Source organism: Gavia stellata, chromosome 1 (genome assembly GCF_030936135.1).
Source record: "Gavia stellata isolate bGavSte3 chromosome 1, bGavSte3.hap2, whole genome shotgun sequence".
Classification (NCBI taxonomy): Eukaryota; Metazoa; Chordata; class Aves; order Gaviiformes; family Gaviidae; genus Gavia; species Gavia stellata.
In genome coordinates this window covers 71,734,477-71,806,565 of record NC_082594.1, presented here as the reverse complement: position 1 = coordinate 71,806,565, position 72,089 = coordinate 71,734,477, and the positions used below count along the sequence as shown (strand labels likewise).

At 45.0% G+C, this 72,089-nt stretch overlaps 1 protein-coding gene across 1 annotated transcript; it reads right to left on the bottom strand.

Moving 5' to 3' along the window:
- Positions 1 to 38,805: 38,805 nt before the first annotated feature.
- LONRF2 (LON peptidase N-terminal domain and ring finger 2) lies at positions 38,806 to 71,229 on the bottom strand. Its single transcript, XM_059835726.1, has 12 exons — positions 70,476 to 71,229; positions 55,369 to 55,487; positions 51,347 to 51,469; positions 50,174 to 50,335; positions 49,472 to 49,697; positions 47,373 to 47,469; positions 46,889 to 47,003; positions 46,080 to 46,201; positions 45,090 to 45,248; positions 41,962 to 42,124; positions 39,821 to 39,970; positions 38,806 to 39,441 (listed from the first exon to the last, which is right to left on the bottom strand). The coding sequence occupies exons 1-12, from the start codon at positions 71,227 to 71,229 to the stop codon at positions 39,283 to 39,285; spliced, it is 2,349 nt and encodes a 782-aa protein (XP_059691709.1). The 3' UTR covers positions 38,806 to 39,282.
- Between the last annotated feature and the right edge of the window lie 860 nt (positions 71,230 to 72,089).

Genomic DNA, 72,089 nt, shown 5'->3' with positions numbered 1-72,089 from the left:
CTATCTCACACCTGCCTCTGACTCTTTTAACGCAAAACCCATAGCTTGAAAAATAACTAGTTAAAGCCGCGGATTTTAATCAAGTAGATCAGGGTTGCAATGCCTTGCTCGCAGGCCATGAGAAGTTACTCCCACGGTTACTGATGGTTACTCAGTGACTGCATACATAACCCAGCGCCAACATTTCCTGGCTTTGCACTGCTTGATTTCACCACCCCGCTGTTTATTTAGTACCACAACCTCCCTTTCAAACCATCTGAGAAGCAAACGATGCCAGAGTGGGGAGGGAAGCAGGTCTTTGTAAGAGACAACCTATAGAGATGATCTCCAGATCCTCAGCCCAGAGGATAGGTTTGGAGGATTGCAAGAGAGTCTTGCGGCTGTACAGGGACTAACCACACTTTTCCAGGTCCTTTTTCAAAGGCTGCTGGGTGATGCTACTGTGAGAAGATAGATTGCAGTCTATCAATAACTGCATCTAAACTTCCCATCCAAAATGGCTCCAATGGGTGCAGTCTTATAGAGGTGATCTCCAATGGGTGCAAAAGCAAGATTTTTTCCGATGCCCAGGGCACCTTAATAGTAACTTTATATTCACCAATCTAGTATCATATGTATATATATAGCTTAATAGGTCAACATAGCTCCACTGGCTTGTCAGAGCAGTCTTGATTTACTCCAAATAAGTGTCTGACTCGGAAGTCGAAAGAGCAGATGTACAATCAAGCAATCTTGTTCCCTGGTAGGTGATTTCTGCTACCACTTAATAAAAGTGCTAAAAAAGCACTAGGAAAGCTTATTTGTTTTATCTTTCTGTGATTATTTTGCTTGGTAATTGCAAACATCCTGTGTTAAGTCTGACAAGAATTAACTTCTGCTTTGGCAAATACTGGTGCTTTCCTTCATGTTCCCCCCTGATAAAGGTAGTCTGACTTTGATATTGCTTAAAGCAGTCATAGTCTTTGTTCTTCAGAAATGATAAAGCATTTCTAATTCTGAGTTTTATAATACTACAATATGGAGAGACAGATTTTATCTTAATAACATCTATATTATGATAAAGAACCAGCTACATGACAGGAAAGCGAACATTTCAGTTCATCTACAATTCTCCATCACATCAAAACACACTACATGTGAGAATGATATGCTAAAATGTCCCATTATGCAGTTTGGAGACACATATATTTATTCCAAAGGAATCAGTATTGTTAAGAGTAACCTCAATGGCTGATCTAGATAATGTTTCACAGCCCAAACTGATGCTTTAATTACAGTGTAATAAGATACTGATCTTATTTCTGTACATTTCTGAGATATTTCTGTGAGCAAGAGGCTGAATGTAAAGAGCTGTTCCTGATACAATAATTGCAAATAATAACACAAACGCTATCCCTCCCAGCTATGTTGTGACACCTAAACTGTTGTTAGTATTTAATGCAACGAGTGATGAAATAGGAGAAACTGAACAAGAATTCCATTTCCAGAAAAAGGTAATAATTTCTGTGAAGGAACAGAGAATCGGGCTGGACCATTCCTCACCCCAAAGAGAGAATTAGTCATTTATTCTATATAGAACAACATAATAACCAAAGTTCACCACACCTTCCAGTAATAGAAGATGTGAAAATACACAGAGTAAACCATAGACACGTGAGCTTTCACTTAATATGCACATTGATAACTACAGACTCATATTTTAAAAAGCCCTCTCTCTCATATATGCGTGTTCATTCATATAGGTGAAATATATACTCATACGTATTTATGAAGGGCCCAATTCTGCCTACCTTGCTCATGTTGAGAGGCATCTTACCCTGCAGTAGTCCTACTGAAATCAAGCAGAGATAATACTCTTCAGTCTGAGTATGGGTGGCAGATTCCACCTATATATAGCACATCTATATTTATCTCCATTTTAAGTGGTTAATTTAGCTCTGTATCACTGAATTAAATATAAATTATCTGCTAGCACAAAAGCAGCTTGGGAGCAATTACGGACCCCTGTCTCCCCCCACCCCAAATGCACTAAATATCAATGTGTAATATGCAAATCCTAGGGGTTTTTTTACACTAACCAAGTCGAAGTCTTAATACCAGACAAGAAGAAAATCATAGTTTAACATACACCAGTAGATGTAATAAATAATGAACAGCACTAACAGCTTAACATCATAAGGAAACAGATGGAAAACTTCCCTCCAGAGATCATTGCATCTAGTATTAGAGAATGAGTTTCTGGACGTGCACAGGGTGAACAGTTCAAGTCTGAATTACAATGAGGTTTGTAACACTTTTTTATTATAAATGTAGGAATTTCATGTCTTCCTTTTAGAAAGTACTGCTATTATAGCATTCATCTGTTTCGCTGAAGACATGAAAAGCAAAAGGCAAAATCTTAAGCTGCTAAAGCGTGCATAGCACAATCAAATCAAGATCTCGCTCTGGGAGTATCTTGGCTGGGTTTGCAGAATACAGCAGGGCTACAATGCCATCATCTGTCCAGGAAACGAAACAGAACCCAAAGTGGAAGCCAACTCTTTACTAGCAGTGTTTATCTACACTACTGAAAAACGCTATTAAGGCAATAGCTATTGTATTTGTAGGTCAATGACTATTATATGTTTAGAGAATTATAACAAAGCAATGTCCAATCTGTTTCTCTGATAACATTTCCTTTTCCACATCAAGTGGCTTGTTTGTATGTTCAAAGTGCCTTTCAAACTGCGAAGAGGAGAAATGGAGATTTCTCTGGAAAGTGAAGCACATCTGTTTGGTTTGAATAAACCACGCTGGAGAAGTGAACCAATTATCACATTTTGCACGCATTTGTTTGCCTTTTTTTTGTGTGTGTGGTGTCCAAATAACATTCATGCACTATATCACTGGAAGCAGCTCAGCTAAAGCAACATGTCATGCTTGAATCCTTCAGCTACACTCCTCTCGATGGGCATTTGAGCCCATGGCATGGCTTCTCTGACTTTCTAATATGAATTTGTGCACATGTCTGTACTGCATGGATTACAATAGATCCTGCCTCTCTCATCTGCCATCAGGAAGGTCTCAAAGTATGGTGCAAACTCCACCTCTAGACAGACTCTCTGTCAAGTGTCTATTACAGCAGCATCTATTTGCCATGTATGCAACTACATATAGAGTTTTGTGCAAATAATAATAAATGAAGCTTCTCAAAAAGAAGGACTTTTTCTTCCTGCTTCCTTCCTCCATCCTCTTCACATCCACCTCACCCATTTTACGGATGACAAAAGAAGCACAAAACCTAAATGCTTTGTTCAGGCTTTCAAAATCCATTTCAGCAGAGCATGCCCAAGCCAGCCAAGCTCCTTTCTGCTCTGTGAGCTGTTAGAGAACATCGCCTCCAACATCAGATGGATGCAGAGACCACTGCTTTCTATTATGGCTGAAGATATATAAACATAATTGAAACTTGTATTGATTTTGAAGCCAAAACTTCTAGATGACTAAAACTCTGGGGCAACTGTAGGGTCAGCCAGAACACCTCTGGTAATAGGGTGAGGAGCGGAAGCTGATATTCTCCTGACAAACTCGCTAAGCTTATAAACGTCTAGCACTCATTACGTTATACACAATGCTAGCCAATAATTTCAGGTTGCTGTTCCAAGACACAAATTACTTCCAAATGCAGGACTATACAGAAATAAATGGAAGAGGTCCAACATCAGAATGTAAAAGACACCAAAGAGTTATTTCAATAATAAGACTACTCAGTAATTTTATATTGCACAGTTTGATACTGAATCAAATGACTCTCCTCTATAGCACCTTAATGTAAAGGCACACAGTTTACAATCCATTGCAAACCGAGAGCTAGTGATGTACTCACAGAGACTGACTATAAAAAAAAGAAATAAGAAGTGGAGTGACAACTTTCCAAAAGAAATAAGAAAGAATAAAACCCAACATTTTCTGGGATGCTGAGACATCTAAAAATCTCTCCCCTGCATGCACACCTGAAGAACATCTGGAGAGATGGAGGGTTGCAGGGCTGTGGAACAAGTAAGCCACTTGCAGACAGAGTTCAGCGTTTGCCTCCTGCCCCGTCATGGGAGGCAGTGTTGGCAGCAATGAGCTGCAGGCATGGGCACAGGGCAGGAGGTTGCCAAGGACAGCAAACCTGCTGTGATCCCCCACAGCCCACCGCCTCTCCTGCTCCGAGCGCTGGACAAGTGGACATGTCATGGCTAGGAGGGAGAAGGGGCTGAAACTGGAATTTCGCAACCAGAGTTGAAAGCGGGTGCCCAACAGCAGAAGTTGCCCAACTTCTTGAGCCCCTCTCACTGGCAAAAGCAGGACTAGCGAGCCCTCCTCATTCAGGCTTTCGTCCTTGCTCTCCGTCTTGGGTTCCCCCGTCTCCTCCTGCTAAAGGAGTGGCTTGGCTAAGTGTAGCTCTACCTGGGGGTAACACTCAGTCCACCTCGGTGGCTGAGAAGCTTGGAGCCACATCTGCTGTTTCTCTCTAAGGGAATGAGAGGTTTATACCATGTTTCACCTAAAACTAAGCACAGTTAGTGAGCTTTGTGTTAAACCCCGGCATGAACTTCAGGATCACATTCAAGACCTTGCATAATGAGGCCATTGATTAGGATCTTGCCTTTGACCTTCACCAGGTTAAACTAGCATCTTTTCTGTGCTCATCATCTAAGGCCCTAGAGTGACTCCAGGTCACCATCTTCACAGCATGCTAGGGTTTCTGTTGCATCAGCTAACTTGGGATCACACAAAATTTCTTTCTAGTTTTCCCTGGTATAACCAGCTTCGTCTGCCAAGTAAATCCTATGTGGCATTGCTGCTGACAACTGGGATGATAACCAAATTAGCTAACATGAGGAAAAAAGTGCGGAATATGGCGAGAAGTAGCATGCCAGTTTGATGCTGGAAGCACAGATTCCCTTCTTCCTCACTATTCCCCTGGATTTGCCTCCATTTGGCACTGTCTCTGCCCCCTCTCGTTGCTTTTACACAGCACTTCCTCACACCCTTGGTAGCTTTGAATAAGAATAAAAAAAGAGAGACATTTCCTCAGACACTTTTTCTTTCCCCTTCTCCTTACAGTTACTTTACTGTTGTTTCTCCTGTGAATTCAGAGGCCAGCTAGATTTTTTAAGTGCAGATTTGGGGACTTTGCAAGAGATCCACAATAAAGCGATGCTCAGGAACTTGACCAGAAACCTCACTTGGCACAAGAAGAAAAATTTCTCCCTGTGCATTTGAGGCTTTTGAAGGAAAACACGTATTTTGTGTCTGAGGTTTGCTCACATCACCTTTCTCTTTTCCTTAGGCCATGACACATTATGTGACAGTGGCTGGATTTATATTTATTAACTTAAACCCCTTTAAAAGTGAGGTACTTTCTATACAACTTCGAGAAACCCTGGAAGATGAGGAACAGGAAAGACCAGAGAGAATGCTAGGGAAAGCTTTGAAGGCTGAAACAAAAAGCTGCATCTGTTAGGGGAGGAATCCTGATCCTAAGCAGAGCCTTGTATCACCAGACTCACTAAGAAAGTGAGGTTTAAACCACTAACCAGGTGGATTTACACCCTCCAGCATACATTACGGCAGTCAAACATGTGCATGCTGTTAGGCTGTGGCTACAGGGACTGAAAAACCAGGGCAAGGGCAGAAGTCAGAGGTTGTGCTCATGTGAGCAGTTTCTCTGTGCATAAGCGCTGGGACTGGTTCCTTCATTATTTTGCAAAAAGATGCCAATAAACATGAAAGGTTGAAAAAAACAAAGGACAAGCCAGCAGTACTAACACATATTTTTTCTTTAAAGAAGACCAAATTCAAAGAAATTAAATGAGACACTAAGCTGCTAGACTTCAGTGCAAAGGCAGGGAGTGGAAGAGTTCAGGCTGTGCGGCATCACCATCTCATCGCTCTTTCAGAGGCAGTTTTGGGCATACCTGGATATCTGCAGGAGTTTCATGTCAGCAGAAGGAACTCTCATCCTTCCTGCTTTTTCCCATTAAAACTAATAAGGCTGTGTTCCCATTGCTTTTGTATTATTTCACTTATTTGAATACTGACAAATTAAGCACAGTTGAAAACAGTTTTGCACTACTTCAGATCCAAGACACAGTGAGTATTTGGACAAGGGTGACCTACTTCATTTGGAACGATGGGTGTTTATCCAGGAGTGGGGTTCTGACTCGCTTTCCTGCTGGAGCAACACAAGCACAATTTGTTGTGTATGTGCTCAGGTTGGCTTTGTAGAGTCAAATCAATTGAAAGTATTTAGCAGCCATTAAGTCACAAATATTCCATATGCCTATTAATAAAAATAACTGCCTACGGAGTTCTCCACTTTCAAAGCTATTATTATCGTTATTATTATTAAATATTTATATTACCATACGGCCCAGAGGGAATAGTCAGGATCAACTCCCTACAGTGCTAGGCTTCCACAAGTGCACGAGATGTAAATATTAGTTCATATACATATTTACCACTCGCGTTACTTTCCCGCTCGCCTTCCCGACCACCCTTGTGCCTTCCACCCAGCCGATGAACACTGTAAGAAACGCCCAGCCGGAGAGGGTTAAGCACTGCAACCCTCCAGCAATGCCATCGGCGGCTGTTGCACTGCCTATCTCCTCTCATTCTCTCCAGCACCCCCTCGGTGGCACCCCGAATGTCACTGCTTTCCAGTCACACCTCTGCCATTACAGTCTGCCGCGCTCCTGCAACGCCCCACCCTCCGCGTCTTGCTGGGGGCTCTGCCACCATATGCTGCGACTGATTTATTAGTCCAAATTTCCCGAGGGAGCACGACGTACCCATCTGATGCGCCTGCATTTGAGCCTCTGAGTCACAGGTAGTGGAGCAACGTGTGAAAAAAAAATCATTGCGTATTCCATTGGCAAAACACTTCCCATGGTGCATGTGGCGTAAGTTGCTCGCGTGCACCACTTATCCCACTATGTCTACAGAATAAATTACGCTCCAGAAATTTGCTCTCAATGGCCTCTTTCAGATAGTAGCAATGAGTAAGATAAAACCTGCCACTTTATGTCAAGTCACACTTGTCGAGTACAGATTTAGTAATAGTAATACTTATCTTTTATGTAGCACTTTACATTTTCCAGTTGCTGCACAGAGATTAATTAATCAGTTAGACATATATAAGCCAGGCCTGAAGCACATATTGGAGGATTGACAGATGCCTGCACTGCTGCGAAAGCTCAAAGGCGACCGCCTGACCCGCACAGGTGCAGGTATGTTTAGTTGGAGTGACTGGCACGAGCCCTGTGATCTGCTCAGATTTAAGCGGGACCATGGGGGCTCCGAGTCTTTGCTCTTCTCCTCTCCACTCACTGAAAAAAATAAATGTAAGCAAACACCAACCACTCTGCCACACATCCCGCAAACCCTCTCTTGCAATTAGAGCTGTTACTTTCTCTGAGGCTGGGAAATGCGAAACGAAGATGGATGGGTTTGCGTCCCGCTTTTCATCAATACTCGCTGCCTATGGCACCCCATTGAGAGCTCCCTTTGCCATGGCTTAAACGCCCTCCTGCCCGCGCCCTGCCAACCCTTGCTAGGCTTGTTCTGAAATCTCTCCGTGTGGTGGAGAGGAAGGTGATGTTTCTGCTGGCAAAGTGGAAGAAGGCCCCCGCTGCACAGCCAGGCTATCGACTGACAGCGCTCGTCCAACCTGGCTGCCCAGCTGCTGTTACTGCTGCTGGTGGAGCGCTTCAGACGTACTTTCTGAATTAAGCCAAGCTTGGATAATTGGGAGTTGGAACCAACTCAAACGCAAGCCAGCAGACGAGGGATCATGTTGTTCGTTGAATTGCTCGTTGACAGTGAAGGAAAGCATTTGTGGCAGAGTGCTGCTGCTCTCCGGACGGGAGTGCTGGCCAGCGGAGCAGCTCGCAGTTTTGTGAGAGCATCAATTTTCATCTCAAACTGGTTTTGTGCAGCTCTTTTTTCCCCAGACTATGCCCGAGGCTGTGCAAAGGCAGCCTGGTGACTTGCGCTGAGGACATGCCCAGCACTACATCTTAGCTTGTCATAAACTAAAAAAAAAACCAAAACAACCAACCCCTACAAGGAAGGGCTGACATTTTTATACTTAGGGACTTTCTTTCTTGACATCCACCTTCCTGATATCTTCAGAAAATGTAGGAAGGCATTAATATGCGCATGCAGTATTACTCCTACCCTTACGCCTGTCATATACTTGCTATGTGAAGAAGAATCTTACACTGAGCATGTGTAAGATGCTCAGATGAGCTAAAACTGAAGCATTCATGGAACTGCAACACTGGCCTTGAAAGCATCAGTTGAATTAAGAGTCAAAAGAATTTTAAAATTAAAAAATGTGGGGTTCCTTTTATTTGTCTTTTAGTTTCTGAGTCCGTAAGTCATAATTTTGGGATATTTATACTCAGCCAAAAGGACTAGCAGTCCAACTGTTATTTGAAGTGAAAGATGAGATTCTCCCATAATCAAAAGACTCCAGCAACTGAGATTTTTTTTTTTAAAGTCTCAATTAGCCAGTGATTCATAAAAAGAGCTGGCAACACTGCTATGAGACATTAAGTTTTCCATGTTTTGACACTGTGCATGTTTACGTTTGTATTCACATAAATTTTCTTGCGTTTAATTACAGAGACACTTCTGTTGTCCATAAGCGCTTTCCCATCTTCATTTGCTCCGCTGAAAGTGATAGAGGCTACGGAGCTGCCCCAGGTTCTTAGCGGTGCCCAGTGATACTGCTCATGGAAATTGGTGATTTTGCACTGAAACCAACATTTAGGCACTTTAAACTGTGATGTAAGAAGAATTCCCGGTGCTCCAGGTACCTTGTGGTGCCTTGTCATCTCCACCTCCTTGGGCTGCCACTGCAGACACGCATGTCCTCCTCTTTGCTGGGGCTCGGACACACCTGCCATGCAAGTCAGAGATCTGAGTCACGGAGCAGGCAAATGGCTTTTGTCTTGGTGTTTCTGAATTCTCCCTCGTCTTTGGAGCAAGGAGATGAGTGCATGCTGCTGCAATATTAAAAATAACAAGTTAAGTGCCCAAAAGCCTCCAAAAGAAAAATACTAGATTGTAAACATAACGCCTTACTGTGCCTGGAGTCTCCCCTTGTGTTTGCTTAATCCTCGTGAGGCGTGATTTAATGCTGAGGCCCAGAGCCTGTCTGTGACCTGACCTGTGGGCAGCTGCCTGCGCTTCCTGGGGAGGGAAACGCTGGGGACCGCATCCCAGCTCAGCCCCTGCAGCTCTCAGCAGGGCACCTGGGGCGTTGCTTTGCTCTGTGAAGGTGAGCGGCTCTGGAAGCCCCAGGAGGTTATGCAGCAGTGCAGGTCCCTGGTGCTCAACCTGCGTACGCTGCCTGACCCTTAGATCCTGGCGTCTTGGAGGAGGCGCAAAGGGCTGGATCCGGGACACTCTGCATTCGCAGGAGCTGGTCTAAAGCATTGTCAAAACTATCAGACAGCCAGTTTTATTTTTTCACCATGTAACTGATTCCTTGTTGTATCTGGGCATTCAGAGGAGAAGCAATGATTTTTTCTGAGCTTGCTTTAATCACGACTGTTCTTGTGGACGGAGGATTAAAGCATGCATGCAGACCTGTGACGTGACATTTTTCCAGAGTCAGAGCTCCAAATCAAAACCCCTTAGGTTATATTCAGAAAGGACTGTTTTGTGATTATTATTTCATGTACCAAAAAAAAAAAACCAACCCAAAACCAGAGGGTCACTTTTAAAAACATCACTGTTTTTCAACTATGTCTAGCAGAAACAAATGTTTCTTCCCTCTTTTTCCCCCATAACGAATGCCCCCCCCCCCAAGACTGTCAGTTAGATTTTGTAAAGTCCTTATTATCACACCTCACTACATATCAGGATGAATGAAGAGAGCTGTGCAAACACTGCAGATATCTTTTCTTTATTACAGCTGCAGCCACTCCCCAGAGACGTTATTAATGTCCACGGCTCTCACAGAGAGGCGGCGTACGCTGGCATCTGATTGCTATTCAGATCAGCAGCCTCCCTCCGTCTGTCTGTGAACCAACACATTAGTAGGTACATAAAGGGCTCTCACTGTGGGCTGAACAAGTTCCTAGGGCCTCCATCATGAAAAGATAATGGCAGCGTGATTGCCAAAATTTTGTGGAAATTGTGCTAAGCCAAAGCAAAACAAAACCCAAGGTAGGGGATGCATTTTGCCTGGGCAATTTATTATTTATCACTGCTCAGCAAACCCCTTTGTTCTTGCGTATGGTAGTTACTCTCCATTTATAGCTCACTTGGGTGTATAATTCAAAAAGAAGAAATATGATGTTTTTTAAGAATGTAGGGGTAAGTCTCATTCCCTGGACCGGGCCCAAGCTTGACAAGGGGTAGCTACATGAGAAATGAAGATTAAAAAAAACAACCCACAAAGTCTATGGCCACTGGTGCCTTGGGGTTTCTGCAGGGAGAAATCTGATGCGTGGAGTCAACAGCCAGAAGTATTTCATGGATCACAGAAGGCTCTTCTCCTGCCAAAAGCAGAGCTGCCCACCAGCAGTTTTGAATTACACATTGGATTGTGGCAGGAGCAATTAAGCAGCCACAAAAGGCAGCACCCGTGAACAGGACCTGGGTGAGAGCTGTGGGCCCGCCTTGCCTGCGGCCACAGAGCCCTGTGCGCTGGAGGATGAGTACACACCACTCCAGCCTCGTGCCATCTGCTTGAATCCATGAAAAATGAACCTGCGATAAATCAGACCCCATAATATTCTACTCCCAAGCCTATATTTGTTTGGTGTGAAGCAAGCAGCATGCCCATTAAGTGTCCCTTCAGCCTGGAAAACTAATAAATACCTATCCTCTTATGATACAGCTATATCCTTGGCACAGATACGTATGGGAGATGAAAGCAAAAAGATGTTTAGCAATGAAGACCTGAGCAAGAAGATTTGATTAAGGTGGGAAAACTAGTGTTCACACAAGAGGACCAGGAAAAGATAGCTGCCTGAGGAAACACGAGAAGAATGTAAATGCCCTGCTATCCTGTTCCCAACCACATCACAGGTAGCCACAAGTCCCTCAGAAGACCAAGCATCCAAAATAAGCTATTTCATGTAGGTGTCGCAAGACCAAAGCAGTGCATGGCTTTGTACATGGAACCCATGGGCACTCAGGAGGTGCTCCTGGAAACACAAAGAGTGAGTAATATCATCAGCTAGTGACAGAGCCCACAGGGAGCAACCCAGAAAACTGGTTTCTCAGGGAAATCTATCTATATGCATGAGACACGCAGAACTGTGGTGCATGTGAGTTTGCAGCTGTGGTCGTCACAGGATGCAGGAGAAGCCCATATCCATATCTCTGCAAGAATGCATTTCAAAATTAAACCAGGCACTGAAACTGGAGCAGACAGAAGGAAATATTCCATCCTCTCTACTGACTGATGCCGTGCATTCATTGTTGAATATTTCATTATAACAGCCCCTCAGTCTGCACATAGATCAAGAATGAGAAAAACTGTAGTATCTTCTCTTTTCTAGAGCCCCCTTGATAAGTACTAACCATGAATATCAGCCTGGACCTGCTTTGTCTCATTACCGTACATAGGAGGAAGCCAATCTCTGGCATTTGTTGGCATAATAGCATCTTTGCCTAGCTTTGTGCATCCTGACACGAGGGCTTCGCATAGTGTAAAAAGCTCCCTAGCTTAACACAAGCACTGCCTTTCCCCTCGCGCCTGCTTCCGTGGCCTGGAAAGCATTGCCAACTGCAGTGGAGGTTACCTGATACGCTGTCAAGGCACCCACTTTATGAACTTGTCACCGCCTGGGGCTGCCACCTCCCGCCCGTGGCCTCCGAGTACCGTGCAGCCATGGACTTCCCCCCTCACTTGCTTTCCTTCCGAGGGAGGATGGGGAGGCACACTGCTGTGCAGATTTCCTTCTAGCCATTCTAGACGTTACGCAGCAAGAGGCACCATTTCCTCCCGTTAAAATGAAGCTGAAGGTTGCAATGAGCTGTGGCAATGACCTGATTCTCTGTAACGTCGCAGGCTGTCAGGGCAGAGATGTAGACGGCAGCTGCTTCGGAGGAGGGACTCTTGACTCACATAGAAGATTCAAGATAGATATCTGCTTTTCGGGAGAGGTAGATTTTTTTCCATGAATCAACAGTATTAAACTGCCTCTTCTGCCCCTCAGTGTATGGAAATATGGTCCCCATGAGAATCCTATGAAGACTTTCAGGAAATCTGAAAAACCTGTTTTGTCTGCCTCATGACAAAGATACACTGCCTCCGGATGCTACCAAAAAGTGGCTAGAAGTATTGGACAGAAAATATTTTCATTTGCATATCCACATCATGAAATTACATTACATTTGCTTTTATAGGCCTTGTGAATCTTCTTCCCTTCTGGTAAGCAGCACAGATGTACAAAAGTGACCTCATACCTGAGGATGACAGGTTTTGAATAAAGAGCTACCCACATTTCCAAACAGCAATAAGCAACACACAGATTAAGGTGTTACTTGTTCATAATATAAATTGCAAAAAATTGCTGAGCCCTCTTGGAAAATGATTTTGCTCAGAGGACAATGTATTTTCACAGAAAAGTTTTATTTGTTAGGCACTTTGGTACAATTACTTGACCATGTACAGTGTGGCTGAGTTGCACTGAAAATTGATACTTTCCATAATGGTGTCTCATTACTGGTGATTCATTGGAGAGGTGCTGCTGTGATAATTAGTGTTTTATGGGTGAATGGGCCACACATTCTTTAAGTAGTCCACTTCTCTAACAATGATTTATTTAAGTGGTTGGTTTCTGATAGTCATGTAAATAAATACATGCTAATGGAACATAGTGACAGTGCTTCTGTTGACAGGTTTCTGTGTCTTACCATAAAGCAGCTGAAGAACTAAATCTGCATATACAAATCCATAATGGTTAGGGGCTTTTATGTGTTTTTGCAGGAGCAGTTTTGACTGAATGCACAAAAAGATGCAAATTTCTTATCCCCTTCAATTTTTACATCCCAGGCTGGCTTCAAAGCTTACTTTTTAACTTAGATATTCGGAGAGGTTGATGTTGGATGAATGAGCACTACGATGCATCTGTTGACGGCTTACTGCTGTTTCGGAGGCTGGCTTCCCCCTCCCACCTCATTAACGTACTTTGTCTGTGAAGTGTGGTAGATGCTTTGAGCAATGCCCTACCAAGCCAATTCTGTGTGGTCAATAAAAGCAGGGATTTTAACACTGGCTGTAGTGGGTGATGGGGCAAAGGATGTGACACATCCTGTCCTGACTGCTTCTGGTCCAGTGGCTAACGTCATCAGCCCCAAGTACTTGTCACCACTGCTTTGCTGGAAGTTACTGCCCCCCAGATTTACCAGCTGAGCTACACATGTGAAAATGAGCCAGAAATGGTAGGTGTCTGCTAAGACAGCTTTTGAGGCTGACAGGGGTTAGGGAGTGCGCACAGGAGTAGATAGCTGGCAGGTCCAAGGGCAGCAGAAGCTGGGCATCTTCTTTGGGCAGAAAAATTTTAAAAATCAGCTGAACCAGCAGCTTGGCAGGTTTTACTTCCCAGTCCTGGGAGCCCCACCTCAGATCTGTGCAAGCGCTGCCTGAGGGCTCGTGGGACTGGGTGCGGCGAGTGAAGCTAGCACAGCTCTTCCTCTCTCTCATCCTCTGATCACCACGAGACAGCCAAAAAGCAGTCCTCATTCAATCAGCTCCAGAAAAAATGCAAATAAGCTCAACAACAACAACAACAAACCCAGAATTTTTCTGGTGCAATTATGATGCCTATAAACACAACTTCAGCTTCAGTCTCACAGTTTATATTGCTTCTGGAAGCTCCTGAGACATGCATAATCTTATTGAGCAAAATCCTAGCCCCACATAAGTAATTAGCAAAACTCCTACCCATTTCTACGAGCAGAATTTTGCACACCATGAGCAGTTTTTGTTTAAATCCAGAATTCAAGCGCAAATATATAAAATTAAGATAGATTATTATAGCTGTAATAAAAATATACACAAGTACATTCGTATACTTAGAAAAAGGAAATAAAGGAAGGATATTTGCTAATAGAATACATAACAGTTTACATCTGCTAGTATAGTTGCAGAGAGTTAGACCAGATGTTGAAAGTCTGTCATCTTTTATTTTGAAAGATACTCTTTCAGTGTATATAATCTGATGTGTCAATTAAAATACGTTCAAGAGTAAATTTCTTCCTCAGCATTATAAACTTACTGTGACAGGGTGGCTGAGTCATGCTTGTCTGAATCGCTTCAGATTTTTTTATGTTCCTTCAGCCAGACTTAATTCTCTGTGGACATGAAGAGGACCAGGTTTCTTGTTCGTGCCAGCTGGGAGGGCACGATATGGCTTTCAAAGGCTGGCAGGCAGAGTGGGATGTCCTTCCCCTTAGTTTGTCACAAACCTGTGTTCTCCCCAGGGACAGAGAGCTGTTTCTTCTTGAGGTGGAGATGGTAGCAGGCTCTTTTCATCGCTGTCTTTTAAAGCCTAAGATGCATGGTGAATGTGCCCTCTGACTAGATAGGGGAACAGGGAGCAAGGCAAGACACTGCCTATTTTGAGATAGGTTAGATGTTAAGGCCCCCCACCTCAGCTCACCGCAAGATACCTACACATCTTTGAGGCTTTCAGACTGCGGGACTCCACACAGCCCATGACCCATTGTTTTCTCCCTCCCAGAGTTAATTCTTTGAACACTCAATACTTTAACTGGCACTTTCTTGTAAAAAACCACCTTGTTGTAATTGTGCTGTTTGAGTAACATACAGATAAATCTTGCCGAAATTTGGAGAGAGGTGCTGACTCAAACACAGATTATTGTCGCACAGACCTCGAGGTAGAAGCACTAGTGCACAGACATGCAAGGCAGGCAGCACAGCAAGGTCCACACTTGCAGCCGGTCCCTTGGCCCCAGCCACCTCTCACGTGCCAAGTACAGCTTTATGTCTTTTAGTAGCGTTTTCCATTATTTTTCTCACCATTTAGCAGGGGAGAGCATGTAAGAGCTCAGCCTGGAAGAAGGGTGACTGCCCTGACGACCTGTTTCAGAAAAACTGTGGATGTCTTCAAACGCACGCATGGGTGCCGGCAGCTGCTGGGTCGCTTCAGCAGAGCTGGCTGCCCTCCTGGCGGGGTTGCCTACCACCTCCCTGACCTGCTTTGGGGTCTGCTCCATCCGGGCTGCTCCCCAGAGATGCCTGTCTCAGTTCTTCGTCAGCCGCCAGTAACGAGGCCTGACAACCTCTCCCGACAGCCCCTACCACGGCAAGGGAGGGCTTGTGTTGTGTCTAACCCACACCATCTTTGCTGAAACGTTGGTCCAGTCCTAGATGTCTCCTCTGCAAGAAGCATGAAGGGCACATTAGCTGTCTCTCCTAAGGCTAAACCGCACCCATTTCTTTCAGGCTTGGCTAATGGGTTGTGTTTTCTTGGCTCTGCCTTTTCCAGTGGTGTCTTCTGAGTTGTCTCCAGCTCGGTCTCACCTTCCTTCAAGTGCAGTACCCCAAACCTGACATAGCCTTCCAGCTGAGACCATGCCAGTGCTGAATAGAGATAAAACATTACTTTACATGTTCTGATGTATATGTAGGAATATGAGATTTATCTTTTTCACTACAGCATGACACAGTACACTCACATTCAGCCTCTGATCCACTACAGTTCCTAGATTTTTTTTTATTTATAGATTTGTTTGCCCAGCTGGTCCCTCTCTGGCCTACGCCACTTGTACTTTGGACATTTCCCTGTTAAATCACATATTTTTTCTTTTTCTTTCTTTTTTGGGCCATATGTCAAATATATCAAGCCATTTGAAGCCTGCCCCCAGCACTGCAGAGGGTGCTTGCCCCTTGCTGCTGTCTGTAAATGCGACAGGCTCATTCTCGAGTCCATCATCGGCACCGTTGCCTTCACCGCCAAAGACACTGAGCAGCCACAGAGCCACAGCAGCCTCCTGCCGAGCCCTTCTGGATCAAAACTTCCATTTTGATAATGAGCTAATCACCGGTACTCTCTGAATAACGTTTTTCAGCCTGTTTTGTGCCCACCATGCAGTAGATCTGTCTAGACCACACACTTGCTGCACTTGCCTGTGAGTGCTCTGCGGGAGACGCCGTGACCAGACATGCATTTCCTTCTGTCATTGAGATCTGTCACCCTGTCACATAAGGAAATAAGACCGGTTTGACAAATCCATGTTGGCAGCTACTCCTTTCCCTGCTCCATTCCAGGTGTCTCATTATTTGCTTCAGTATTTTTTGCAGGAATTGGTGTTGCGCTGGTTGGTGTACACTTCCCCAGAGGCTCCTGCCCTCTGCCCTCATCAACAGGCACCCTACCTCTCCTTTTCCAGTTCTTCAGAAGGTGGGGCAAGAGCTCAGCATTTGCAAACTCTTGCAGAAGATCCCCAATGGCTCTGAAATTTCAGCCCCCCACCCCACTTCTTTGAGCATCTTAAGATTTAGATCAGGAGGTCTAGACAAATTTGAAAGCACCATATTTATTTAGAAAGTATGTATGTGTTAACCTGGCGCTTTGAACTTGGTTGGAGGGCTTGTTTGTTTTCAGTGTTATATTAGTTACATAAATCTCTTTTTTATGTTCCTGCATGAAAACTTTGCTGTCTACTAAGACTGTATACAAAGACTGAGTCACTTCCTTTGAGGCACACTATGTTAAAACATGGGGTGAGTGTCTGAGATCTCCATTTTGTTGTGAAGAGCTAAAATAAAGAAATCTTCCAAGAGCAGCTGGCAGAAAATATTTGTAATGAGAGCTGCCAACTACTAGAGGAAAGTGGCTTATTTATACAGGGGCACCACTGAGACAGACTGAAGAGACAGACTGCGTTGGATTTAGAAAATGAAAATCACCCGAGTGGACAAGGCTGTAAAAACTATATAATATAAAAAATGAATCTTGTAACCCAGCAGCACCTGCATCTGGCAATCTCATTCATGCCTTCTGCAGGAGATAAACCTTCTTGCTCTATTAAATAAACCCCATAATTACATTGCTTAAGTAGGATATTAAGTGGCATCATATTAAGCCATTACATGACCCTTGTCATCATCAGCCCTGCCAGGCAGTGAGGAGAGCTGTTGCTCCCTGCTGATTTCTCTGGGTATCTATTTAAACATACTGTGGTAATTAGAAACATCTAAATAAAGCCCTGCCCAGGATTACAAGGGCTGAATGGAAGAAACCTTTCTGTCTGGTGGCTACAATGCCCTTACCTGCTGTTGTTGTGTGCTTGCACGCATCCTTGCCAACGTCCCTCGTTTGATATGATCCAAAGCTCTGTGGGGTAAGAAAGCAAAGAGGTTCAAAGGCAGCGTCCTTTTCCTCCTCCGACTGATAGAGCCTCTGCCACTGGTGAAGAGGATCTTTCTACAGGGCTTGAAAGACAAATCTGCCAATTCCCCCTGCTTTACTCCTTTACGCCTTTCTCTGAAGGGAAACCTGCAGGTTTCAGATGCCAGCTTCATTCTAGGCGTCCTTCCTAATTACCTGAACTGCCATCATTAAATGCAGCACATATATTGATCACTACCATGAATGTTGCCTTTCTAATATCCAGCGACTGTGAATCAAACTGTGTCACAGATGTGGATTTCAATGACAAGGTATATCCGAGTGCACCCCACAGATTTCCCTTCCTTATAGTAACTATAGCTGAATCAGAAAAAAAAAATCACTCAAGTTCCTGTCCTTTAGGTATTATCTAAGGTAATATGATTAACTCAGGAGCACTACCAGGCACCTAGTCCTGGAAAAAATTTCAGCTTCAGGTGGGAGAAACCCCTTGCTGACCATGAAAGGTGTTTGGGAACACGCTTCCAGACTGGATTGCCTCCCAGATTTAGGAAACAGATGGCCTAGAAAGGTTTACGTCCATTTTTCAAAGCACCAGTTTTAGCATTTGTCTTTCACTTAATTGTGTTTCAGCAGAACATTTCTTCACTTTCCACAGGAAAACCACCACAAAAGGATTTCAAGCTCTGTGCTATGCTGCCATCCCTGCTCCTCTCTCACTTGCAAGATTTACCCCTCCAATGTCTGGGCTCAGATGCTGCGGTGCTTTCCAGCAACTGTAAAAATTGTTCACGAGCAAGCTCACAAACAAGCAGTACTTCATGTCACTGTCAAGTAATTATAGTGGTGACCATGGTTTGTAATAATGCTTTTTTCACAGGAAAAAGTCTCAGATATCAATGATCTTTGTCAAAAGGGAGGTTTAAAAATTTTAAGATACATAAGGAGAAATAGAAGCTGTCCACTTCAATAACAAAAGCAGCCTTATATTTTATAGCCAAGGGCCAAAGCATAATGGGTTGAGACATGCCAGTAATACAAATTATTTTGCCTGAACTATTTGAGACGGTCACGTGAAACAGGATTGTCCGAGAGATATTTTGGTCTTAATGCATTGCCTGTTAATAACCTATTCCCTTGTTCCTCTCTTTCAAGACTGGGTTGTATTCTAGGTTGGGAGGATCCAGTTCTAGCCATGACATGGTCCAAACCGTATGAAGCACTACAAAATCTGGCCAATATTTTACCCTGTGAGCAAGAAGAGTCACGCACCACTAAAACTTCTCAGTGCCTGGCCATGTAATTTATCCACGTAATTGCCTAAATAGGTGCACAATTGTACGCTCCCAGCCAGCCTGGTAGGGAATGTGAAAGTTAGGTTAACTGGTAATCCTCTGGCCTTTTTAGACCAGAATAGCTATTCCAAAACAAACACGCTGCAATAGCTGCTCTGGAATAGCTCACCAGGTGGCTTTGCTTTCCTGAAAAAGATTATTTCTCCTGAATAATCATGGCCCTCTGGAAATACAGTGGCTTTTCTTCAAATAGCATGCCCTAGTGGGAACTGCCCCCAAGCAGCTATTGGGAGATGATGTATTCTGCAGCAGTTATTATAGCCAATTTGTTCAGGTAGAGAAGGTCAGCAGAGACGTTGACTAGAAATGTTCTTGGACCAACTTACCTGGAGGTTAAGGAGCAATTTGCTTTGGTATGGAGTGGAAGATTTTACCTAAGCACTTTCCGTAGGTGCACAATTGATGCTGAAAAAAAAGAGTAAAGTCTATTTTTGTCTCTTGTCATCTGCACCTCAATCATGGCATAGAATTACTCTGGCCCAGCGATTGCCTGCCCAGAGAAGGGCCCACATTCATTCCACCTCCAGGGTTTCCATTAACACAGCAGTTACACTGTCATTTGGGCAGAAAGCCCAAGTCAAAGCACTGCTTCATTTGATCTGCATCTGTCCTAAAGTAATATCCCTCTGCTCTTTCCATCCTGTTTCCCTCTGAGGCTGTTTTTGTGAGGAATGACTGCCTCCATTTGACAGCGGAATACTTTGAAGTGATCATGCTAAGCAGGCAGCGCCACTGCTACGAATTGCAGTCTGCAGAACATCACGGTGACCTCCCAACCTTCCTTTTCTATTTCATATGAGGACCTAGAAAGGAAAGGCACCCTTGTGCGCCTGGTAATCATTCAAATATGCTGCTTTTTGGTGATTCTTTTGAGGTAACAGAAAGCAATTTTGTTGAAAGAGGAGAAAGCTCGAGTAACATGGATCCCACTCTCCCCTTGTGTTTGGCATGGTGCAATTTACAGGCAGCCCCTATATTTCTTGGTGATTGAAAATTTGGCATTCTGGAGGTCCCAGTTCAAAACCAGCCCTTTTTTACCACCAAATTTTACTGTCAGGATATCAGGTTACTATTTCATGTAACCTCTCCCTAAGGGAATTTATGGAACTGATATTCTAATGGATGCTTTTACTTGTAGTAGCAATTTCACACATTTTTCCCCAGTCCATATGTCTTTTAAGTTAACAAAAGGCCCCAGCTAGGACAAGGAACCTGTAACACAGTGAGGTTACCATCCTCAGCCAACCCAAGAAAGACAAAATTTCGATGCTTATTTATTTATATTTTTTGCTGTAGTACCCTGAGAAACCGTGAACAGAACCATGAGCACGTCCTCACAAATCCTTCTAATTAAAATGTCTTGATTTGTGAAGGTCATTCTTTGACAAGGAAAACGTAGGATAGTCTCAGCATCTTTAAAATCTAGGATTCCTACGACGAATTTAGGAATGAAAAACTATTATCTCAGTAGATTCTTTTTGTAAGACAGATGAGGGAGATATTATGTGGTGAATATTTATTCTGAACGACCTTAGGTTTTCTCTAAGGCAGAAATGATGCGCAGCTCTCAAGTCTTAAAATGAGGTCTATTTATCTATTCCTAATGATAACAGTGACCTCTTGTGGAAATTTCTAAAATCTTTTCTAACTCAAGTTATTTTAACCTGCTTGTAGTTTTGAATCTGCTTTTGGCATTTCTAATACATTTGTTACTGTTCATAAAAGAATAACCAGTTTAAGGTAGCCCCTTCTCCCTAGGGGAGAACTAGGCCCCTAATTTCAGTGTACCAGATCTTTAATTTAGAAAGGAAAGTACTACATATATGTTGTTTTTTTAGAAGAGAGTTGTTGTTTTAAAAAATAAATGGATAGGCCTTAGGTTTACCAATTAAGCATCCTACCGTATCCAGAAGTCACAAACAGATTTTGGTATTTCCAGTTAAAGCTATTACATCTGTTTGAGCAAAAGCAGCTTGTTTGTGCTTCTTTTAATAAAAAATGCCACGAACCATAAAGTTGGTTTCTAATGAGTCAGTAGTAACCACACCTGGGCTAACAAATTTGTCTTTTGACTTCAAAGCCTTTCCAGACCAATCATTACTTCAGACACAAAAGGTATCTTCAGAGTCATGTCACAGGGTGCTTTGTACCATACCTCTCTTTTTGGTTTCCAGCTGGATGTTGTGCCATTTTAGACTTGGGTTTAGCCTTCATGCCATGACTTCTCAAAGTCATAGACAGATGTCTGGTCTGCAGTTAGCTAAGAGCCTGAGTTTTGTACCAGAGCAGCTGAGTCTCATCTACACTCTGCTAAAGGGACTGGTAGCTTTTGCAGAAAGACAGGATGAATAAACACAGGTCACCAACATCTAATTGTCACTGAAAGATTTGCCAGACCTCTGTTGTCAAAACCTATGATGTACCCTGCAAAAGGTATGCCAACAGATAGGAAAAGATTTTTTTAACCTCATAAATAATATTAATAGAAGAAAAAGGAACTAGTGGCTAAGGATGGTGGAGAGAATGTCTAGGTAAGGTCATAATTTTCAATAAGGACATTGATGTTCACCAGAGGTTAAATGTGATATGGAAAAGGGGACTTAAAACACAGAAAAGAAGGTCATGGATCTTTATTCACTTAACTACAGAGATATCAAATTTCCTTACTCCTAAAGGAGTGAATGCACACTATTTTTTTTTATGGTGGATGGGGTTTTTTTTAATGAATCTATCCAGTTAGGAATGTTACATTCTGAAAACATTGTAATGCCAATATTTAAGAAGAGCAAGAACTAATTAGGTGCCTACAAGCCTATCAAGCTGACCTTAATAGTGTGTAAGACTTTAGAGCAGTTCTGAAATGAAAGGATAACTAAAGACCTGCAGTTAAATGAAAAATGGGATAAAATCAACAGAGACTAACCAGACTGCTGCATCTCCCTGGTCTAAGAAATTAATTAGTCTCATTTGTTTTTTACACAGTTCCTAGCAATAAAGCTCAAGGAGATGGTGATGAATGGACAAATCATAAGGCTTATGGGATGCACTAATGGCAAGTTGAAAAGGAATTATGTGGCTGGAGATGGGAAAAAAATACCTAGTGTTTTTTTTTCAAGGATCAGTCTTCGGAAAAGTCCTTCCTGTTTAATAACTCCTGAGGTTTACATACGCATGGGAGTGTTTTACAAAGCTGAAAGGCATTGGTACAGAGGAGGACAAGGATATTGTGCCTGAAGACCCACAGGACTGAACTGAATGGAAATGAAACTCAATCATGCAAAATATATTTGGGAACTAGCAATGAAAACTTATCTGGAAGATAGGAACTGAAACGTGGAAATGATGAAAAGAGAGAAAGAAAGAGTGAGCTTATCATGACCCACCAATGGCACTGGGATCCATTAAGGGGAAGATTCAGTCTTGAGGGAGGTATATCCCATACAGGTGGGGAAATACTGGAATATAATAGAGTGTGCATTTCTAGGCACTTTTATTAAAGACACAGGAACTCAAAAGAGGATCAAATGCAGAGATGGGCTACTTTGACCGTCAGGGAAGAGGAGGAAGCTGTCCTGCTCCTGCCAGCAAAAGGAGGGCTGAAGAAGGTTATAGTTACTCTGCACAATTACAGTTGGGCTGGAGGACATGGAAGGGAAGATCTGCAAAGCATACACCAACCACTGAGCCTAGAAGCTTTTTGCAGTCTTTGCTTTGACCAGTCAGTGTCTGCAGCAGGTGAAGGATCAAAGTCCCAGGATAATGTGAATAGCCTGAAGGGAGCTCAAACAGAATGCCATGAAGCGAAAGAAAGAATAAATACCCCTTCCATATACATCATGGGGTAGACCTAAGCAACAATTTACATTTATGTAAAAAAGCAATCTGTTTCATGAACAGCAAATAAAAAGGAGCACACGCTTGGCTGATATGAGCAGTCATTTGAAATGTGAACCAGTGTTTGTTAATGGAGTTTTGGCACATGCCGTCAATTTCAGTTATTAGCACTGGCTGAATGATGCCAACGCTATACAATAATCCCCTAATTGGAGGGCTTATAGCAGGGGATAGGAGACACAGCAAGCTTCGCAAAATGACACTGTAGTTGCTTTCTTTGTCCAGGGGTTACTTATTAACACAAATAACATCACCCCTCCCTGACAAAAGAATGATGTCATCCTTTAAAAAGAAAAGAAAAAAAATGCAAGAGTTTAGCTTCCCGATGTTGACTGTCCTCTATAGCTTTTTTCAGGACCCTGTGAAATTTAATTGACTGGTAATGGATTTTTCCTTTCCTTTACTTATACAGTTACTCGACAGTGAAAATAACATATATCGAAATATATATTCAGTAAAGCAGATAGCTGATGAACAGCCTAACCACAACATACTCGTATTTGTTTTTGTACACATTGTACTGAGCATTGTGAAACTGGGACACACAGTACTTACAGCGTTATACTACACCAGGAGACCATATTCCATTACCGTTCCACATGGGGGAGGAAGGGAAAAAAACCCACTGTTCATTTTGCTTGATTTTCTTTTTCCGTAATTACTTCTTAACATTCATCACTTAATATAATTTCAAAATTTCCACAGGTCTCAAAACCTCTCTCTCAACTTTCAGAAACAGCAGCGTGGCAGCAGCACAGCCAGGGGATCGGCATTTCACCTAGGCAGTGTCACTGTCCCCACAGCTTTTGATTGAGCCCTCTTGTCATTAATCTAAGTACCTGGCCTTCAGATGTTTAATTACCTTTCTTTAAAGTGATGCACGGTGGTTTACAGTAATATAATTGTCCTCCTGGACAATGTCTGAGACATGAAGTTCTCCTTGAGAAAAGAGGCTGAGACACAGCGTCGCCGTGATTCCTGGGCTAAATTGCTCCACCAGCATGCGGCCAGCATCAGGGCGCTGCACCCCCAGGCGACACTCATTTGTCAGAGGAGCATCGCCTTGTCCCGCTGCCTGGCAAAAGGGTAAAGGAAAAACTGTCGTAGCCTGGGCAAGGGGGCAGGAGGGATGCAATGACAGGATCCCCAGGCTCCTGCCTGGGAGCGTACAAAGATAAAAACAGTGCTGAGTCACTCACAGGTCCAGAGGCCGAATACCGCTCTGGTCGCACTGACCCCCCCCTTCCCCAAAGACGACGTGTTTGCCGAGAGAAAGCAGTGGTACAACATGTAATTGCTGCTCTCATGCCTGCAATGCCCGCTGGTGCTCAGGGAGTCAGTCCAGGCTTGTAAGAGGTTGCCGTGGGAGCAAAAGAGGGAAAAAATGAGTGGAATTAGGGCAGAGGAAGACAAGAAGGGTCCGTCTGACAGTAAGAGACAAGAAGGGAAAGTTTGTTCATAGGTACTAAGGCCAAAAAAAAAGCGATGCTGCCAGCAGTTAGAAGGTCTGTGCTGCTCTTGGTTGCTCTCCTATTTCGCTTGAAAATTGCGGTGCAATCTTTGCTAACAAGGAAGAGAGCAGGCACAGGCGACGCAGGGTCGGCGAGGAGCTCTGAGCGCCTTGCTGAGTGGCCTGAGCACAAGACGAAAATGCCAAAAGCCCAGACTCGCTGCCGTACCGCCTGCTACAACCGGCGCTGGGTCAGAGCGACAGCCAGGCCCTTACTGTGTACTGTAGGGATTACTCATGCTCTGAGGGAACAAGATGACACGGCACATTTACTACTAAAACAAGTAGTTCCCAGGGCTCTCAGAACCATCCCAGCCTAATTTTCTCAATATTTGTTTCTTCTGCTTGATTGACAGTATCTAAAAATGCAGTTTTTTCCTTAGCAGGAACTGGAACTGGAATTAAGGGCATCTCTCTCCTCTGCTTGGCCGCCAATTTTCATCAAAGTTCCAACAACCGAGACTTCTGTATTGCTGGGAAATCTTGCTGGAATCACCAAGCAGCTTAAAATTCTGTGGTTCCTCCAGCTGCGAGACCTTATGGAGTCCTACTGTTGCTGTCATTGCTGGCAGCGACACACGGAGCCCTCTAGAAAGATGGGAGGGATTGTTTCATGTTTTACATGCTCTGGGTATATTTTAACCACAATAATAAGTAGCGATTGCGACATAACACAGTCTCTGTCAGCAACTGGTCGCGGTTCAGTCCCAGCAGTCTGCAGCACAGGGCAGGATAATGTATTTACCTCCCAGTAGCTGTAGGGAGAGGAAGCTGGTTTCAGTCATCTGGCACTGGGTGCTTACTGGTGTGCCGGAAAGCAGAGGCAGAGCCTTGCACCCAGGCGTGGTTTCCTATCTAAAAATCTAGCAAGAGAAACGAAACGTTAAAAGGAGCCTCCGTGTCTTTGCAGAAGCAATCGGGGACAGATTTTGTCCACTGGCTGCTGAGCGGGACGCGTGGATGCAGGCAGGTTTGCAGGGCTGTTCCCAAGCTGCTTCTGGGAACTCACAGGGGACTCCTGGCTCTGAGGAGAAAAGAGGCGAATTTTCCCAAAGTACAAATATTATACTAAAATTCCCAGAGGGACACAGAACATACAAGCAATAACTGTCTGCACAAATGTGCCTAGGAAAAATATTTGCATCTGTACAGCCCTCGAAGGCATAAAGTTATTGACAGGAACAGAGTCAGCAGGATGCGGTACAGTGCGAAAGAGCGCTATAGGGCTCTTTCCCCCCGTGCCTGGGAGCGGCTAAAGGGTAGGGTCAGGGTGAGGCCCTTGGGCTGGCTCGGAGCAGTGCAGGTGGCAGGCTTTTTGACCATGCAAGAGCGAACAGCTAAGCCGAGGTGAGAGGAGACAGGGTGACAAGTCAGCCTGGTGTTCATGTTAGCCGATATGCAAGGAGGGGAGCTGGGTAGCCAGTGGTAACCAAAATAAAGGCTTACTGTGCTGGCCATAATGACAGCTACACACAGCTCTGCTACACACAGCTCCACGACCTCCTGTGTTGTTCAGGAGGGGCTGGAGCAAGCGGAGGAGTGCAGTAAGTCAGGCTGGGATGGCAGTGAGGTAGCTCAGCAAAAACACCCAAGTTCTGGTTTATTTTCAGATTCCCTCCTGGCCACACTGTTTCTGATACAGACCAGGATGCTGTTGGCCTTCTTGGCCACCTGGGCACACTGCTGGCTCATCTTCAGCCGGCTGTCAATCAACAACCCCAGGTCCTTTTCTGCAGGGCAGCTTTCCAGCCACTCGTCCCCAAGCCTGTAGCGTTGCATGGGGTTGTTGTGGCCAAAGTGCAGGACCCGGCACTTGGCCTTGTTGAACCTCATCCAATTGGCCTGGGCCCATCCATCCAGCCTGTCCAGATCCCCCTGCAGAGCCTTCCGACCCTCAAGCAGATCAACACTCCCACCCAACTTGGTGTCGTCTGCAAACTTGCTGAGGGAGCACTCGATCCCCTCGTCCAGATCATTGATAAAGATATTAAACAGAACTGGCCCCAATACTGAGCCCTGGGGAACACCACTTGTGACCGGCCGCCAACTGGATTTCACTCCATTCACCACAACCCTTTGGGTCCAGACATCCAGACAGTTTTTTACTTTACAGCAAACAGTGCGCCTGTCCAAGCCATGAGCAGCCAGTTTCTCCAGGAGAATGCTGTGGGAGACAGTGTCAAAGGCTTTACTAAAGTCCAGGTCGACAACATCCACAGCCTTTCCCTCATCCACTGGGTGGGTCACCTGGTCATAGAAGGAGATCAGGCTGGTCAAGCAGGAGCTGCCTTTGATGAACGCGTGCTGGCTGGGCCTGATCCCTTGGTTGTCCTGCACGTGCCCTGTGAGCGCCCTCAGGATGAACCTCTCCATAATCTTCCCCGGCACCGAGGTCACGCTGACAGGCCTGTAGTTCCCTGGATTCTCCTTCTGGCCCTTCTTGTAGATGGGCGTCACATTGGCAAGCCTCCAGTAGTCAAGCCAATGAAGAATACTTTGACTAGACCTTGTTCCTCTGAGCTTTCCCTACCATCCCCAAAGGCATGACTGTACCGGAGGAATAACCAGGGGAGCAGCCCCAGCTGCAAGACACATGCTCCCTCCGGCACGGTGTGGTCACCCAGGTCTCTCCTGCCAGCCCTCCCACCCACCTGTGACCGCATCCAGCTTGCAGCAGAATCAGCACTACTTATAGCAGTCAAACCACATCGGGAAGTTTCCAGCATTACTTCTCTTTTCCTTGTCTTGTGAATAGCTCTCTCACTGTCACGCTTCAGATAGGCTGGGAGGGAGGGGGAGAAAGGTGTCAGCCTGCAACCGGTGACAGAAACGTGGGACCCAGAGGAAGGGAAGAAGAAGCCTGCAGGCAAGATGGGCTCAGCTCTGGGCCAGAACAAAGCCGGGCTGCGCAGTGCAAGACCTGGGAGCATCTCTGACTCTCCCAAATACTAGGTAACAGTCAAGCATTCCTACAGCACCTAACTGACAACACTAGCATGGCCTGCTGTCAGTTGATGCTCCTAAAGCTCAGAGGTGACCTCTTAGCTGCCACCTTCCAATGGCGAATTGAAGGGGATTGAGATGCATGGGTTTTGACTGATTAGCATTTGTGTTTTGTGGCCACTTCCCTCACAGATAGCAGAAACGTCTTCTACTTTGTTCAGGTGCTGCAGGCAGATTTCTCTCTACCATCTGTTTCGCATTGCTAGCTCTTTGGCTTTCTAAAGCTGTGGGCAGAGGAAATGGCAAAATTGCCTGTTGAATAGAAAAAAAAAGGCTAAAAATATGCTTCCATCACATCGTGCAAACTCTGCTGCCAGCAGAAACATCTCTGACTTATTCTGGCAAAGACCAGTGATCAGCCACCTTTGGGGCTGCCTGGCTGCTTGGCTCACTTGGGCATCCATGAACCCATCACAGACCTTGTGCATGGAGATGCCTCTTTTCTCTTGATAATGCTGAGTCATTCAGGGTTATACGGGTGAAGGCTGATTATGGGGAATTACAGGGGGGATCTAAGAGAGAGAGTGACTGAGCCTGGACTCTCTGGTCTGATAAAGCTCTATGACAGCACTAGCAGCGCAACAACAGCAAAAAAAAATAGATTGTGGGCTTGGAGGAAGAATCCCTTCCCTTGTTCAGCTCCTGGTGCCTCCTGTTGGTGCCTCTTAGTATCAGAAGAGAGAAATGGTGAGCTGTTAAGGTCACCTGCCCATGACTTCTTACAAAACTCTACCTTCACTGGCCCATCCTCCCCCATCTGAGCCCTACATGGACCAAGCCCCTACAGTTTACCTTTAATCTTCTAATACAAGGGCTAGGGAGCACAAAGGGAAGCTAGTAAGAACCTAGTCCAAAATGAAAAGTAGTCCTTCACACACCCTCCAGCCAGCCTGTGGACATCCTCGCCAAACAAGGCTGTGGATGCTGAAAGTTCCCACGGGTTCAAAAAGGTGCCGTAAAAAATATGGAAGTGAGATCTACTGAGGGCTCTGAAACACACAGACATCACACCTGGCTCACACTGAGTCTCTTCAGTGCTGGAGGCTGAGAGAAGTATTAGTATTGCCCTGCTCTCCCCTGGGTTTTTTGGCTACTGCTGGAAACAGGGCACTGGGCCAGACAGGCTTTTATTCCAATTCAGACTCGTGGCCTTATGCTCCTTTTTGGTGCAGTATACTCCGGGCTCTTTGGTCATCATCAGCCCTGTATGCATGAGCCTGGGCTTGTACCCCGTCCTCATTCAATGGGAAAGGTGACAAACAGGCAAACCCCTTAGGACACTTCCCTGTGATTTTGGCTGAAATTTATCGCCACTTCTCCAACCCTCTATTCCTTCCCCTTCCCGCACACTTACCAGACCAAGACCTTATACTCCATTTAGGGAGATCAAGCCAGAGCACTGTTAAGCCTTGCGTACGTGCTTGTCTAGGAGATGCCTGCTAGGGCTACCTATGCCAGTCACCAGCGTCGTACCCAAAGCCAGCCAGAGGCAAACTGCTTCCTCACAGCCCCACTCCCAGCTGCACTCACCCCACACACACCCAGGGTCCCTCATCGTGAAACTTCTCATTACCTAAAAAAACTCATCAAGGCTATGTCTACACAAGCAAATTCAGAAGAGCTGAGGAAAGCTTTAGACACCTGCCAGATAACGTTACCACCCCACCACCCGCCTCCTCAAATTTGCAGCCGCAGCTCAGGAGTTAGCACAACGCAGGGACCATTCCCAATAGGTGGTGTGTGTGAAGCTGCACATTTTTGGGTGGGATAGAGGGTTTAACACTGTGCACACACACAGCTGCTCTGTGCCAGGCAGTGCTTGTGCCAGAGAACAATCTCACACGCAGTTTATGAACAGAGGCAGAGCCAAAAATGTCTCCGCCTTCCCTGTATTCCTTCTTCCACCTCAAATGAATGGAGGCGAAGTGACGAAGTGTCCTTAGCTAATCCTCCCCGAGTCCAGCGTGTCCCTTCCCCTCTCGGTGTGTTTTTATTTGCAGTGGCTGTTCCTTGGTTTTTGCCCGAGCGAATGCATGTCAGACGTGAGCCGCGCGCTCCTGTTCCAGGACCGGCTCCAATCCCATACGTGCTTGCAAGCAAACCCACTCCAACACGGGGACAGATGATTCAAGCGAGAACTCAGAAGTATTTAACTCCTCCATGCCAAGAGATTTTCCAGCGCTAAGCGCAGAAGTAACAGAGTGCTGAGCAAAAGGCAAACTGCAATCAGCAGCTGGCTCTCTAAAGTGGACTAGATATCTCTGCTAAAAAAAAGAGGTACACCCAGGCTCTCTTACAACTAGAAAGACATCAACTCTTACCAATGCCTTGGTACACATCCTCCAGAGGAATTACCTGTTACTACCCATAAAGATAAAAACAAGAAGCCTCTGCACTGTAGAATTAGCATGTAATGACAATATTTGAAAAGGTCCAGCCAAAGCTGACACTTACACAGAGTTGATTGCTGCAAAGTAAACAAGAAAATTACTTGTCTGAAAGCACCATCTGGTAAGGAGGCACCTCTGCAAAATGAGGAGCCTGCAATTCAGACATGCACCTTCTGAATGCAATCCGGCAACTATCTACACAGCAAACAAAACAGTGAAATGTGCAAAGAGTGGGAGGCACATTTTTTTACAATTCCTTCATTTAGGAAAGTGTGATCAATTTGGGCTTCTCTAGCAAAAGAAAACATACCAGAAATAATAGAAATTCAGAGCCTGGACAAAACAAACCAAAACCAAAAACAGAGGAGAAATAAAATGATCTCCGTGCACAATTAATTTGAGGAATTTGTTGATACACCGTGGCACTGAGGTCACAATATTGCAGGATTAAAGAAGGAATGGATTGTTTTTTATGAATGCCAGGACTACACTGCATTACTTGCTAACAGTCAGAGCCTCCCTCAAATTCTGTATACCACAAGTTTGGAAGAGGGAAAGGAAAAGCTTTCCAGGACATATAGAAGCCTCAACTTGAGGGATTTGGGAGAAATACCTTGCCAGATTCTTTTCGTTTTTCCTATTCAAGCATTTCTTGTACTTTTCAAGTGTCTAGTTCTCAACACTAGTCAGTATTGAGAAAGGACTTAGGCCACCTGGAATATCGTCCACTTCTTATGGAGGATTTACTCTGCCACTGGGATCCAATGTGCTTAATCCTGAGCTTCGTAGTTAAACCTGGTGTCGGGAGAGAGGGGGCAGAGAGCTAATTCCTACCAACAGTGAGTAAAAGAGAATAAAAACTTACTCTAAAGTAACTTCATCTCTTCCAAACAGTTTTTCCACACATACACTTAAGCTTTGAGGATGGTGCATCTTAAGCAAACTGGGCTGGATACTTCAGTATTAGCCATTCCTCTGGAATTACTCCGGTCCCACCGCAAAGCACGGTGCTTGAGGTTCGGGTGCTCCCCCACATGCCCTCCTGTGCTCCACTTCCAGCAGAGAGCAAGGAAATAAAGAACCAAGAGGAGGGGGAGGAGGCTGGGATGGAAACACACATGGCGCACATACTCAGTGACTTTTGGTTCTGGGTAAGCGACTTTTGTTTTCTTTGAATATCTCTATTTGAACCTCAGTCTTCATTGGCAATTAAGCTTTGGGTGTACATCCTTTGTGTCCTACTTCCACACAGGACCTCACAGATTTACTCAAATAGAAGTTGATCTCAGAGTGCTCCACATGAAGAAGCACCTGTTGATGTGCCTGTAGAGAACAGCATCATTTCCAGATGCTTCAGCACAGTGTTTGCTGAAAGCACAGGCAGGGCTCCAGGCAGCTACCTGCAAGTATCAGGAATGGAATCACCCTTTAGCAAAGCCCCTGATGCAGCTTGAGCTCTGGTGGCACGTGCTTGAGTTGCAGAAACCAACTTTACCTTGACAGCCTTGTTATACATCTTGATACAGGACCTGTATCAAGGTAACACAGAACATCACTAGTGGTTCTGCTAAAAGACATGGTGGTGGCAGGTTCAGATCTCCATGCAGCCTCATGGGGATAGGTCTTACCTGAACATCGCAAAACATTCACAGAGAGAGAATAAGGAAATCACATTGGTGCTGGGAAAGGGCCCTTGCCAGGTGGACCTGCATTCAGGCAATGGATGATCTTGCCTCCTTCTGTCCAAGACAAATAATTTCAGATAAAAGAAAATGAAGCTGGCATAGAGCACTTAGGCATTTTCTGATACCGTGACTACTTAGCCACAGCAAGTCCATCTGCTAGAAACCATCTTCTGTTAGCCAACAAGGGCAGCCAGTAAGCACTGTGAGGTGCCTCAGCCACCAGCAGAAAACGTGAGGTATTTGCTCCAGGGCAAGGCTAAGCCTAGGTTCAAAGTCGCGTATCTTTCCTCTTACGATGAAGGACATCACATTACTGCTTTAGAAGTGTCATCTTTTCCCTGTCAGAACTGCTCTGAGAGAACATGAGGGGTCCTGCTGCCTGAACCTGCTCTCCGATTGCAGCTTCGGCCAAAAAATTGGCAACTGGAGCCACCAGCCAGCAAAACTTTCCTGGGTGTTTGGTTCATTCCTTACCTTTTATCTCTTTTCTCTCTTGAAAAGAAAACCAGCAGATTGGCAAGGGAAGAAAAAGGGCTTGCGACGAGAAGGGCCTGGGAATGACAGGGAAGACCACAGCCACGATGAGCTCCATGAGCTGAACCGAGGGTGGGAGGATTTCATTCCATGGTGAACACGAATGGGTTGATGGGCTGAAGGGGCTGCGCGGAGGTGTTTCCCTTTGGCTGTTGTTATGGTTAAAGAAAAGTATGCTCTTGGGCAGTTGCAGTACATCATCCCCAAGCCTACATGCACACCAGGAGTATAACTTGAGGAGTTTCAGCTTTGCCTCTGGAATACACTGGGTAGAGGAAAGGGGACCAGAGCTGTTTCTCTAACTTGGTCTATGGTGAGGTTAACTGGCCTGGCCCCAGGACCAGCTTCTGGTCCAGCTTCTGTGTTCAAATTACAGGTCCTCCCAGGGACAGGGCTCCAATGTGGCTGTTGCATAAAAAGAGCAGCAGATGTTTATGAGAATAAAATGTAAGCAACATTTAAAAGTGAAGACGTTTCTTCCATGGATGCATGAAATCCCAAATTTAGCAGACAAAGTCGAATCCTGGCCTGTATCAGAAATAGTGTGGCCAGCAGTAGGGAGGTGATCGTGCCCCTGTACTCAGCGCTGGTGAGGCCGCACCTCGAATACTGTGTTCAGTTTTGGGCCCCTCACTACAAGAAGGACATTGAGGTGCTGGAGTATGTCCAGAGAAGGGCGACGAAGCTGGTGAGGGGTCTGGAGCACAAGTCTGATGAGGAGCGGCTGAGGGAGCTGGGGTTGTTCAGTCTGGAGAAGAGGAGGCTGAGGGGAGACCTCATCACTCTCTCCAATTACCTGAAAGGGGGTTGTAGAGAGGTGGGTGTTGGTCTCTTCTCCCAAGTGACAAGTGACAGGACTAGAGGAAATGGCCTCAAGTTGCACCAGGGGAGGTTCAGGCTGGATATTAGGAAAAATGTCTTTACTGAGAGAGTGGTGAGACACTGGAATAAGCTGCCCAGGGAGGTGGTGGAGTCACCATCCCTGGAGGTGTTCAAGGAACGTGTGGACATGGCATTGTGGGACATGGTTTAGTGGGCATGGTGGTGTTGGTTGATGTTTGGACTTGATAATCTTGCAGGTCTTTTCCAACTGTAGTGATTCTGTGATTTTGTGATTCTGTATGGCAGAACAGAGCTATAAAAGCTGACAGGAATACTCATCTTAATTTAGAAACAACTTGTTCCTACCATGTAACGTAAACGTGATTAAAAACATGCCTGTCTTTTAGCTGCAAGTGTAATATACACATTTGTTAAAGGAACTAAGGAAAGTGCTGGCATGAATTCACATTTTTCCCCCCCATAGATACACAGTCCCAGTTTTTTTGGTCCAGATTACTCATTTTTCTTACTCTATGGCTCAACAGCCAACAGCTTCCAGCAAGTGCTCGGCTTTCCAAATGTAAGTGCTGCTGGACAGAATTAAGTGGCGCTATTTCGGGTTCCCGGTTTGATGAAGCAGACAGTAATGCAAAGAGGACAACAGACCACTAAGGTTTCCATGCTGTAGGAATGGCATCACTCCAGGGCTCAGGAAAAAGGGCACAATCTGGTATGCTGCCTTTCCAGGGCTCGACATCAGCTAGCAAAGGATATGCAGGGTGAGTAAAAAAATCCTATTAATATTTACTAACTTCATGCAGTTATTTTGATTCTATTGCTCTCAAAAGTTTTGAGGTACACAAGGATCTGAATAATAAAAAGGAAAGGTAGATCAGTCATCTTTCCCCGCCTCCTTCCTTTGGTGAAAGGAGTGATGTTTAAAGAACGCTATAGTCTAGCATATCAAAACAGCTCAAGCATCGTTTATACGTGTACTCCAACACACACTTGCAACTTCCTTTAAAAGAGCAGTTTTATATCTGATGTTTGTTTGCTCAAACGTTCAGTGAATACAGGCATAAATGCAGCATAAATAAGGCCAAAGTCAATCCAGCACCAAAAGAAAAAAAAAAAAAGGCTAATGTTTACAGAAAATGCCTTCAGAGTGGTTTTGCTCAGCTGGCAGCGAGACAGCTGAGGGGTGGGATATGCTCTCCACAATCTAGCTTGGCTTTGCCCTCCCACAACTGCATTTTGCTGCTGCTGCAGCAGCCTGGCTGGAGTCCCATGGCCTCCTGCACTGGTGCCAGCCGTGCCCAGCAGCTCGGCATGGAACATCACCTCCACCTTGTAGCACCCTGAAGGCATTTTCTTTCACTAGACTTAGTCAACAAAGCATTTTGTGTTGTAACTGTAACCATAGTTTCCAGAATTTATTCCATGGGGCCAGTCAGGTCACACTTAGGGCTAAAAAATACTCAGTCCAAGAAGCTATGAAAGGAAGAGCCAACCGCACGTTGCGAATCCTGATTTAGGATCCTGCCGACTACACCAATTGTCACGAATGCGCGACTTAGATCACTTAAAGAATCACCATCAAAGCTATTAGCAAAAGTGGTTTTAATACGATGTTGCAGAAGTGCGACTTTGTTAACAAAGTTCGATGGCAAGGTTCACTCTATTAATTACTGCATGGAAAAACATACGAAGGAAAACTGAGTTACACTCGAATTAGAATGATTCACAGAGACGCAAGGGACGTAAAGGGTAAGGAAGACCCTCCCGTTGAGTCACGAGGTTCAGAGTGGACCCCCTTGCTTTCTAAACTCCTTCTCAGAGAGGAGTCTAGGTGTGGCTAAGTCCAAAACTAGTCTCAGACTTGGTCAACAGTTGATGTCTAAAGGATTATATATGCAAAGTTTATGTAATGTTTCATTAGCATCAATTCAGCATGCAATCGAAGTTACCAAGGCAAAGTCAAAGTTATGTTACAGGGTTATGTGTGATAACGGTCACTTACCAAAGATCTGCCGTGGGTTAAAGGTCTCTCTGCCTCAAGGAGCAACCTGGAGAGGTGTCCCAGCTCAAGGGGGGATCACTGCCGTGCAGCCACACTGCCTAGCATTCAGAGCTCAAAGGCGGCTCGCTGAGGCTGTCATATTCATGGGATGAAGTGGTCGGCTTGTAGTAAAATTACACGTGATGAAAAAAGTATGCATGAGACTCCTTGTACCCACAACTTTCTTTGTTTCTTGATAAATGAGTCTTGGAAAAGCCACCCGCTATTCACGTGTTAATCGCATGATCGGCGTTCCAAGCTCATATGCACCGATGTTCGCTGTGTTACTTTGCTCCTTTGCGAGTTTTCAGAGAACAAATCAAAACTAGAGGAGTTCACGGCCTGGCTATGGCTCAGGCCTTTACCTCTTCCAGAGCCTGCACCAAACCATCGCCAGTCTGGTCAAGGGGTCGAGCGCACCCATCACACTGCATGACCCCTCTCCCATCTTTGTCACATCCCACCCCCGGGGAGTTCAGGCTTCATTTCCCCCATCCCACCTCTGCTGAGGGCTCCTTACCTCACTCCCATTTTGGAGACCTCCCGCTCCCCTTAAAATCCACCTCTCCCGTCCACATGCAGTGCCTCAGGCTGCCCTGGGTCCCCAGCAGCCCCACCGTGCTGTGTCCTCTGCAGCCTCCCCCACTTCTCCTGCACTGGGGCTAAAATCTTTGCCATGCAACTTATGAACTGCAACACCTAACCACTGCTTCTGGGATACCATTTGCTTCTTAAAACCTCACGGGGCCCATTCTCATCCCTCGGGCTCCTGTTGGGGAAATCTAACTATCATCCCGCTTCCGACAGCGGCACATCAGCGGCTTGTTTCTGTTCAGACCGTATTTACCACGGCTCTGGTTCTTAGCCCTCACAGAGCGATAAAGCTTTCCCATAAACTCACGCTCTTATAAATTCAATCTGTTTTATTCCAAATATCACATAAATTAAATACATTTCCCATGAATATTGCAAATATACATGAAATGAACATTGCAATTTTTAAAAAAAGTTTTGGCTTTGTTTATGCAACAAGAAGTGCCAAATGTGGTTAGAACATGAACTTCTCCTGTATTTACTAGATACAAAAAGGTGCAGATTAATAATTTATATTTATACATATGTACACACTCCATTTCATAACTAGCTTTAAAACAGTAAAAAATGGTTTCAAGTTTATCTACATTAAACATACTCGTTTAAATCTGGTCAGAAGCCCCAGATAAGAGTTGATACAATCATTTCACAACTGCAAAATTAAGGCGCTACCAAAATACCAGTTCCACTAGTGTAAAATGTAATAGGAATAGAGAGTGTACAGCTTTCTATTTGTCAATTTAAAAGTGGACTGGAGAACAAGGAAAAAGGAGCAGTAAGAAACATGACAAGATCTACAGGTTAGAAGTACAAAGAGATCTCGATGACTATCAAATGAACATATTAAAATACAGTAGATAAAAGGCCTCAGTGGCAAACAATTAGTATGCTTCTGAAAGACAAAAAAAGGTTAAAATATATATATCATTTTGTAGCTTGAAGCTTTATAGGTGAACAACAGGTGTAGAGGTAGAGGGATTTTTTTTTTTTTTGGCCTCTTTATGATGTATAAAGAAGGGCCACATTCACCACAGTGAAGACTCATCATATATCCCAGCATCCTTGCTTGGACAGCAAGCAAGAAAAGTGTAATGAGCTAGAAAGGCAACAAATCCTGTCTATCTCTTCCAGGAGCTCAGCTCCAATGCTTCCACATGTACCTTGGCAACAAGTTACACCTAAGCGTACATCGGCCACAAAGTGGACATTTCCTCTAGAGAGAAATGAGATAGCTAGCTTTTCCCATTACATCCATTACAACTGGATGCTGTAGAGATTATATGGCAGAGACAATTTGGTAACAATGAAATTGGTACTTTCCCTTAGAAAGCAAGTACCACAGGGCAGTGGTGACTTCTGATTTTTTTTTTTATTTATTAAAGCTTTGCTATTTGATCAGCATTCAATGTTTTGGAAGAAATGTCAGCTTTGGGCTGCTAATATGATTATTTGCATCCATACACAGACAATTCCTATGTTGTTATCATTTATCCAAAACATCAGTCACTGAAATATTCACAAACCGCTTTAAACCTTGACTAAAAAAAAAATCCCTCTACAGTTCAGCTTTCTCTTCAATAACTACCATTCCATTAATTATGCAGGCCTTCATGAACACAGTAATGTTACTTTCCATGTAAAATGTGTCTTTACACATTACAGAACAGCAGTAAACAACCTCTCTTGTTCCGTAGGGTTTCCTCTCAGAAGTACCTCAAAAGTAGGTATCTTGAAAAATCACTTTTGCGAAGAAGAATATTCACATTAGTTACTGCGGCAAAGCCAAGAAGACACTAACTAGCACCTTGATTTTTTTTTTTTTTTCTTAAACACACTCCTATATGTAAAATTAAGCACACGTAAGATCAGGGACCAGCAATATACAAATACCATCAGTGTCCCCTTGCAGCTAAACTAGTAATACTCAAAACTAGGCCAGACACACAAAGGAGCAAGATGAGTGAGGCTACACGAGATACAGCATGGAAAGGGATGGGAAGAACAGGAAGCTGAACAGAAAGGATTGCGAGATCAAGTACAGTCCATCTTCCGGTCTGAGAATTAGGTTGCGAAACCACCCTTCGGTAGCTCAGCTGACAGTGGGCTGAAGACCTACTGACTTCCGACATTTCCTCCCCCATATATAGAACAATTCCTTTATACTTCAGTGACTTCCTCTTTATCATCTTCAAATCCTGGAAGAAATGCATTCAACTTGAATTTTGACTATTTTGGTGATGGTAGCAGAACTTGCAGAAGGCTACTGTAGAGGTTATGACATCATTGGTTGTAAGTTATGTACTTCACAATTCAGAGAATATACTTACAAACTATTTAAATAGAAAAGGCGTGTTCAAGGTAGAGGCAGTTACAGTACATTCAGGGTATGTTACAGAAACCATTTGTGGTTGCCATTTGCTGAAAGGAAAAAACCTCTGTATTTTTGTTTCCCAGACCACACAGGTTATGACTACAATACCCAAAGAGAGCAGGTAATATATCTTAATCACTGCATTTTAATGCAGTCTTCTTCCAGAACTCATGTGCAAATTGAAAAAAAAAGTTTAAATACATCTTCATCGACAAATAAGGACGAAAGAACTAAAAAAGAAACCAGGCACTTTGACCATTTAGGTAAGCAGCCATTTTTTCTTACCAGACTTCTGCACATGAACAAGTCTTTACATTGGTCTTGCTATGCTTGCAGCACATGGAGATTCAAGTCAACTTTTTTTTCCTGTTGGTAGTATCAGTTCTACTTATAGGAAACTATGCCGATTGAACTGGTAACACTGTTAGTTTTTTCATTGGCAGTTGAGCAAATGTTGATCATTTGACTGACAAGTGATCAATTTAATAGCTATCAAAGTTAGATATTAAAAAAACAATACATAAAAAATAATCAAAAAGACAAATGAAGGTTAACACCTGACTTAAGCTTGCATTGAGACTTGCCTTTATAGGTTCGGTCTGTGCCTCCTTTCACGGTGTTATTGTGGACTGATTTCCATCACATACAGCAACTGCTACTAAACTATAATACTTTCGGTTTGAAACATGTTCAGTAGAGATCACTCCAATGTAACGGGAGGTTGGCATGACACTGCAGGCAGGAGGGAGATGGAAACCTCCCTGCATTTCATCCTCACCGGTCCCACGTGCAGAACAGGTGTTCAGAGCAAACTGCAGCATGCCTCCCTCATACTTAGGGTGAAATCATTATTTCACAGCAGAGTTTATCATACTTTAGGGAGCCAGTTTGATTTGAATTTAGCGGTAACACCAGCTACGATTACTTTGATTTTTCTTTTCAAATAAACCAAAGTACACCTTTCCAAACATTTTGTACATACTCAATCCGCTACAACACATAAATCACAACACAAGGGATTACCTAAGGCTACTAAATAGTGTACTTATTCAGTAGCTATTATTCTTTCAGATAGATATCCTCAGATGCCTTGACCACAAACAGCTTGATTTTTTTTTCCTCACAGACTGCTATTTGCTAAAAAGAGAGAGATGTGGGTGTATGACAGACTGCCTACCGATTCACTAACAGAGCATACTGTTGGTTACAGTCTTCATGCATACTTCTGCTGGGCAGCGTAACTCCTCTTCTGTTCACTACCTTCAAGAAAGTCTAGGAAACACCTCTTCAATCCACTGTCCAGTTTCCTTTTCCTACCAAGTGGAAATCCAAATCACATGCAGGCCAGTGGTGCTACTCTAGTACTTAACTCTCTTGCAGGCTAGAAACATCAACTCTATCGTAATACTCTGAAGCAATTATCCACATCTATCAGCTATGCTCTAACTGTAGCACAGCTTTGTAGAGGCTCAGATTTCACCAGGACAACAGGAGAGAGTGCAAGGTTTGGTGAATACCCAGGATAACAAACCGATGCAATCGATGGATGCTGGATGTAGTCAGAAAGGGCTGTTTCTTTTTGAAGGAATCTTTAAAAAAAAAACCAAAAAACAACCCCTCCCCCTTTGCCCTCGCCCAGAACAACCTCTTGTGAGATGTTTTCGGTGCCCACTCACAACTGAAGTCCATGTTATCTGGGTCTTTTGCGAGTCACAAATATCAATACACGTCTGATGGCGATAAGACGATCTTTAAGGGAGGTCATAGCCAATATAGCCAGCTGAGCTCTGTTTTCCAGAGGCAGCACTGCCAAGAGCCACCAGTACCAGGCAGGACCACTGGGGTTGCTCTGCAAAAGGATGGAAAGACATGCAATCATGTATTCACCGGCACTGCCCCATGAACACCACCTTCCTTTCCACCTTCTACTTTTGTTTGCTAAGAAAGTCACCGTAAAACAAACAGTTCAAGCAGCAACTACACGCTTAATTTCAGGTGCTCTCCTCGCCTATATGCACCATTAAGACTGATGTCTTCAAGTATCAGCTTACATTAATATATTGTTTTCCATTGATTAACTGTTTTCCATGCTTCATGCTAATAGACCAAAATTGGGTAAATAAGAAGAGCTTAGAATGCACAAAAACAGAGTAAAAACCTGCCAGAAAATAGTCTTGCATAAAAATTACATATAGTGTAAGGATTCATAAGTAGAAAGGTTTTACTACCTGTGGCTCTGGCTCTTTTCCTGGCATGGACCCAAAATGATTGAGAATTTGCACTTTCATATTGTCTTTAAGAGAAGTAAACCAGGCAACAGCTTGATCATAAACTGAGTCATGAAGGCGGACAAGTTCTTCATATTCCGGTCCTTCAACCTTAGTGTTAAAAGAAAGGAGATGGAACAAAACAGGTTTGATACTGTGGAGTCCATGCACATCCCCAGAAGCAAGCGAAGCAAAATAATGCAGTGACTACAGCTGTTCAAATGGCCTTATCTAAGCAAACTGTACCCAACTGTACCCAAGTCTCAGACTTCAAACCTGTGATGCTGCTGGAGACTTTTTACCCTCCCCTAGGTGTTCTGAAGTGACATTTCTTGGCGCAGTTACTGCCTCTTAATATCCATTCCTACGGCACAACAGAAGAATCTGCTTTCTAATCCCAGGACATCATATTAATCATCTCAAACCCACAACCTCAACTCCCTGTCACAGAAGGACCTCTGAACATTGTTATATCATCTGGCAAAACAAAAGAAATACTACTACCACCGAGCACAGAGACAGGTGGTCTACGTCATTTAGAGATCAGCAGTATTTTATAGAAGTGTTAAGGCCATGGTAGGACAGCCAAGGAGGAGGAGGAGGGCAGACACCTAAGCAGGCAGGAAGCAGGGAAAGCAGATGCTTTCCCAATACCAGGAACAGCCATAAAAAAAAAAAAAAGACCCTCGCTGACGCAAAGAGTGCTTTAGTTGCACAGGCCTGACTATTAGCCATTAGGGGAAAGAAAAAAGCGTAAGCAAAACCCACTACAAATTGGTGATTTGTTTTGGTATTTTTTTGTTTGTGGGTTTCGGGTTTTTTTTTTTTTTGGTTTGAGGTTGTTGGTTGGTTTTGGTGATTCACCCATGCTACTCAGATGCACATCTGAGCTAGCTGCTCTGGATGCCCTTCACAGTCAAGGAGAAACAGCTCTAGAGGGCAATTAATCTCATCTTAAGGTAGGTATCTAAGACAGAGCAGATAAAATAGAGTGTTTTGGACTGAGATTTCTCACCATCAGATATAACACGAACGTAGGATGCTGAACACAGATGTCAGCCTCTCAGGTGACACAAGGTAAATCTCACCCTAATTATGAAGAGGTGGGTCTCTGGCACCATCTACAAACAACGCCTGGACACCTGTGTTCCACCACCCTCACTCTGAGCAGACTACCTACTCTGACCTTTGCGGGGGGACAGGGACGGGGTGGGTCAGGGAAGGGACAAACATACCTGCATGCACTCTGCCTTTCCTGCCCTGGCAAACAACTGTATCATCCTGCACAGGTTAGGAAAGTCCTACTAAGACTTCACAGACTTGCACTTCAACTATGAGAGCGCACTGAAGAGCTGTATGACCAGACTGTACTTCCATCCATTGGCATGAGATTACTACTAAACTCAATGTTAAGAGGGATCAGGGTTTTATAGGCATGCTCTAAAGATGATCCAGGAAGTCATCATTAAGCATGAGCAAAAATCCACCCTTTGGCCAACACCCATCACAAGCACCTCACTTTAAAAACAAGTCTTCTTATAAAACCTGTGTAAAAACTACTCCTCACTCTGCATTTCTCAGCCAGCTCTGATGGATGCTTGTACAGGTATGGTTAACTACATGTCACTAAGATCTCATTTTAAGATCAGACTCCCACATTTGTTTGAGGACCTGTTCCGTAAACCAGAGCTTGGAGGTCATACGAAGTCTGCCAACTGTCTGTTCAGTGTAAGAAAAGAATAGTCAGTTCTCTAACAACAGGGGCACATGTTCTTAGAAGGGTTTCAAGTCCATACCAGTTTTAAAACATTACCCTGACCTCACCTACACATCATGACAGACCTCAGCACCTGAGTCTCAGAAGCTACTTTGAGATCCATGAAGGGAGTGCAACGCTTCAAGCAGAGATAATTATAAGGGCAGAAAGGAAGAAAGGGAAGGAAGAGACAAAGTTTGTTCCATGGTTTTCAAAATAGAGCTTTAGTATTTATAATAATATTGGTTTAAAAATAAGGCACAGCTAGCTTGAAATGCAACAAGGAAAGGCTATTTAAGTGAATCCAGCAATACATGGGTATGAATAACTTTGCACCATAGATCACCTTTTTATCTTCAAGATACTCGATGTTTGCTGTGTTATATCCATCTCGCTGGCCATGGCTTAAGACCCTAAAACGACGGACACCAACTGTATCAACAACTGAGCGCCCATCAGGAAAAAACTTTACGTCCCTGATCTCTAATATACAGCCATGATCTGCAAATCTGAAATGACAGAAGGGCATAAAAGTGGAAGTCATCAACAAGTGTTTATACACATCAGGACAAATACTGGGCCTAATTCACCACTTTTTATTTGAAAGAGGATCCTGGTTTGGTGACAATACATTTCTGCTTATTCACATAAGCCACACAACCCCCACCCTTTCTGCCTTCCCTCAGAGGTCCAGGGCAGCAGCATTTTCGGAGTGTAACTATTTGGGGGCAGGGGGAGAGTTGGGAAGGGACAGGAAGCTAAATGGAGCATGTTTCACACTGGGAGTTGCCAGCTGCGCGTGGCAAATTCACCTGTTTTGCAAAGAAAACAAGATGGATAAAGATACCATAAGGAAGTCCAGAAACTGAGGAACAAATGCAGGGCTGTGAGGGCTATCCCCCTGCTCCGAAGTATAAGCAGAGGATTACAGGCTTCTATATAACAAGATTATTCTTGCATTTGTGTCCTCTAAGTTTAAAATAAAAGGAAAAAAAAAACGAAAACCTTTACAAAAGTACATTTGTACCTGTTATACTTAATGTAGGTACAGGGTTTAATCATGTCCTGGAAACAAGCATGCAATAAATTTTTACTTAACATTATCAGGCTCACCTACTCTACATTTGCGCAGTAGCAAGTTCACTAGGGAGGCTGACTGCACAATGACTCTTCCCCATGGTGTGTTCATCTGCCAGCATTTGCAGCTCTGTACCTCAGCCTACTGCTAACCAGGAGCATGCACTGCATCTGGTCTCATCTCAAATTATCATATCCCTACAGGATCTGATAAATGTTTCATCAGGGAAATGCTTGTTTTACCAGGGCTTGGCCACTTCTTACATCAGAGTGATGAAGAAACAGTGACACTGGGGAAACGAGTCCTGTTTCTACTCTACCAGAAATCATGGTTTTGGGAGGGGGAAAAAAAAAAAAAAGCTGACTGCTGTGAACAACCGTTCCCTCCCAGCCATCTTACAAAACAAACTGAGGAAGAGCAAGAAGAGTACGGCCCCACACAGCTAAACCCTGGCGCTCTACAATGGGATTACAAGCAAGTTTGTTATAGCAGTATTAGACTGAACACTATTTAAACAGCTACGTAATGATTTTTTATATTAAGGATTTTAGTGACGTTCATACCAAATCTAGAAATTAACCTGTAAGCAATGGGGGTTTTTTCATCATCCTTTTGAGAAGTTACTTTTGGATAGAAAGTGACTTTAATCAAAGAGAGACAAGAAAGCACCTAGAGATGGTTATAAAATGTACTGACACATTAGAAGTTTATAAACAATTCTTCTCCCAGTTTTAATTTAAAGTGGAGAAATAAAACAGAGCAAGGTGATGAATTGAACACATCTTGTGTTTTTCAAGGGAGGTAGGTATCTCAGCATTCCATATCCATGTCTTAGTAGATGAAGCAAAACAAGTTTCCCCACTTCTTCTATTCCCAGTTGATTTTGCAATCAAAAGAACTTCTTTACTTGTGTAAGAACCTACAGCAGCCTGCCAGGTGTCTACAGATGAAGGTTTCCTGCACATTAGTGTATGATTTAAGTAGAAGTTACCATGCTTAAGAAGTTTAATTATTTCAGTAACTCAAAACAGACAGGACATAAAATCTAACCACACTGGCTGCATTTCAAAATACCCTTTATGACACTATTTAATGAATCAATTTTTATGTTTTGGGGATTGTATCCCCTTGGCCATCTGCATTAGACCTGACTACAAATAAGTTTGGCTCTTCCACAAGCCTTTACAGATGTAAGGAGAGTTATCACTGATGTTCTAGGGTCATTTTGTCCTCGCTCTTACAAGTATTTACTTCCAGAAAATTGGTAACAGGCCTGGAAGGGACTGTGGAGCATCAGCTGCTCTTGGAGCCTGAACTCCACTGAGTGCAGCACCGACAGCATGCCAAATGGCATGAAGCACAGCCAGAGCCAACTGGAAGCTGTAGCATCTCCTGTGTTCTCACTGCCACCTTACTGTCCAGTCTGGGAGAAAAAAAAACAACCCTGCACTGGACAACGAAAGGCTGCCAAGTCCCGGTATGAGTGCCCTCCTCTCAGCTCCAGTGATGATCACCTACAAAAATGCTGCTCCTGAAGATGCCTGTCTAATGTGTTCATAAAGATTCCCACACTGGTCGCCCATTCTACAGTCTGCATCACTCCAACGCATCTTCTGAAGTCAGCAACTATCTATTACATCTCGTAAGGTAGACCTTTCTTAAGACCACCTCATTTTTTCCCCACAAGCATCTTCTTATCACCTTCACCCCAAAAACTATTATCTATAAAGGACTTGAAAACCTTCAGGTTTTCATCTAATGATTAGTTTTCAGTCTCTGCACAGGGAGCTGCAAACACACCAGTGTCAGAATTCACAAAAATGAATTAAAGGTAAGATCATATAGAAAGACAATGTAACCCACTCACTGCAGATAATTTAGACGTTGCAACACAGCAGTAAAGACAAACATCAAAATTCAACGTTCAGCAGCAGAACAGGCTTCTCAGCCACGGGTATACTTTGTCTCATTCAAATGATACCACCTATGCAGGAAAACTATGGAAGGTTTGGATTTTTTTTAATATATTATTTTTGGTTTTTAAAACTGAGCAGAGGGAGGACCAACCTCATCCAGACAGTCAGCTTTCACTAGAACAAACAGGTTAGAAAGCTTTCCAACCACACGGACAATTAAGTGCTATTTGTGGAGCCTGTAATATCAGGATGAGTTGTATTCTTGCTATCCATCCAACAGGGGAGCAATAGAAATTACACCTTTGTGTCAAAAGGAATGTTTAATATACAAAACTAAAAAGCCAGCCACTTCTGTACTGGTTCATACAGGACTGGAAGGAACAGCAGTGGTTTGGGGAGACAAGTATACTGTGCTGTAGTACTCCATTAGCCTTACAACAGCCTCTGCAACAACAGGACATTCTCAGCTCATCTTCTTACCCTTTTAATTCATCAGCTAAGCACATGCCAAACTGCTTGGTACCGGTTTCCATGCATCTTCTTATCATTAGACGGTAACGAGGTTCAAAGACATGGAGTGGGCAAGGGATGGTAGGGAAGGCCATGGTACATACGAAGATGGGAACATCTTTATTCAAACTGTAAGATAATTGTTAAAAAAAAAAATCAGCTTTTTTCTGGGTACTGCTATATTCAGCATAAACCCTTAATATAACACTGAGTCCAGTGGTTTCTTTAGATTCATTCTTTGTAAACGTGTATCTGTTTGAAGTTTGTCATTTTTACAAGATGAACATATTTCAGGCCTCCTTCTGTTAGTACATTAAAGAAACAATCTCTCTAATCTACTTTCATACAGGAAAAGTCAGGAAATAATAGCCAATTTCCCAAATGTGTGTATATCAATATTTAAATACGAGTAGTAACATTTTGGTGATAACTTTTTATAGTAATACAGTATATAAGAACTAACCATGTTCAAAGCAAGGTGCTAGAGAATTCCCAAGCTCAGTAAAGTCCTTTAATTTTGAAGAAGCCCACTAATCTTTGTATTTTTTTTTCAGGGTTAATTGCATGTTTTATTTGTCTTTTTAGCTGAGTTGTAGCATAAGATCCACAAGTCACTGACAACACTGAACCCTTGAACTTCTATTGACCTGAAGTATAACCCATTTATAACCGGACTTCTACTCCCAGAAAACCCCCATTATAGCTTTTAAAGCTATTATATTGTTTCAGAGGAAAAAGCAATTATCTTTATTTTAAGAATATGGTTGTGCCTCTCTACCATCCAAGCATATTGTTTCTCATTTATCTGCAACAAACATGTCGAAAATACAAAACATCTGGCAGGCTCATTTGCAAATGCATTCATTTTGTGCATTTTCATAAGCAAATGAAGCTTCTTCAAGTAATTTAGATTAAAGAAACATTTCTATAACAGCTGTCAGTAGTAAAATGAGAGCCTACTTTGACAATTCCTTCATTTCTTCCTCATAAACTTTCTTTCTTTCAGATAATTCCTCTGGCAAGTAACGGACTATCAGTTCTTCCGTAAGGATGGTCTTCTTGTAAGTTCTGCTTGCCAGAAACTGCAAGGAAGAGTCAACTCCTAAGTCTGATAACGAGAAGTCAGGTAACATCTCTTCCTCCCAACCCATCCCCTTTCCTAAGGCCAAACATCATGTTAGCTCAGGACTGTATTGATTATTCCTCCTCTCCAGCCTTCAGGTATCAAAATTTCCACTTTAGGATACGAGGTTCACTCCAGTGCCCACTATAACCCTGTGCCAAAGTTGTTTTTTGGCAAAGTTGTACTACCACCAAGAAAAGGCAGTCCCTCCTCACTTCTGTGGAAGATATGTGTATTATTTTCACCAAGAGCTGTCAGGTTACTGCTCCCCAAGAAGTACTGCATGTATGAGACGTTATATTTGCTGGAGCAGAAGTTTTGGCCAAGGAGAGACCATTCCTCGCTCACCACAGATACGAGATACAGACTGGAGAGGTGGTAGGAATAGGGCTATGGCTGGGACTCCCCAGGCATGAGCCTGACGTGACACTGGACTCAATTCCTTTCAGCACCAGCAAACTACATGTGTCTTCCAAGGAATGACAAAATACATTCTGGATCAAATGAGGTTTGTGTACAGCTTGATGCTGTGGGTACTACTGTGTTGCTCTGGTTTGAGAGTAGAGCACAGAAAATCCCCACATACCTGCTTTCAGAAGAACACAGGTTTGTATTTTTTTGTTAACTAGGGCAAGGACATACTTACTTCTGACAGCTTTTCTTTGCAGAGTGGGCAATGCGGATTATGGTCAAGGCAACGCTCAAGGCATTTGAGGCAAAAGGTGTGCCCACAGGGAGTGGTAACAGGTTCGTAGAACAACCTGAACATGAAAACACAGAACAAAAAAGCTAAGCTGCCAACATAAACAATGCAGATTCCCAAACTGTGGAAAGGAGTGACTAGATCCAGCCACCTCTTCCTTTCCTGCTTTTGCATAAATCACAGGTGACAGTTTTATTTAAGGATATAAAAAAAGGTTTTCATTTTTAGAAGTGGTAAACAATGGAGAAAACCATGCATAATGGAGAAAACCACATCTGTAAAGATTCACCAGATGCAAGGTTCAGGAAAAAGTAACAGAGTAATGATTTAGACATTCTCTGGCAGGTTTCCCTCCTGACACCATGAAAACCTTTTTCAGAAGCTAGAAAGGCTTTCCGATCTTAATCCCAGGTCAATGCAGTCGTACCTCATGCAGAGGGAACACTCGAAGTCTGACGCATCCACCAGAGTTGTTGGTATTTCACTTGAAGTGACAGCGGTGTTTTCAGGTAAAACAACTGCATCTAAGTAGGTAAGAAGATGATTATAGTAAATATTTAAGTATTACTGCAATTTCAGATGCTCTTTAAGTTGTTTTCCATGAAGAACCTAATTTATCTCTTTTCTTCTTTCAAGTTTTGTTCCAAACAAATGTATTTTCCACCTAAGTTTTAGACTTTCTGGCAGGAAATCTTTTGGAGAGCAGAGGATGATGTCTATGGCCAGAGAAAGCACTTCTGAGCTGAATACCCATGATTTGCTTTTCCAAAAATGGTGGCGTTTTTTTAAAGCCTAGTTTTTAAAATACTCTGCTATTGCTTTCCCACCACCATCACCACTCCCACATCAGCCAGGCCAGATGTTTTAAAGTACATTAAGTCCAAAATTTAATTTGTTTACACACAGTCAAACTATTTCATCAGTGTTTGTTATAGATTTCTCAGCAGGGGTAATTTTCCTTACAAGTATAAAAAGCTTACATTCCTTCTACACTAGGCTGCTGTGCAAACCCCAAGTTTCAGAGAGCTTAATGTTTATGGACTACTGGAATTGCATTAGCTAATACTGATTTCACTAGCTCAGCACTCTGCAAACACAGAGACAAAACACTTCACTTAAAATTCTGCCCACCCTGGTTTTCTGGGGGTGGTATATATCCCTGTAGTTAATACACTTAAAGGTTATGGCCTTCAAACTTCACAGCAGCAGCATTTAAGCTCAAGAGCTATCAGCTCAAGCTTCTGACAACATTTATATGGGCGAACTCTGCAACTTCTTTCACAATCTGCATCTTTGTTGCTCAGCGATGAGTTGCAACAGAGCCATGAATGCTGCCTCCACATTCTAAATTCTTGACCGTTTAAAAAAAAAAAAGCTCAGCTTTTTATGTGAAGTTAAAAACTAGGATGTTTTGTTAAAGGATAACTTATACTCAGCATCTGGTTTATCTCGAGCACAGACAGGATAGGGGAGAGGGCACTGGTGTTGTGTGGCCTATAAAGAAAAACAGCGTTATCTTTAACCTACATCTTGCATGTTAGCATTTAGTAATAGCAAGAACCTAACTGTGTTAATTCTGCAAATAGTAACATGGCATCAGGATCTAGCACAGACCAGAAATTCATGGTTATGGGTAAAAGACGATCTCTGGCCTTCGCTGTAAAGATACAGGTGGGTCAGATTTCACAATCTATTTACTGAGTCTGCAGTTCACAGGCAAGTACAGGGTTTCTCCCTTCACAGCAATGTGATCAGAAACTGGCCATACATTGATCACTTTCAGAGGTGGCAGACAGATAGCAGACAGCAGCACTTGAAGACTTTATATTTCAAGGCAGAAGTCAGATTTGTCAAGGAGGTATGGGTTTGTTTTTTTTCCTTTAAGGTAAAAAATGCACACTAGTGTAGCAGCGTTTTCAAAGTCCCTTTTAACCAATTATTTTACTACCCGGTGACATATATTGCCTTCAGCATTTTTATCCTGGAGTACTAAAAACCACTTTGGAGGTCTCTGTTAGAAGTTTGAGAAGCATACCAGTTGTAAGCACAGCTATCAAGTGACAGAAAACTGGGGGGGCTTATTACCCTTCAAAAGGCTTCTTTGTTTGCTTGGAAAATTTCGTGTAAAGTTGCATGTGACTGTTTCTGATGCCAGTTAAAGATTAGTTTCCAGGCTTACTGCATCTTGCCTTCATATAGAAAGACAATGAAGTTCAGCTATACCTCTGAGACCTAGAAAATGGAAACGGCACCAGCAACACAAAGACTAAACTGTTAGTGGATCACACACTGGAAATTGCCCATTTGAGAAAGAAAAATGCAGTGTTCATTGAATGAATTGAAACTGCTCTGGAATAAGGTTACATAGGCTGTTACAGCAGAAACAGGCACACCAGACAACAAAATATTATTTCAATCCCTGTAGGGAATGTTTCATTGACACCTATAAAAAGAGAGGAGGAAAAAGTAGTTTATCATTTTTCAGTATGTGCAAAAGAAATCCTCTTTTTAAGCCACAACACAAACCTTTTTTAGGGATCTTACTGGGGACATCCAAGCTTTGTAAATCCCTCATATCACTGGACAGCTTTCTTTTCAAGCCAACCCCAGGTAAACTGGAGAGAATAGCTCCCAAAGACTTCTTGTTGTCTTCAAAATAGAGATCCAGAACATGATGGGAAACAGGAGAATCAGTGCTTCTAAATACATCAGATTCTTGCGATGGGGTTTTTGTTAACCTGAACACAGAATCCTAAAAAAAAATAAGAACAGTTATATACAGCATGAGACAATTTTGCTTTGTTTTTTCTATTAGTTGTATACATCAGCAACATATCAATGTCCCTACAATGAGCTTAGCAAGGGAGAAAGGTCCATATCAAAGGCGGCCACTCTCCAGTTGCATGAAATAGGGCCACTTCTCTCCCTACAGCTCCTGTCTCTAGAAATTATGTTCCTGTCATACTAAAATCCTGTGTGGGAAAAAACCCACCCACAAATATAATCAACCCCCACATGAAGGCATCACATTGTTTTCTGAAGAAAGATTTTCATTCTCTTAGTCTTCTGAGGAAGTACATCCCAACAAGAGATCCAATAGCAATGGAGAAAACAGGCTTACCATGAAAGTAAGCGCCACCATGAGTGCAGATAAAGACAATGTCACACAGATCAGACAGATCCTTGTGTTACTTTTGGTATTTTTATGTTGAACACTTTTTACTTTACCTTTGAGGACCCAGCAACAGAGCTATCTTCCACAGCTGACTGTGTGTTTATGCTACTCAAAAATGCAGGTTTCAATCTTGTATGGGATGTTCGACTAGAGAAAGGTGCTGTTAGACTATCATGCACATTTTCAAAGGCTGGGAAAAACATCTCACACATTATCTAGTCAATCAGAGAGAGAAAAAAATAATAATAATTATGACATATTTATGTTTGTACAAACACAGATGCACAAACTTCACAGCTTCTGGATGCCAAGAAGCTTGCAACAACCAGGACATCCTGCATTCCCCAATGCCCACAGGAAACCTGAATGGCAGTCCCCACCACAACCACAGACACATCCCGAAGTGGTCTTCTGGTGTCCACCTCCCTCCCCAAAGGCTTCTGCTCCCCAGGAGCACCCGGGCCAGCAGTCTGTTGCATCCTTCTCCTGCCCCTACGCATTTCCACTCTGACCTCAGACCCCTGCCTCCAGAAGTCTTCAGACCATGCTCTCCTATCAAAACTGTTTAACAGAGATGTGTTTCAGTTCTCCTCATGCTCTGCATCCATCTCTGTTATCCTCAAGCAGATTTCACCCCTAGCTAAAAGCTGTGTAGAGCCTGTTCCCCCTCTCACTAGTCCCCACCAAGAGCCTTGCCAAATCGCCATTTCTTTTTATAAAAAGCTGCCTGTATGGACAGTCACGGAGAACCTGATGACAGCTGGTTAGCACTAAGTGTGTCTAACTTCCCATAAGAGACAAACTGCTACAGAGACTGCATGATTTTTCCAGGACAGGGCAGCACACAACTCTCCCTTCTCAACCCTCTGCCACTTCCTCTTAAAAGTGGTTTTCTGAGGGGCACTAAAATTAGCAGCCTCGAGCCTATGACACCCAGGTGTACTCAAATCCAGCTGACATACTGCACGTGTAATCTACAAATGAAAGCGGTCAAACCTACAGATTTGCAGTGGAATCTACAAATACACAATCCCCCTGGTTGAGGCATCAACAAAACCCAAGAGGTGCCTTGTACAGCATAAGGCTAGTAAGATTTATTGGAGAATCTACTGAATCAAATTATCCTTTGGCTGTTTACCATCACCTGAAATAACATGAATTTTACTTGGCTGCAGGAGTAAGAGCAGCATGATGGTCAAGTAGTGGCTAGTAAATACATTTTATACCTTTTGGGCTTCTTTCTTCATTGAGCTCCATTCAGGATTTAAGGCAACACAATAAAGAAACTCCTTCAATGCTTCCTCAGTCCTTTCCAATCCAGAAAGAGCTTTTGCTTTCACATAATGGCCCTGTTCACACAAAGGAAACGTACAAATCTAAAGATCATTTCTGAAGTGGCAGCAAGACACCAGCAAACAAACTTGGAAGTTCACGCAGGTGAACTATTCTTCACCTATTCTGCAGGTGAAGAATAGGACGTTTTTTGGGTAACAACCTCTTTGACACATGTGACTGAAGGAAAGTCAGTCCCTTTTGCTGAAAGATCCCCCAGAAACCCACTGCCACATCACCCCCTGCCAAAGATACTGCTCTTTTCCTCAGAGGGACCTGATGCAGAATGAGGAGAGGTATTTGTCTCCCCAGGGACCAAGACTACTACATATTCCACTGGGCTCGATACCCCAAGAAAATGGTTTCACATACCAGGGCAAACTTAACAGTAATGAAGCTGCGTAGGAAAGGCAGTGGCATGGGGCAGGCTGGAGGTGGCAGCTGAGGGAGCAAAAGATTTTAGGTTCAGGACACTCTCACTTTTCCTGGGTGTCTTACCAGGACAGAGATGACTTTTCACCGATTTGGCTAGAGAAGACCAACAGCATTATGAATTTAGGGCAACTTATCAACACTTAACCTGAAGCCTTTTAGCCCATCCTACCTCTCCCACATCCTAGAGTAACCCATCCATGGCCAACAGCTATGGTAGTCAGCTTGGAGGCAAGTCCTACTTTACCTGTTACTAGTAGCAAGAGACGAATGCCTCACCTCTGAATTTCCCCACAGTTATCAATTTGCAGTTCAAATCTGACTATCAAAATTACTTCCGTAACGATGACAAGAAACTAAGTGTACATTTAAACATTTGCCTCTTGCTTATTAGACAGAAGCGTGATCCACAACTCCACCTCTGCTCCACATGAATATCTCTAGGCTGTGCTGAAAGTACAATTTCACTAGTCTAAGAGACTGGTTAGATAATAGAAAAGTGTATCTGCTTCTTCATACTAATGCCAAAAGATCCCGTATCACATAATCTTCCCGAACAAGTACCTCCCTCATCACTCTTTCAATATAGCCCTTCAAGCTGAGGCCTGTTAAGATCTTTCTACTGTCGGGAAGAAGTAGGCTTGTACCAAAAGCAAGTAATGGGCACTGTGTAGGACAGGTTAATTAATATATGTCATTTGGTGACCTGAACAAGAAGTCTCAGTACACACCAGTCTCTCAAGGTGAGATACTGCATTCAGGAAAAGAAAAATGTAAGAAGAGAGGTACTGTGAGGCCTGACCCTGACCTTCTTATTTTGACACTTGCACAGCCTCTGTAAAACCTTTTTAGAGAGGTCCTAACATGCCTGACATCTCTGTCAAGGTTACTCCACTGCACCGGGGAGGCTACAAGTATGTTTGGCCTCGTCCTTTGGGGCTGCAAGAGCAATTTACTTATCCAAGCTGCAAGGGAGGACTGAGCTGGGCTGTCTATGGACAAAATACCTAAAGCTCCAACACCAGAAGTTAGGTCCAGGGACTAGAGGCCCTGGTGCTTCAGAGACTACTGCTGCCACCTTCCCTCTCCTATTTTCACACGACCCTCACAAGCATTGGATTGAAGGGTAAGGTCCAAGCAGGACTTTATGCAGCAGATAGGAGGGCACCTGTTTCTATCCGCCACATAGAAGTACAACTGGAAACTTCTCCCTGCCTCAGAGAGTCCAAGGACCTGGTTTTCATAGCAACTGAAAAGAAACCAACTTGTCTATTGCTCTAATGACTACAGTGGACCCACGAGCCTCACCAGCAACGCAGCGAGCCATTACATTTCCATTATCAATAAGCCAAAAGGTACTGGTAGGTGAACGCTTGCCTCCCAGGAACCACTCCCAGAATGAGTTTAATTTTATGGTCTTTATTTTTTTTTTTAAGTACACAGCACATGTTTGAGTTAATCTCTGTCACTGGATGAGATGCCACAAGATACAAAACAAAGCAGATGCCCAGAATTCCTGGAGAACATGGATTCTGGATCAGAACAGCTTACGTGGAAGTTCTCATGCACACGCAAGCACAAGTGAAATGCGTCTGTGACACTGCTGGTTATGCCACGATGACAAATTTAATTTTCAATTTGCATTCTTCAGCGATGTGATTAACGAAATCTTTATCCGCCTACGACTGACACACATCACATTTCCATGGATTCAAGGCAAACAGAGAAGACGCTTCAAGAAAACATTTGAACGTGCGTAACTCATCTTTCTCCCTCTGCACAGAAACCCAGCCAACGCCAACCAAGATGGATTCCTGGCTTGATGAGAAATGATCCTAGACAGAAAGGCAAACTGGAGGTGGGGGGAAGATTACTGTGCTGGTTTTGGCTGGGGTAGAGTTAATTTTCTTCATAGTAGCTAGTATGAGGCTGTGTTTTGGATTTCTGCTGAAAACAGTGTTGATAAAGCAGGGATGTTTTTGTTGTTGCTGAGCAGTGCTTACACAGAGTCAAGGCCTTTTCTGCTTCTCACACCACCCCACCGGTGAGTGGGCTGGGGGTGCACAAGAAGTTGGGAGGGGACACAGCCGGGACAGCTGACCCCAACTGACCAAAGGGATATTCCATACCATATGACATCATGCTCAGCATATAAAGCTGGCAGAAGAAGAAGGAAAGGGGGACATTCGGAGTAATGGTGTTTGTCTTCCCAAGCAACTGTTACAGGTGATGGAGCCCTGCTTTTCTGGAGATAGCTGAACACCTGCCTGCCGACGGGAAGCGGTGAATTAATTCCTTGCTTCTTTGCGCAGCTTTTGCTCTACCTATTAAACTGTCTTTATCTCAACCCACGACTTTCCTTACTTCTACTCTTCCGATTCTCTACCCCACCCCACCTGGGGGGAGTGAGCAAGCGGCTGTGTGGTGCTTAGTTGCCGGCTGGGACTAAACCATGGCAATTATGAACTGCCTTCAAATAAGAAAGGTTTTAACGGGTGAAAAGACAGATAGCCTTCAGAGACAAGTATCTTAACTTATCAGAAACTAGATGCTTCAGACAGCACCTCTCTGCTCACCCCATGTCTTCCCCAGCTGGGAACGGAGAGCTAGGTGCAGCCCCCTGTGCTGAGGCAGGTGGCCGAGGGGTTTGTGCAACACCTCCTTAGTCTCTGCAGGGAAGCCAAGGTCCGTCTATAATCCTTCCCCAATTCCCTGTGCTACCCTCTCTCCAGGTAGCACCCAGGGGCTTTATCTGGTCAAACCCGTGCTGCAGTTTTGCTGCTGATGGGTGAGGGACTGACTGGAGGTGTCATGCTAGGTGGGGCAAGCCTTCGAACACCCAGTCTACCCTCAGGCAGCCGGCGGTAATGACAGGCACCCCGTGCTTCTTCCATTTCTCTCTCATAACATAATTTATGATGCTTGCTTCAGACTACCCACAACCAGTGCTCCTTGTAGCATGTCCTTCCGTTATGAAAAGAAATCCCAACCCCCTCTATGAATCACCATGATGCAGGCAGGGACCAGAGATATGAGCTCTTAGTAGTAAAGCAGAGGGAAACACTGAAATACAGTCCGGGATATTCCTCAGAAAGACATGGTGGGCAGCAGGCTGGCAAAGCCACCCACTGCCTGGGACACACAATCCCAAAGGGAACTGCAGGGCCATCCCAGGCTGCTGGAGCCTTAGGGACCCAATTCTGCTGCCACGCTGCAACACTAGCCCTAACACATTGACAGGCACCAGCACAAACAAAACCACATCACCAGCTGCCCACCACTGAAATCCCACTGGCTGGAGACATGCTAAGGACTTTCTAAGACTTGTCCTATGAAGAACTTAGGGCTGGGAATGTCTACTGAAAACTGTTAATGCCACGATGTTCTTCCAACAACACCCTCAGCAGCACTGTCCCCACCACAGAGAGAAGCCCCGAGAACAAGCAGTTTTCATTTTGGTCTTTACGACACGCAAACATCATACCGCAGGCCAGTGGGGTTTGTTTCGGCAGAGGAGGTCTGCGTCGTGGAGAGCTTGCTGGTAGTTTTTCATCGACGTACAGAGTTCTGCTCGCTGTGCTATGAGTGAACACTTGCAAGAGGCTGGAAAACAAAAAAGGTTACAAGGAGCTCCATTAAAAGAAGCACTAGTACGTGTTAAATACAGTAACCTAATTTTCAGCCAGAGTAACCTAAAAAGCACTACTGCACAACGGTTACATTTATACTCTCCTATAATGGAAAAAAGGCAATTCCTTCCTTCTGTCCTTCCTACAATACATTCCTCTCAGCCTCGAAGCAACCTCTGCGTTTTATCTAGCAGGGCAGATTTCACATTCACATATAGGATGTCACCCGCTCCTTCCCTCACCTTGCTTACAGGACACTTAAGAAAACAAAAAGCCCCGCCGGTGTGCCTTTGCTTAAAAGAAAATAGCATATGCAGAAATCACCAATGAAGGACTTCAGCTAAAACACTTCCCATAAACCACTCATTAAGAAAAATGCATGCAGTCTTCACGCTTCATACCTACTTGCCACCTGTGTACCTTGCCCTCCTTAGGGCAGGCAAACCTCTCATGATCACACACGTTGCCTCAATACCCACACACTCATGAACCGTTCAGTTTCTGTTGACTATGAACATCTCAAGCATTATTATTCTGTTCTTTCGTAAGGTCTCTGTAACAGATTTTAAGATGCAAATCTTCCTCCAGCACAAAAATTTCATAGAACCACAGAAAAAATTTGGCTGATCCACATTCGGCTTGTCCACCAGGACCTCCACTTCTCTGCAGTGCTGCTGTCCAGCCCAGCCTGTCCTGCTGCACAGGGTTATTCTGTCCCAGGCACACTTGCCTTTGCTGAAGAGACTGGTCAGCCCATGCCCCAGGTTGCTGGTCTGAATGGCAGCCCTGCCCTCCAGCACATCAACTGCTTCTTCCTCCCCCAGTTTGATGTCATAGGCAAACTTGCTGACAGTGCGCTCTGCCCGCTCATGGAGGTTGTTAATAAGGCATTGAACTGCGTCAGCCCCATTACCAACACCTGAGCAATGCCACTGCATTCTCTCCCAGCATCCCTCAAGCCATTAACCACCACCCCATGCCCCTGATGGTCCAGCCAGTTCTCCACCCCTCCCACCTCTACCTCCCCAGCTTGGCCAGGAGGATGCTGTGGCAGGCTGTGTCAGCAGCCTTGCAAAAACACACCAAGCCCCAAACAATGCTCTCTGCCTTTGTCCACTAAAGCAGTTACCTCCTCTCAGGAGATGAGATTTGGGTGAGATTTGCTCTTGGTCACTCTTGACCTTCATGTGCTGGGAAAGGCCTCCGGAGGGCTGCACGCTGGCTGCCAGATGGTGGCAGGTAAGTACAGTAACGCTCTCCCAAAGGTGAGCTGGTTAAAACTGTCATAACTGGGGTTAAACTTTAAAAAGGCTCCAAGGTGTGCCAAGAGACAGTACTCCCTCATTTCTACAAATTTTAAACTTCACCTCCAAGCTAGCTCTCACAAGACTTCTCCTGCAAATGTCACCTCCTGCCATGTCCCTACACAGTGCTCTTGTCTCCATTCCTCTCCTGCTCTCTCCAGCCTGCTTTGGCTTCACTGTTTGCATCTCACTTCAACACGAGTATCTTAAACATGTCCTCAGTAAAAGCACATTGCCCATACAAAGCCTGGGCACACACACACATGTGCATGGACACACAGAATAAGCACGTAACTGCTGCAGGTGCCACCATTCATGAAGTTCAAGCACCTACCAGGAGGTATGGCCCAAGACCACATCCCCCTCCCACCTCCTCCCCTCCCTTGAGCTGACGCTAGGGCTCGTGCAGCAAACCAGGCTCGCCTGGTTGCACAGAGAACCAGAGCAAGGAATCAATTGACTGAAAGCTAATCCAATAAAAACAAATAAATAAAAAGGTTTAAGAGGATCAGTTTCCCCTCAACTGGTTCACTGTACAGTCACGCAAAGGCAAGTGCCAGGACAAGGGATGAGAAAGAAAGAAGCAGCAAGGGCTGCTGCCTTTTTTGGCTGTAGCGTGGACTGATGCCAGAGATACTAATTGCAGAATAACATACCAGGGGTGATGCTGCCTCACTGGTCCCAGACAGTGACGGCTAGAGACTACACCTAAAACAAGGAGCTCTGCAAAAACTAGTTCACACTGCGGGGTTCTGTGCAGGGTTTTTTTTTTTGTTTGGTTGGTTTTGTCTTGGTTTGGTTTTTTAACTATTGCACATGCAGACTGCTGCAGTGATCCACATTTCTAGCTGGTAATTCTTAAAAAGACTACGAGTTAAATAAAATTGAAAACAATTAACCTAAGATCTTCAGAAGCAAGCTTTTTTCTTTTAGTAGATGCTCAAATATGGAATTATTTAATTTAGCCACCATTTAAACAGTCTGTGTCTTCTGTTTGTATTAAATGTGAATGCATACTCTGTATTTCCATCACCGTATCTGCTGCAGGGTATTTGTGCAGAGCATGCTGAGGGGGGAGACACAGTCAGCAGAGGTAGGTGCCTCAGCAGCCAGGCAGAGCGCTTCGCGGGGTATTTTTCGGCACCACGGGGAAAAGGAAGTAGTGTGAGATGAGGGGGGAGGCAAGCCAGCTTCCTCCTTCTGTTCACTACTGCACAGTTCAGCCACGCTGACGCTTCCTAGCACTTTTCAGTACACAATTCAGCACGGTTCATACATTCAGCAGACTCAGAGAGAAAACAGCTTCATCGGCTCTTTTTTGGGATCTTGTCTCCACTGCAAAAGTTTTAAGCAAAAAAAGCCACCACAGAGCACAATGGTGTGGGGCAAGGGCTGCAAGTCCTCCCGAAGCAAAGTCCAAAGGCTCTCACAACATGAAGGGAAAATAACAAGCTACTGAAAAAAAACAACCCCAAGGCAAACCAGAAAAAGCTACACGTATTCAGGGCTTGTACCTCTTGTTCACTGAGTCTCAATCAGAGAGCATAAGGTGTGGTCCATCTTAATGAGTAACTGGCAAGGAATGTTTAGTTAACAGACAGAGAAACGGGGTAAAGAAAAAAAACACAACAGCTTTGCTAAAGAGAGCAGTATTTATGAGACTATAGTATAACAGGTTTTCTATAGGGAGATGAAGCAGCTAGACAAGACGCCATAGCTGGAGCGGTGCCCAGCTGCCTCCATTCAAGCTCACCCCACTTGGAGACACAGCGGCACAGCCCGAAAAGCTCTTCAACTCTGTGCCCGACCCACACGTCCCCTCGTCCCCAGCCTCCCGCTGCTGGCAGGGCCATCCCGGGAGGGTCCATGGCTGGTCCCAGGGCAAGGCTAGATGGACCGAAACTTTGTATTCGGTCAGTGGAACTGTAGCATTAGCTGGCTGACTCCAACTTAGGGTACACGTGGAAGCGGGAAGAAAAAGCGAATATCCGGCTGCAGCCTAAATAGCTACAGGGTTTCTACAAGCACCATGATATTGAGTTGTTCCACACCACCTGCATGTGCCATGGTGAAAAGAAATTAGTCGCAGAAGGTGGATGGAGGGGGCTTGAGGACATACAGAGTTTGTGAATGCTGCTAGATGCTGGTATACTATAAAAACTGTCAAGTTTATTTGGAAGAAAACCAAAAAGTCGCACAATAGCCGGTAGTTTGTTTTAAAATAATGCACCCATTCTTTCTTCTGGAGGTTAAATAAAAAAAGATTTCTTTTATGAAATGACTTATTATTTCAGGCCAAATTAAAAAAGAAAAGCGTAGAAAATTTTACTGTTTCCACAATACCAGCAGATGGCATTTCCTGAATCAAACTCTTCTGGGAGCCTGCAGCTGCACAGCAAAATTTATGTCCTTGTCAGCATCAGGGATCCACTGCTGAGGCTCCCAGGATCTGTGGCTCCGGGCAGCCGGGACACAGAGACTTCCTCAGAGCCGCAGGTCCTGGGAGCCTTCCCACACAGCTCCCTCCTTCCCTCCCAGCCGTAACCCCACCACACCAGACAAACCCCGGCCCAAGCAGCACCCAGAGCTGAGGGGCTTGGTGGCTCTCCACCTCCCGGACCCTCCTTGCGACCGCCAAGTATTGCCTACCCTGAGTGTGGTTGTCAGCCTGGATTTTCCAAAATCGTTAACTTTCCGCTCACACCACCTTTGCACTTATCTGCAGATGTTTGTTAGATTGCACTTTTACTTATGCAGAAGCTAACACCCAGAATTACTTTTCCAGATATGCCCAAGCATTTGAAGTTTTAAAAAAACTATGCTGCCTGAGTTTGGGAGGCTGACAGGAGAACAGGACTCCCCAAATTTCCTTATGACAGGAAGGCAATTAGAGCAATTAAGAGAATTCACCGACTGACCATAGACGACAATAAAAGTTTTACTGTAATAAAACTACCACTGAGATTTCCTCCAGGAACTCAGCACAGAAAGAACAAGTTTAAAGTTTCTGGAACTCCCTAATCCTCCTTATCCGATGTTTCTTCCTAGAAAAGCATGTTTTATTCCAATCTATTTCAATCCTAAGCATGTTTCCTGAATGCGTGAGCAGAACTGAAACAGTGTCATCACAAGAACACCTTTCAGTATTACTAGTAAGAGTCAGCCTGTGCGGGACTTCAGGGGAAATTTTTCCCACATTTTAAAGAAACTTCTGCCCCTGGATAGAGGAAGGCATTTGGCTTGCTTTGTTACATTATGCATTCAATTCTGAACAATTCAGTACTGAAAGCATTTTTATAAGCTTGAAAAATAATATGAAACATTTATTTTCATTTCAGTGAGAAATTAGCAAGATTTAGTAATTAACTGAATAGCAAGCTAGTTTTTCTCCTCCAGACTTCATGCAAGCATGACAAGTCCACACACAAAAAAATGGATGCACAGGGGTTGTTGCTGGGGGAGTGGGGGGCGCAGCACAGAGGAAGGCGAACGCTTGATAAAATGATTAATGGAAGCAGTAAAGACATTCAGGACATTCAAATAAAACTGCATTCCACAGCAAAGATGAAAACCAGGGTCAGCTTCCCAAAACTGATGAAGAGGGACAATGAACATGATGGCATACTTGCAATCAGCAAGTCCCCATTTTCTCACTTATCAGTCCACCTTAATTGGATTAATAACTGGATTAAAAAAAATACATATATTTTCTGAATATCATGGCTTTTCATCCCTGCATTTACACTGCTGGCAGTCTTCAGGAGCTGAAGTAACCCAAGACCCCAGAGGAAGCGTGCAAGAGGTTTTAGCGCACAGAGGATGCAAAGAAAGATGCCTCTTCCCCTGTAAGCCCACTCTTGCAACCAAGCACCCTTCCACTGCGATTACAAAGCAGACACTTGCAAACAGTACTTTGCAAGCAAACGTAACACCTATTTCCACCAGATGACCAACACCGGCAGACATAGCAGCGTACAAGTTTAGGAGCTCTTGAAACAGGCTGCGGCGAGGAGGAGTAGGAGCGCGGGGCACCACCATCCTCTGCTCGGAGCCTGCATCACCAGGCAGCAGCTGGTTTGCAAAGGCCTCCTTCCTCATCCACACTCACACTGCCCACAGCCAGCGTAATAAAACACATCACCTCCTCCATCTCACATCAAGCTCTATTTATTTTATTTTCTTTATCTTCATGCAGATATGAAGAATTTTTCTTCATGTTTTTCTTCCTTCAGAAGCGCCCACTACAAATTTCAAAAAGCCACCCCAAGCCAAAGTTCTCTCTCCCATCACCTCCACAGGGAAGCCGAGAGAGTCCCAGTATGGCTCATTAGCTCCAGAGCTGGTCCATGCCTGATTGGGATTTTGCCTCTACACGCAACCTAAGTGCACAGCACACTGACATAAAAAAAGCAGAGGAGACCTATTTAAACTGGGGTGGACAAATTGCAGCCACCACTTCACTAGCAGAATTGAAGTAGCAATGCTCTCCCCTTGCCTTCCTACCCAAAGATACAGGAGGACATCCTCCCACTTGCTTCTGTGCCCTGCAGCATGCTTACCTAGATGCTCTCTGGCCTGGGGGACAGGGAGACATGAAGAAACTCCCTTGTATTATCACTTTGACTGAAAGAGAACACACTGACAACAGATGAGCTGGATTATTCTTAAGAACATACAACTTTAAGACGGAACTAACTTCTCTCTGGGTCTCTGTATTTTGCTGTTCAAAAGCCCAGACTTAAGAACACAGATTTTTCTGTGTGCTGGACAAAATGCTTTAGATTCCCAGCAGCTTTATTTAGGGCTCAGTGAGTCCTCAGCTAGGAAGCTCTATACGTTATTTAAAACTGGACTGTCATCACCACTAAGCACAGCTACTCACTACTCCCTTCATTACTCAGGAGAAACACCGTAAGGGAAGTTATATGCTACCTAGAAGAACAGCTGCTACCAAGAAGGTGCAGCTAACTTTGCGCCCTTGCTTTCGTGTTGTACCTCTAGCCTCACGAGGCAGAAGCATGCCAGACCGATTACATTAACCTATGGTTTACTTTGCATTTCCACAACTGCAAAGCCCATGAAAACCTTCTTTGCCAACCCATTAAGTGATGAATTGCATGGTACAGCAAAAGTCCTCAATTCAAGAATGTCCCAGCATAAAGCAAAGTGTAATACATTAGATCATTACTCCCTCCTATCCAAATCCTAATCTTCCAACAGTTTTCTAGATGCATGCTACTCTTTCCAGATAAAATAGCATGAATCAACACCACCTCCCTATATTTTCAGTTCCCAGTCTACCCTTTGGACATTTGGGCACTGCTTCAGGTGACGTACCCCAAGTCCATCTGTGGCTGCTTGGCACAAGTATAATAAAACCGTTAAGTACACAAATGTGACTCATTTTCAATGCTTACTAGTTCTTACCCAAACCCCAAACTAAATGCTGGGAGGTTTCCTACCAAAGCTTCAGTTAGAACTGAGGTACCCTCTCAAACAGCAAGTACGGAGACTGTCCCAAAGCAAGATGCCTACGGATTGAAGTATAAAGACATAACAAGCAAGCTTCAAAACAAAAACAAAACACCCCAAGAGGTCAACCCCCTGCCTGATCTCCAAAGCACCCAAGGAAAAGTCCTGACTCCCCCCAGAAACAGGCAGCTGTGCTAGGTGCACATGAACCTGTGATTGCAAGGAGACTCCAAAGACACCTGGGCTTCACAGCCAGGCAGGACCAGCCAAGTAGGTCTGCCATGATCACAGCTAACAAGATCAATTTACAGCCAGATATTCTATCATAATATGACTTTACCAGTGATAACCTAGTTGCCCTCTTTGTCACAATCAGTACACAAGCTACCTTTCTACCAGTTACTTTTCAAGTCTCTATAACCTTCTCTTTTCCAGTCAAAACTTATTTCAGCCCAGAATTTCTGACTCTCTGCAGCTGCAAAAAGGCCCTTCTTGTTTCTCAGTTATTACCTCACTGCTTCTGTCATCAAACAGAGACGATCACTTAATACAGTTGTAAAAGAAAAAAAGGAGTAGTGCAGTATTCTACCAATTTCAAGATTAGGAAGCTCAAGTCAGTTCTAGAAATGTCTTCTTTCAAAAGCAAAAGACAACCTCTTATACTTTATCACAGCAAAAGAAAAAGATAAAATGCTGTTTGAAGAGACTTCAAAACTTCTTCAGACTTCCCGATATGTAGGTATAGTTTGTTCTCTAGGATTGCTGTAGTAGTTCAATTATTTATAGGAAATTACATCTGGGTTACACACGTGGAGGCGGAGGGAATACTCACCCTATCTTAAGTAGTACATAACTGTAAGTTACATGAGCAGTATTAACTGTTTAAAAAAACACACCCAAAGACTGTCTACTGTACAGCATGATGCCTCCTCCCCTTCGCGCCCGTGATGGATAAGCCACCATGGCCCTAATCTTGCAGCCCTGCAAAGCCTCTGCCTTCAGCAGACCCTCTGTAAGCAGGCAAAACTTCCAGAGATGCAACTACAGGATCTGAGCTTTCAACCACAAGCTCTTTACAAATCAAGAGCAATATGAGCTCCTGCTCTGAAGTACTTGACACATTTCCAGTGGTGTCACATATGAAGTATTTACTACTATTTTTCAAGCACTACCTCAGTAAAAATAAAAGGGGGAGGGAGCGGCTGAGGGACAGCAGTCTGCAAAATACTTTATGTTTAAAAATAACACTCAGACTACTGCAACAGTCTCTAGGTAACCTTGACTCCTACTTTTACACATTTTTCTGGCCCTGTAAAACAGAACAAACAGGTTTTGGAGACATGCTTTAAGCAGATTCCAAGAGGCGCTTTTACAGAGGGATGGGAAAGTTCCTTTTTTAGCACAAATCCTCTAAGCAGCAAGCATCTACTATTTTTTGTAGCATGTAACTTCAGAAAGACTACCTCTCATTCTTCACTTAGAAGTCACACTTTCCTTTATGAGCTACAAAATTAAATATTCTTCTGATAAATTATTAAAAAGACTGAACCATTTGCTGTTTCAGGAGTCATGACAGCTGTCTACCATGGCTTTTTTTTTTTTCTTTTAAATGGCTGGTACAACATTAAAGACTTACTTCTTTACTACTGGAGACTGAAAAGCATTCCCAAGACCCTGTGAGGAAGGAAGATTCAGTCAACCTCTTTTCTACCACATCAGAAAAAGAAAACTGACCTTATCTTCTGATAGTAATCTTCTAGAAATAGTGTACAAAAGAGGAGAACATTAAAGTGTACTTAATACACATAATTCACATAGAGGTGCACATGGATGCTCTCTAGCATTTTTCTTTGAACAATGCAACTTCAGTGCAAGTACACCACTAAGGAGCACAAGTCCTTAGAAAACAGTGGCAAAATTAATAAAATGCATACTATGGCATCAGTCACCTTCATAAATATTTAAGCACAGATTTCTAAAGAGAGTTTAGCAGCCTCCCTTGGCAGACAGGTACTCTTCTTTGCTTCTTCTGACCTTGACTCATGACTAACGCAGAAATCCTTCACCTGTCAGGTCTGCAGTAGGATAGCACCAGGAGGCTGTCACACCAGCCCACCAAGAAATTCTGATAATCATTTTCCCCCTTATCTGAAACAACTCAGAAGCAGGCTTGGAAGGAAAACACCCCAGCAAATAATTTTTGGGGCATGGCAAAATGCTTGCCCATAGCTATCATACTCGTGGCTGTAAGCACTCAGTCCAACTCCAAGAACCCTTGGCTGGAAATTTACCTGTGCTGTGCTCTCCAGGAAGCAGTGCAACCCCACAACCTGGCATTTACCTAGCAGAAGAATCCACAACAGTTGCTCTTGAATCAACTTGCACTGAAGGTCTGCAGCTTTAACAGCTTGAGAGCCAGTATGGAAGGTCAAGATAGGCAGCAAGACACACTTATTTTCTATGTGCAACACTGCTAGGTTGTTTTTACCTATTTGAGAGTTACCAATGTAAAGGGGAGGTGGAAGGGAAGGAAAAGCCAAGTTCACCAAGAAGGAACCTAGTCAGTTCACCAAGAGTAGTGTAATTGAATTTGTTTCCAAAGACATTGACACGAACAACTGTCTATATGGACCAGAGAAGCTAGCATAGGACAAGAAGGCCATGATGGTTTGCAGAGACTCTATACTGAGGTCAGACCATCCCACTTGCTACCCAAGCAAAGCAGTGCCCACAAGCTCAGGAGCACGGAGGCAGCACCAAGCCCCTCACCATGCAAACTCAATACTTGGCATAGCAAGGCGATGAGGGTATGGTGACCCCGAGCAGGTGAACCCCCAACACACTACCTATAACAGCCCAGTGAGCAAGGCTGGGGAACAGGAACCAGCACTGACACCATCCCAAGAGGTTCCATGTGCTTGAGAACAGGTGTATTTTGGCCTGAGACCTCGTCCTTGCACACCCGATACTCCCTTTATGGCTCTTTTCTACTGCCTCCTGCCCTGCCCCGCCCCCTTAATTCAATTCTTATGAAGGGAGAATTTGGAAGGCGCCAGATAAATTTCCATGAATTGCTTGACCACAAAATAAATTAGTGCTGAGTGGCCCCATTAAGCTTTCTTCTGGATCAGGCCAATTTATGGTGAACCTCCGCTGGGATGAGAGGGGAGAAACCTCTCTCCCCTGAGGTCTGGCCAAGAGAGGCAGATCCTCCTCTTTCCACCAAAGCTCAGGAAAGTTCCTCCATTTTGTTTCTAGCAATGCCCCAAACACCACCCCATGGGCTGAGGGTCAGTGTGTGGCTCTCCACCCCAGGAGATGGAAGATGGAGCATCTCCAGCACCCAGGCAGCAGCATCTCCCTCGCTTTCTCTGCAGCATGCTACCTCTGACACCATGTCAGGCTTGATACAAACTCGCCTCCTCTCCTTGGCCTTTCCTGCACCATTCTTCACCCCCTGGAAACGGAGATCCACACAGTGGGCTTGGGAAGAAAAGACCCCCTTTGCACATATATTCATCATTAACTCCACCACGTTTTAAAACTCTGATACAGCTGAGCTTTATCTCCTACAAACTTCGTCTGAACTCCTGGCGGGGGGTTGGGTAGAAATTAAAACGCTGAGCAATTTGAGCAGCTACGCAAGACCTATTTCTGCTCAGAAAGAGCCCATCACACCAGAAGCAAACACAACCGCTCTGAGGGATTGCTGCAGCTTTTACTGCTCTCAGGAGACAGTGACGCTTCTCCGGCTTGGCAAACTCCAAAGGGACACTTTGCAGCAGTGAGTAATTACACACCAGAGCCAATGTGCCTCACGCAGAAACAAGGTGTCCTGGCACGCCGGTGTCCAGATACGATGTGTGCCGCGGCACTGGACGCCAGACACGATTGCACAGCACGCAGCAGGCAAGCAAGCACCTGCTTCATCGCGCCGCAGGAGCCAGCACATGGCCATCCCTCCCCACCCAAAGAAGCTCGTTCAGGACTAGGGTCAGGCGGGCACAGCCCTTCCCAGCAGAGCCGCAGCCCTGCATGCTGGCTTGAGAGACCGCCAGAGACCTGTAACTGCTGACACAGCTCAGGAACCACTGCCATTACGAAAACGACGGTGGTGGCAGCAAGCATCAGAGGACTGCACAGCTGGGCTTTTTATCCTCAAGCAAGCGTCTTCAGGCTTATTTACAGGAAAGGCGCAGGATGCTACCAGGCTGTCTCAGTAAAAGGCTGAAGGCATGAGCCACCGCCACCCAAACCCCTTATACTCCACGTGTGTATTTGCTTATGAGTGTGCCCTCACCCCGAGGAGAGCTTGGTCTCCTTCAGAGTCGTATAGCATCTAATTTTAAAACCAGCAGACTAGCACAAAGTGTACAATATGCTCCTATTTGGTCTGCACAAGACAGTATTTTTTTGAAAAACACTCTTCCCTAAGAGTGAAATTTGTTGTCATGCTCCCGTCCCAGCCATGATACAGTCTTTGGCCTTATAAAGTTACGCATGGGAGTTGGGAAAAGCCCTATTCATTACCTTCCCTATGAAGCAACAGCCACCCAATACCTCTGTAACTGGGAATCGCCTTCTAGAACAAAAAACCCAAAACACACTCCCAAAAGCATAGCCTCAAAATACCTACATTAATTTGTCACCAAAATCTAGCTTCCTGTACTTTCAGGCATACAGCTTGAAGGGTCTGTAAACCTGGATACACAGAAAACAACTGTACTCCTCCCAGGCACAGTCTCTCCAGAGAACATCTCCATCAGAGAGCAGCAGGTGAGAGGAAAAAGGGTGCAGAAAGCACTTACCACACAAAAAAGCCCCAAACTCAAACAAAAAAAAAAAACCAAACAAACCCTGCATGCACATATGATAACATACCTCAGTTTAATTGACCTAAGAGTTCATCTAATCAGAAGACCAGTTAGAAGAGAAGGAATGGCAGCAAGGAAGCCCACTTCCGATACCTCAGCTCTCTGAATTTTATTGTGTGGGGAACAGCCCTGAGAGCGAGATTTGGACGATACTTGGTATTATGATGACTGAACAGCATAAAGCTTGGCACAAAGAGCGATCCAGCTGGAAACAAATGCTTCCTTTCAAGCAGCCTGACATGTGCTTGCTTTGAAGCTGTGGTAATTAGATACCTTGCAATAATGAGGGATCTATTCCAATGTCTATGGCAGCAAAAAAGCCAGTGACTTTGTTTAGAAGAGCAGAGATCACCAAGCTGTGGGCATCTCAAGAGGACTAGAAGGATCAAATAGTAAAGCTGATTTTCTTAAAAACGACAAGAAACCCACACAACCACACCTGAACCCATAGCTGACTCTGTAAGAGCAAACACGGGAGCATTGCTGACATTGTAGATCCGACAGTTAAGGACAAAAGAGGAACATACTTGCTAAGAGTAAGCTTTTGCAAGACTAACTAGTTCAACTGGAAAAAGTTGACAACGTGAAGGCGTGCAGACCTCTTCTGAGACGTGAAATTAGGAGCAGATATTCCAGACTGTACTGGAAATAAGCATACTGGCTACATGACAGGAGCCTTTTATAGTTCAGACCTGAAGCACCTCGAGAACTAAAATGCAAATCAGAAGACAGAAGGTCACAACCAGAATGAGAGAAGTGATCAGCAACTGGAAAACTTGCTTTAAGATTACATCACACAAAGCCAGTTGTTGCAGATGGAACAGGAAAGTACTCCACAAGTAACACCAGTAAAAAAAAAAAAAATCCCACTGAATCCTGCCAAGAAGCCTGGAGTTTTACCTAACTTTATACAGTAATTGTATAATCAATGTGTTCATGTGCCTTCAGCCTCTAAAAAGAAATTAAAAAGATACCCACACCCTTAACTCTCAATAGAAATACATAGGCATTTGGAGGTTAAAAAAAAGCAGTTATCTTCTCACACATTAAAAGTCTTAAATACCTGACAGTGGCTCATAAGCATTTCAAGTTGCCCATATGCTACCACTTAAGAGGCCCTGAACAGTTAGAAAACAGCGGTGTTTTTCTTTTTTTTTCCCCCCTCCTATTTACTGCGATACTTGGCTGGAAAGCAAGAAGGCAACTCCAGCAAGCCAAAAGGCAGGCCCTGACGACCATGGGGTATGAATTTCAGAACAGGAGGCTCAGACAGCAGTTCGACCTGTGAGAAATGGCATCAGCACACACAAAACAGGAAAAAAGGTGAAGGGCTTGGGGGGTGGGCTGCCCTTCAGCAACAGGAATTTGGATCCGCTGCTGGGATGTTACAACACGTCAGCCTACGGTTTTAGGATTTCAAAATCCAGCAAGATATCTGCTATTATTTTAATTACAATTTTTAAAGAAACTCATTAAGCATTTTAACATCACTGACAGTAAGGAGTTTCTGAACGGATTCCCAGCGTGCTTGGGAAGACACAGAAGACAGAAATAAGGACACGGCAAGGGTGTATCTCGAGACCCTGACGCACAGCAGCCACGGCTGGAGATACATGGTTCAGGGACAGGAGGGGGAAGGACAGGCTGTGCGAGAGTGCTAGCAGTGTGCTACGGTATTCCTTTCACCCCCATGCAGACACAGCAAGAAGCACATGCAGCAGCAAGAAACAGTTCTCTCAAAATCCTATCAAGCACTTATTTCATTGACGAGATGCTATTTTCTCCAGCAGTGGGACCCTGAACCCAAAACTTTTAAGAGGCTCCAATACTGAAAAATCACTGTATTCACCAGTGACCTACATCACGTCTCTCCCCCCTTCTGCTTCACCTTCTTTCTTGAGCTCTCCATCCTGCCCTACTTTAATAGAGATTACTGCAGCTAAACCGCATAATAGTTTTACGAAGAGGAACTCAGCTAGGACTGAAAACTTGTCACGTCTAGCTGGAAAAATGGAATAAATAGCAGAACTAACAGTTTCCATGGCCAGCATCAGCTGTGAGGTGATAGTATGCTATGCTATCCCAAATTCAGGTATCTCAGATGCCTATCATGCAACCGCAGCAAAAAATGAATGTAAACCAGGGACTACCATAATGGTGTTTCTCTCCACAGCAGCCAGCAAAGTAATAAAAGAAAATCACAGCCATTTATCCCTAGATGTAGAAACTAGGAACAAGGAAAGCAATTTTATTCCAAGTAGGGAAGGAGCTCTTCAAGAGGAGAGGCACAGTTTTCTCTACATTTGTCTTCCCGAGAGATTTACCCAGAGGATTTCGTCTCTGTCGACGCGACCGAGGTTTTCTCCCCCCTTCCTCCCCAGTTAAACCGGACATCAATCACGCTCAGACTGGAAGAGCAGCAGATCCCTGGGGGATTTGCTGAGATGCCGGCTCTTCCCAGCTCCATGCCTCTCTCCAGCCGTTTCAGATACTCGTGGTGCTGTACCACCCCCACGGCTTGCAGAGCAAACAAGGCGGGAGCACGCACGCACACAAGCATTACTATAAGGCTACAACCGAGCGAGCAGGATCCACCTACTACTGGGCGCAGAGACTGAAAACAACCTAGTTTTCATAAACTAAGGCTGCCATCGGTTTGGCAGAGGAGGAAGGCAGGCCGTGCCATTTTAATCTAAACCCAGGCTCTTCAGAGAATACTTCGCGCATAGAAATACCGCATGCCTATAAAGAGGTTACACTCGGAACATGGGCGGACGACCGCCGCAAGTCAAAATGCAGATTTATCTTGAGTATTTTGCACAGTGTAAGAGAAAGGGAATTTTCTGAGCCTTCATGCGTTTTCAGAGGCCATGTTTTGCTGAAGATGCAACTGCATGTAGCTGAATGAATCCAATCCACACACTAATTCCTTCCACAACGCCGCTGTAGGGCTTAACACAACCACTACTGCGTATCCTTTACTAAAAGATGGTTTCCCCACAAATAGGAAAGCGGGTTTTCTAGAAATACTGCATAATGAGTCATCGACTGCAGGCAGTTAAACACCAGGCACCTTCTGAGCAAGGACAAAAATAACAGCGGAACGAAAATAGCCATTCACTTGGGGTGGGCGGGGGGTGAGGAGCCCCGCTGGAAGAGTCATTCCCAGAACTCCCAGGCGCCCTCTCCCACCGCTCCCTTATTCCCACAGATCCCCCCCGCGCCCCGCCCGGCCGCTGCGGGGCTGGGGGCAGCCCGGGGGCCGGCGGGCAGCGCTGCCCCCGCCTCGCACCCTCCGCCGCCGCCGCTCACCCATCTCCAAGGCCTGGTTGTACTTCTCCAGGGCGGCCGGCAGCTCCTGGCGCTCCCGCAGCGCGTCGCCCTCGGCGCGGAGCCGCCGCGCCCGGCTCTCGGCGCCGAACCACTTGTGCAGCAGGTTGCCCAGCACCACGTTGACCCGCGGGCGGGCGGCGGGCGACGGCGGCGAGGCGGCGGCGGTCGTCTCGGGCGGGCGCCGCGGGCGGTGGCAGCGGCCGCAGTCGCCGGGCTCGGCGCAGCGGCGGCAGTGGGTGTGCCCGCAGTGCAGGGTCACCGGCTCGCACAGCAGCCGCCGACACAGCGGGCAGGCGAAGAGCTCGGGCGGGCGGCAGCACGCCGGGTCGCCCAGGCCCTCGCCCTCCGCCCCGCCGCCGCCGGGTCCGCCGCTCCCCCAGGGCGGGAGGCGCAGCTCCTTCTCACGGATGCTGAGGGCGAAGCTCTCGGCCAGCTCCCGCAGCTCCTCGGGCCGCAGCCGCGCCAGCCGCGCCGCCGCGCCGTAGGCGTCCAGCGCCTCGGCCATGCGGCCGGCCCGCGCCAGCGCGTCGGCGCGGCGGAGGCACAGGCCCCGGTCGGGCTGCGGCAGCCCCGCCAGCTCCGAGCCGTAGATCTCGGCCGCCAGCTCGAAGTTGCCGCCGCGGAAGGCCTCCTCCGCCACCTGCAGCATCTCGGCGCAGGGTCCCCCCGCCGCCGCCGCGGCCCCGGTCCCGGCGGCGGGGGGCAGCGCGCAGGGCCCCGGGCCCAGCTCCATGCCCGCGCGGCGCCGCCGGCCCCGGGCCGCCCTACTCCATGCCGGGCCCGCGGCGCTGCCGACTCCGGCTCCTTCCTGGGAGGAGACGGCGACGGAAGGGAGGGAGGGGGCGGGTCACATTGCTGCAGCAGGGGGGCGGCTCCCGAGCGGGGGGGGGAAGGCGAAGGGGCGGGGGGAGATGGGGGGCGGCTCGCACCGCCCCCGCGGGCCCGGCTCCCGGCTTATGTAAGGGGCGGCGGGTTGTGTAAGCCGCCTCTGACCGCCCTCGCCGAGGGCGGCGGCGCGGAGGGCGCGCTACTTCCCTCCCTCCCTCCGGCTGCCGCCAGGTGCCGGTGCTGCACGTGCCCACCCGCCGCCGCCCCGCCCGCGCGCCCGGCTCGCCGCCGGCGGCTCCCTGCTGCCGCGGGAGCGGAGCGGGGCGGTTTCCGCTGTGCGGCTCCTGCTGCGCTCAGCCTCTTCCTTCCCGTTTCCTGGTGCCCAGCCGTAACCACTTCCTCGCCGGGGCTGCCCCCCACTCCGCTCCGCTGCCCTCCCGCCGGGCGCGGCCCCGGCGCTGCCGCCGCCGCCGGCCCCTCTCGGCGCCGCCCGGCTGCCGGGCGCGGCCCCTCCGCATGGGGCGAGCAGCACCGCACGGGGTGCGTCGAGGTATGTTGTCGGTTGTTGTTGGGCTGTATTTCCCTGGTCCCCGAGAAAACAAGCACGTGTCTTCTCCTCAATAAAAATAATAATAAAAAAGTCTCCCCACAACTCTCAGAAAAAATCCTTTTCTGTAAGTGGCAGCCTTGCCAGCTCAGCTTGGGATCCGCGAGTCGTGCTGAGCGCTGGCTTGTGCATCGGCAGCAACAATACGGATAATGCAG

What these genes read in the sequence shown, in the direction of transcription:
- LONRF2 (XM_059835726.1), bottom strand. Translation starts at nt 71,229, where the DNA reads ATGGAGCTGGGCCCGGGGCCCTGCGCGCTGCCCCCCGCCGCCGGGACC. An exon ending in CAGTAAGATCCCTAAAAAAG is followed by an intron (nt 47,470 to 49,471) that starts GTTTGTGTTGTG and finishes TTACCTACTTAG; the next exon opens with ATGCAGTTGTTTTACCTGAA. An exon ending in GAGTGTTCCCTCTGCATGAG is followed by an intron (nt 47,004 to 47,372) that starts GTACGACTGCAT and finishes TTTCATGTTCAG; the next exon opens with GTTGTTCTACGAACCTGTTA.